A 72,089-nucleotide genomic window follows, 5' to 3' on the forward strand; every position below is an offset into this window, starting at 1 on the left:
TCTTGCTGGGTGGTGTTGTTCCTTCGGGGTAGGAGATTGCCATGAGATTGGCAACTGCAAGTTTCTTCCTAGAAGGAAGTTTTCATCATGTGCAGTGTGTGTGTATGTGGTGTGTGTGTGTGTGTGGTGTGTGTGTGTGTGTGTCCTTTTCTCTCTCTCTCTCTTTCTCTCTCTCTCTCTCTCTATCTCTCACACACACACACACACACACACACACACACGGATTGGTGATAACTTTGGTGTGCGGGTCACTGTGATTCTTAACCCAACCATTTCCCAACCCCCTAAATTTGATGTAAACTACATAGACTACACTGGAATCAAATTGTTGGCAGTGGACTAGCCCTGCCAGGTGTTTGGCCTCCGTCTGGTCTGTGCTTCAGGCCCCCTCTCATTGCTCACGGTTCTTATCCTCCTCCATTGGACAAGCCCCCACCACTTCCAAGGCACAAGCTGCCTTCTTCTTCTCTAATGAATGATAGCACGTACCGTATCCATTTATGCCCATCAAGGGCATAACTCACATCCTGGCTGCTGCTGAAAGGGAATTGGCAAATAAAACAAACACCTGGTGGCCAGATCCCCCCTTGCTCGGGTGTTCTGTCTCTGACCCAGCTGGGAGGCGGGCACTAGGTGGTTGCTGGGTGAGTGGACAGATCCCTGCACAGAGAGGAAGTCCAAGTCTGCCCCAGGAACTCAGGCTGTCTCCCCCTGATCCCCAATTGCCAGACTATCTTCACAAGCAGTGTGGTCTCATTTAAGGGGAAAAAATGAATCCTCCTGGGTAAGAAGTTGGGAGGACTGTGTGTTATTAATTCCTTGGCCACTGGCTAGCAGTGTTAGCCAGGTAAATTATTTCCCACATTTTTGTTTCATTTTTCTCCAGTTTCTGCTCCATTCCATCCCCGCTCATCTGTGAAAAATGGTGGCAGCAAACACTTCCTTATGAGAATGTGGTGAAAATGGATTATGTGGTTGGTGCATTTGGAATCCCGAAAAGGAAATGGGCTGCAAATCCAGATCTCATCACAGGGAGACCAGAGAGACAGGTAAATACCACTGCTGAGAGGCGATGAATCTGGTGGTAGTTATGAAATGCTCATGAGATGTGGCTTGGCTTCATTAAGGCCCCTAGTTTTGGATGTTCTTTTATTTAAAGGTGGCCATTGGCCAAGCGACAAGAACCAGTGGGGTGATGGGTCCGCAGTAGGGCACATGGAAATATTAAAGAATTGAGGGTATTTATTCTGTAGGAGACGAGAGAAAGGCAGGGACCAGTGTTTGAGCCTTCGGAGGTCTGTCACTTAGAAGAAAGATAACAGTTCTGAGTAATCCTGAATGGGTGGAAGCTGAAAGGAGCCAATATTTGAAAACAGCTAAAGGAAGATATTTCTAACCATTAGAATTGCCTGATTGTCCAGTTGAATTCAAATGAATATGAACTGAGCACTGACTATACAGAGATGAATAAAACCTTGATGGTCTATGATTTATAATTCAGTGATTTCTGTGTTAAGCCTAAATCTCCCAATGATTATATTTAAATCGCCACCTGTCTAACAGGGGATCTCCATTTTTACTCCTCAGATTCACTGGGATACTCAGCAGGCAGCTTAATTTACCATTCTCAACACTCTTGTTCCTGCCCCTTTCCTCTACTCTTCACCAGGAATGCCTTTGCCCCTTTTGGGTATGATTTTTAGAATCTGATTTAAAACCTTGGTTTAACCCCAGTGACTTTTACTTGCTCAATTTCAGCCAGCTCCATAGCCATTCTGTTTAGAGTTGAGTCTATCTGGTTGCCACATCTTTGATTTTACTGGTCGGCTCTATTTATTAGGAGTACCGCAGTAGAGAGGACATCTCCCACCTCCACCCACCCCTAAACAGAGGGGGCCATCCGTGAGACGTGGCCTGGGGCAAATTCTATAGGAGCCATGATATCTGCTGATACGGAACCCTTAGGCTTCTAGCCATCAAAGCCATTGCAAGATTTTTAGTTTCCAAAGACTTCACAGAGAAAAGTTGCAACACCAAGACCCCATACTGGATTTTACCGATTTTGATGAGTACCTAAAACTATAGCCCATTCAGATATTGGATCTAAACCCACTTAGAATGTTGGCCAAGTGAGCTGACTTGTATACTCAACTTAATACATATATAATAAGGTTGCATGAAAATAAGTAATTGATGTTCTGTTTTGATCTGTTTTGATCATTCATTCAACAAATATGTACAGGGTTCCTACCATGTTTAATGACCTGGGGCAGATTAAAAACATCATGCAATGTGGCAGGTGCCCTGAAGAAGGGTTTGTAAGATGGGCACTTCTGGAATGACTTTGAAGGCACCATAACGTAATGGATATGAAAACATTTTCTTAACTGTGAATCATTGCACAAGATACATCTCTTATTTGTCACTAGGAAATCCAAATCACAAAGTGTGACATTTGCAACATATCTGTGTTTCATTTTAAGGGACCTAAAGTCTATTCACACATAATTATTGTGTGGGCTGAGGCTCCCAGTTTTCCTTTCCTAATATCACCAGACCATGAGAGCATTTAAGCTCACCTCTGAGTCTCTCTGAGACCATCACTTCTTCTCTCCCAGTAGTCACACGTCACTGTTTAAGCAAATCCAGGCCCAGGTCTCTTTTGGCCTGCTCTGATGATCATTTTAGTCTTTTTCTATGTCACTGAGAATGTGATGTCATTATCCCATCCCTCTTCTACACACTGCATCCTTCTACTTCTCTAGCCAGAGGGTGTTTAGCTGGATCTCGGCACATAGAATTTAAGTGAAGAAAACTCCGTAAGCAGAACAGTGATCAAATTGCTTCAGTGTAGCTCTTAATGGACAATATGGAATAATAACATTAAAACAAAGTGTCACCATAAAATGTTCCGCTATTTTAACTCTAATGATGCAGCCAGTACGTAACTTAGAAGTCAGGCCAGGGGTCAGTAGGAATTCAGTCTGTCCTTGAGTGACCTCTGCTGGTGATTTTAGGGTAAAGTTGCATTTAAACCCTTGGATTAAAAAAGGAAAGAATGCTAGGGAATTCTGAAATGATGGCCAAAGGTGCAGTGGGAGGAATCTCCAAACACCCTTGTTCTCTTCTGGCACACTTGTTTGGCCCTTAGCATGTGTGCTAAGGCACCATGAAAATCATCTACTCCACAACCCTGTGTGGGATTATTGTGACCATCTCACAGACAGGAAAGTGACTATCAGAAAGGTAAACAGCTCACCTGGGTCACACTTATCCTAGGTTTCCCCACCTGCCTCCAGATGCCTTCTCTAACCCCACAGAGAGATGCTAGGATGGTTAATAAGGATGCACAAATAGGTCCTTACACAGGGGGCTGCTTGGGGGAAAGAACAGTTATATATAGGGAGATGTCACTACCATCTTATTATCTCCAAAATGAAACAACGGATTTTCTCTTTTCTTCCTGTTCATGTGGCCCAGGAACTAAGCCCTCATGTTTAATAATGTGAACAGTTGTTCTTTGTTAATTTAGATCAGGGATTTTGGTTTCATGTCCATAATCAATTTGGGTCAAAGCTTTGGTAGATCATCAAGCTGCAGCTATCAAACTGTATTTTCATCACTGTGATTAATAGCATTAAAACAAACATCCAGCCACTTTTCTGGGTGCAGTGATGTTTAGCATCCTGTGCTTGCTGGTCCGGAGTTTGCAGCTGTGCAGAGGCAAGTTGGAAACAGGGGGAAAAGGAATAATCACCAGTACTAACACTTCCCCGGCAAGGAATGGTTGGGTGATAGGCATGAGACGTAAGGATGCAGTCACAGAAAGGGCGAAACCTAAGCCTCCAAGAAAGGGCCTTCAATGAACAGAGAGCGGTGGAATGCGCAGGTAAAGGGATGGGGCGAGGAGACAGATGGAGTCGGAGGCAGGTGGCCTGCTCAGGAGGCTGCAAAGTAAAGCCAGTGGGTGTGGGTAGCAGGTAGGCAGAGGTCAGCGGTTCTGGAGGGCAAGACCGAGGCCAGCCAGAAGGAGGGGGGTAAACCTGTCCAGGGGGTCCCCTTATTAAGAGGGTGGCAGATCTTTATTTTCTCATGATTTTAAAGAGAAGCGTGGAAGTTTTCTTTGTGGGACAGGAGCTGGACCTGATATCATTTTGCAGTCCTTGCCAACACTCTGAATGTTCATTCGGATGCTTTAAAAGGAGTAAAATAGCTATCAGTTTTAATGATACCTCCCATTATTCACTGATAGTGTGTGCCAGGCGCTGTGCTGAGCACTTTACAGGCATTGTCTCATTTTATTCTCCAACCGTTTTGTGAGGTAGATTCTCTTTTTTACCCTCATTTTACAGAGGAGAAATTTTAATGTCCACGTGCGCTAACCGTGTATGTGTCTAAGTTGTAAGTTACAGCGCTGGAATTCAGCTTTTCTTCATGTCTTGCCCCTCTATTTATGAGCGGTCTTTCATTCTTCAGACGTCTAGGAAAGCATCCTCTCCAATGTGGAGCGAATCTATCTTTTCTATGTAGAGGTAATGGTACAGAAAAAGAGTTAAATGTTGCATTGAGTATTCTTAGGACACTTAGGTAAAGTGAACAAGTTTCTTTCCCAAAGATAAGTGTTATGTTTGACAAGAGCTCACTTTGTAAGGAGAAGGAACGTATAGTTGCCATTCTGAAAATTTCCAGATGGTGGCGCTACTTCACCAGTGATTCCACGCCCTTCCCCTAGCATTTGATGGGTTTGGATGAAATGCAAGTTCAGGAAAGCTTAATATGCACATATTTTCTAATCTATGATTTTATCGGGATCCATACTTTTTCAAGACTAGATTTCCTTAAGTAATACAAATCAAAATAAATGAGGAACTAAAAAAAAATTAAGTCCCTGATTTCAACAACATTCAGCTGATTGTTCAAAACTGCTCTGAAGCAATTGTTAAAAATTAAAAACTATCACAGTTTGGGGTGAATTCTCTCTTATTGGAAATGGAGTGTCATATAGAACAAAATTATAATGCTGGAACATAAGAAACAATACCAAACAAATATTTTATGAATTAAAGAGGGAAAGTTAACCCTCTCAGCCTAAGTATAAAATGAACTCTAATCTTTCAAAAATCAGATGAAAACGTTCCTGACAAAACGAAAGCTTTCTCTTCAGATATATAGCCACAAACTTCACCAAGAGATTTTTCTCTTTGATTTTAGCCATATCTTTCCCCCTGAAAAGTCTTTGAAGGGGTATTTCTGTATTTGTTGTATTAATGGTTCAGACCTGATTTTGGTCCTCGTACATGTTTCCAGGCCAAATGGTCGAATATTTGATGTTTTTGTATCACTCCTTTCTGAGGACCGTGTCTCTCCTTTGTTTTACTAGCAAGACCCGGCATACCCACGGCCCCGGAGAAGGGGAATGACATTGTTTATTCTCTTGAAGGTAGCACTAAAGCATTATTTCCCTCCTCAAACAATGTTTCTAAACGCTCTCTCTGATTACACAAAATTTTTAGTCTGCCCAGCAAAACCATATATTTTAAGAGACGTTTTCAAACAAGTATGTTCAGGAACTCCAGTGTTCAGGGACAAACTACAGCTCTCTGTGCAACGTCTAGAAGTGAAGTTGCCTCCTAGTAAATATACAGCATGTGGAACTGCAGGCTTGGGAGGTCTGTTCATATCCGTGGGAGTTAACAGCATAAAATCCAAGGGAATTCAGAGAACAGACACTTAGAATAACACCCGTAAAGTCACACCAAGTGCAGTATACTCAACAGAGTCTGTTTAATGTGGTGTGATTTTTATTAGGTAATGTGTTGTACTTTAAGCCAGAAAACAAAAACAACTAAATAAGCAAAACTTGGGATAATCTCTTTCTAAATGTTTAATGGAAGCAAAGCTGAGGAAACCACTCCTCTGAATTGGATAACCAAGAGATTTTGTGGAGGGTTTTTCCCAGCCGAGCTCTGTGCTCAGATAACTGATATCAACCGTCAGGTTTTCCAGAATTCCTCGTCTGCTGCTCTTAGCTGACACTCTCTTCACATTCATGATGAGCACATCTGATGCCAGGGGGACGCTTGCTCTCTGCCAGAATCCCCCACTGTCACCCTGGGAGCAGTTTGTATTTCTTGGCGAAGGTTATCTTTATTTACCCATGTCGTGGGTCAGCAGAAGAAAACCCAATGCATTAAAATGTTATAGGGCCATCGGCTTCTGTGACATGCCAGTCTGGGATTCTACAGTGGATCTTGCTCTAATCAGAAGTTCAACAGCTGCCATGCTCTCAGCGGCAACAAGGGGTGGCCTTGGTGGGCTATTTTGTACTCACTGTCAGTAAAAAATTAAATGCAAGGCTATGCCCGCCCCCCCTTGCTTCATCAACTGAGATGAAAAATCCAAAGTGGGTCTATGAGGAATATGTACAAAAAGCCTTCTTCTCTTTTATGTTCTCTCCATATCCCACTCCCCTTCATTAAAAGTGGCTAGGTATCCTGAAAACTTCCTTTTATTTAATGGTAACTATGTAAAACTTTTCCACTGTTAATATTCTGCATCAAAACCATTATTCCAGTGTCCTTTCTGGAATAAACCCTTGTAAACCTACCTCCCACGAAGGCCATAAACTTAGGATATTGAGATTTGAAAAAAATATATATATAGATGGTTCACTCTACTGCATTTATTTAATGAGATCTCTGTTTGATAATAAAGGAGACTCTAAGAAATGGATACATCTTTGTGGATACTTTGATAGAGGACAAATATATCATTTTGTGTTCTACATTTTTTTTTTCTTTTAGGAAAATACTTCCTAGGAGACAGAAAAGCACTATTTACTTTTCCAACATCCAGTTAATGCACATTATCCTCAAGTGGGAAAAAGTAACTATTAATGACCCCACTGTGAGTGGTGACGGGCGGTAGGCATTTTTACTCTTAGCTGCCCTGAATGGAACTCACTACTAGTGAGGCCATTATTTTGCCCTTTCCAAAGTAATCATAATAACCTGGTATAATTGCTTAGTATGCAATTATACAACACACACAAAATGCAACGATATAGTAGCTGCTTGTTATCAAAGGTATCCATAGTCCCACAGCATAAAATTGGCGAACTCTTAAAATCTCTCAACATTGCCCGCTCTTAAAGAAAGTTTACATCAGATCTCTTAACTGCTGCTGTATTTTTCTCTTACAGCTTTCGCTTAAATAACGAGGGGTGGTCATCAGACAGTAAATTCTCTCTGATATCCCTTCCAATTTCCTTCAAGATGGAGTGCAGCTTGCCCCTGAGAAATTTAAAATACTTTGGTTTGTTGTGGCTTAAATTGCCTCCTGATTTTTCCCCCCTCTGGGTAGTTGCCGCTGATAATAGTCAGAAAAAAATGAGACCTGCTCTAGAGACTATGCCATTTAAAAATGTATTTTCACCACCCTAATTCCCTTTCGAAATAATGTTTCTGTTAGTGATTAAATAAGGAGTTTAAGAGTGGGTGTCATAGTGTCTATAAATAAACTTGAGAACATGCATTATAAAGAGCCATATTTTTACGATCTCATCTCCACTAAACAAAACAATATTTTCTGGCACCTGTACACTCAATGTTTCATGTAGTTCTTATTATGGAATTTCCTTTCTCCTTTTGAGATTGAAGATAATTACTGAATGTGATAGAAACTTTATAGCCATTAAAAATAGAACAGAAAAATGTTACCAGACGGCAAGTTGTTTAAAATAAATATGAAACAGGACTTGAGTCCTATCTCAAACTCTTCCTTGCTTTGCTGGATTCCAAAAAGACATAGGTTTCTTTCCTCTTGATTCTTTAAAAAAAAAAAAATGTTTTTGGAGAGCTTAGGGAAATATGAATAAATCATTGCTTAAGTTTTAACTTAGTAGGAAATCTGACTATATGTAGTTTTTTTTTTTTAATGGCTGAATATTGGGATTTTCAAATGGCTTAACCTGTCCTCGTCCTTTTCCGATTAACTTTGGCTGTGCTATTATTGACATTTGGGTTGGTTTAAGTAGAGGGAATGGCATCCAGAAAATAATGGTGAAAGCAATAGTCATGGACCCCTGTGAACCTTCTCATTCATCACGAATTATCAGCTTCTTGAAGAAGCTGAGAGTGAAGAAGATGAGATTGGAAATGAAATTGGACGTGTGGAGTATCTCTGGGTGCTTGTTCCACTTAAGTTTTCTCTGGCTTTCAAAAATCCTGATCCCTTCTATGATTATACCTGGACTGTGGTGATGGTAACATGAGTGTATTCACACGTCCAATTGCACAAAATTGTTTACATGAATTATGTGAAGTTTCCTATAGACCAACCATATTTCAATAAAGCTGGAAAAAAATCCTGATATCTTTTCCTTAAAGTGACCAAAAATGCTCAGATCTTAGAAGAAAGCAAAAGAGTGATAGCATATGGTAAATCTGCAGAGATTTTTACAATTTAATTCTGAATTAGATTAGCTTTGATCATCTCCAAATTCATCCTTTTGTGGTTCAGAAATAAGGCCTTCCTTTAAGATTTCATAAAAACACTGCTTTTATTTTATTTTATTTTATTTTATTTTATTTTATTTTATTTCACTTTACCAATGTAAATATAACATATCCACCAACCCTTTTGCAGGATTCTAGTAGTCAATTTTAGAATTGCTATATGAAAATAAGGCCCAGCTCCTGGTCAAATTTTAAAAAGGTAAATTGTGTTCCTTTTCACCAGAGTCAATGAGCCTCAGTCCATTAAGTTTCAAGTTCAGAAAATACAGGCCAAACTGTCCTTCACCAAACACAGAAACGCTTTTCTGCTTTTCTTAGCTCGCCGTTTTTGAGCATTTACTTTGTGCCAAAAGTTTGCTGAACAATTTAAAGTGCATGTCATGAAATGCTTAAAAACTTGGAATATGCAACTCAGCATTCCTATTTTACAGATATGGAAGCTGGGTGTCGTGTGCCTAAGTAATGCGTGCAGTACTGCACAGCTAACAAGGAGCCAGAATTTGGACTCAGATTAAGTGTGACACTTGTGCCAAATGCTGTTCTGGGTGATTTACCTGCATTTATCTCATTTGATCCTCAGTAAAAATGATCCCCAGAGGTACTCTTCTATTCCCATTTCACAGATAAGAAAATCAAAGAGCAGGAACTACTTGTGTGGGGCAAGGGGCAGACCCAACAAGCAGGGAGGCGGGAGGTGATGCTCGCTTCTGCACTCAGCGGGCATGCTCAGGTGGACACAAGTCTCCATTAGACTTCATGCCGCCTGTTGCCATGGCCTCACCCTGGACCATGACTCTCACCATGGAAAAGAGTGATGCGGGAACATGGGAGCCTTTCAGGGGCATCTCTATGGCCTCCCGGTTCAGGTCTCTACTTGCTAAGTCTGGTTGTCAACACCCAGCAGCTCAGCTTGGGAAGAGTTTGTGAAGTTTGGAAGTCATGGGCAGGTGTGTTCTTGAGAAAGCGGGACCCGGCTTCGCCTACTGGTAAAACTTGCATCACCCACTGATGGCGATGCTCATGCCAGTGAGGCTGCGAAAGGGAAAAGGGCCCTGGGAGTTTTGTCGAATAAGGACAGTAGGAGCAGCTCCTTGGCAAAAAAAGAAAAAACCTGGGAGTGAGGGGTGGGATGGGGGAATGTTTTTTGAATAATGACAGTGGCTTTCAAGAAAATGTTAACATTTATCTTACTGCGACATTTGCCTCGTTGAAGCTGAGCTGTTTTTCTCTTTTCAATGAGATATTGAGGGAGCGCTGAACTCTGTGGCAAATGTTAACTTTTTAATGAAAACCCTTGCACACTGTGTCCCAGAGGCAGGGCCTGTGCGGGGCTGTTGTGAAAAGCAAGCTAAACGAACCGCTGCTCAAAATTCCAGGAGGTTAATAGGCAAATCAGTCTAGAAATGGAGAAACCAGCTGTAGTTCTTCTCCTTCCCTGCTTTTCTTACAATTCAAGGCATCTGGGCACCATCTTAGTGCACAAATATCCCATTTTTCAACTTCTGGGGGGTTTTTGGCTAAAGGAGCCATTTGTTTTTTATTATTATTAATGGCATCCTCTTTCTGACAGGCTCCAGACAGCCTTGCCAGTGCAGGCCACTGAGGTGGGCTGGGAGGTAGGAATTGTGATCTGATCCCTTCCCTGACTGAAGCCGAAAGGTCACATCACCCCTTCATCCTGCTTCCTACCGCCAGTCCTTGAACGGAATGGAATATGGTAGGGGATGAAAAGTCCGAGAGCTTTACTTTACAATTTAAGATCTGAAAAACACGTCAAGGTGATCGAACCCACTGGTCCTCAGCCTTTGCTACACAGCCGCATCGCCTGGGGGTTTTCAAAATACTGACCCTGGTTATGCCCCCAGAGATTCTCATTCAGTTGGTTTGGGGTGCTGCCTGGTCATGGGATTTAAAAGAGCTTCCAGGGGATTTTAAAGTGCAGCCAAGTCTGAGAACCATTGGTGCAACCAAAGTGCATTCTGCAGCTCCATGCAATGATGATGATAGGTATTTCCCTCTCCTAAACATCATTGACCCCTCTCCCCCATCCCCCACCATCCCTCATCAACTTCTACTCCAAAATAAACCAAATACATGACACCATCAGGACAAACTAGGTTAAAGACGTTTTTGTCTCCTTTCACCATGGAATTTCCCAGAGGTTTGAATATAGTAACCTGTACTTTTAATCCTCAGGAGGGTGTAGGGAGGGAAGTACTACCCACATCGGTTGGGACTGAATCGGAATCATATTTTTCAGTTGAAGTTTATCCCTTTAAAATTTTTTATTGTTTTACAACTAAAGAAAGATCAACGAAATAATGATGATAAAATGTATTATTAAATTTCATGGAGGGACTCAGAGAACTAGTAAATTAGTGGCCTACAGATCTCTGCTCCTTGGGAAATGCTGCTTTTAATCTAAGAAATGAACATTGGTGGGTTCACAGGCTTCACGTGTACCCAGAGCATGCCACTTTTAACACCTCCTCCTTTTGTAATACAATTGCTTTCCATAACAATGGGGAGAATCAGTAAACATTATTTTGTTGTTATTTTATTTGGTTGTCAAACAATTATACATTTTAAAAGGATAAATTTCAATGGAAAGATAGGATTCAAATTCAGTTAAATATTTTATGATCGAACTAAACTTACCAAACAAAAATTTTACCCTTCACAATGCACACCGTTTAAACTCTAAGTAATCATACAGGATGACAGAACAGAAGTCATCAAGTTCCCTTTGTTGTCTTCTAAGTCACTTGCTATTGTTTATTCCAAATCTCTGTTCAGGGGATCATGGAGCTGAAAGTATAAACTGAGCTCAAATCATTACAAGTCCAAATGATTGCAAGTATTACAAATATTCTAAGGGATGACAAATACTACAACTATTCCAGGAACAAATGCATGTAGTATGTCTTTGAATCCATGTTTGTTGGAGCCCAACTTGGCATTTTACATTTTAACTTTCATGCAGAATACAGTGTTTATCAAAAGAGAAGTAATAAAGATAGGCTCATTTGTAGCGTGTGATTTATTTATGTATTTATTCATTAAAGTCAATTGCCTGGGCTTAGACCAACAAAAGATTTGGGGGGTGGGGGTGGAGAACATTTTATCGCTGACCTTGCTGAGGATGGATGGAGCATAACAAAAAGTGGACTGACTTTAGTGAGTCTTATCATTGTTTGAAATGCACCGCCTTCTTCCTTATCCCCCAGGGCAGATGAGTCACTCTGCTTCACCCTTGTTCATCACTCTATATATCCAAAGTCGCTAAATCTGACGGTGAAAATTGGAACTAAAACCCAGATCTCCTGAGTCCTACATCAGTACCTTTCTGTGTCCAACATATTGTGAGTAATACATTTGTTTCGAAGAAGGTTTCAGAAACATTAGGTGGAACTTCCAAACCACTCCGTAATGAAAAATAACAGCAACACGATCTGAAATGTAAGAGTCAGCCAAAATGCCTATTAGTCCGTTTGGTCCTGTGTGTATTGAGTTTCAAATCATTTCAGCCCAGAGGTCTGGGTGACATGTGTCCCTTTAGAAAATAGAGATTGCTTTAGCTTTAATAAGAAGAAAATTGTTATTCCATTTTATTAACAAGAACTTGTATCATCCTGAAAAATTCATTGTCTGTGTTCGGCTTGAATATTGTATTCATTATGTTTCCTAATCTGTGTGATTACTACCTGTGTAATTTGATGTCTGGCATTTGCTATCGGAATTCTTTCAGCCCATTATATTTCCCATCTTTTTTTGTAATGGGGGATAAGATCGGGACATGGAAAATTGCAGCAGACTGCCTAAGGCGAATTGCAACCAGCCGGCAGCTGGATGGAGCCACAAAAGATGTGAAGTTACATGGGGAATTCGAGAAAGGTGGCCTGTAGGTCTACAGTCTACCGTGACAACCCTGAATACGAAATAGAATTGGCCAGTTTTCCAATGCAGCGGTTGGCCATTCCCAAATTATCTCCAATAATTAGGGTTGGCATTACCCATTCAGTGAAAGTATTAGGATAAAATGCGTGGGGTGTAAGCAGATAGTGCGCTGCTAACAGATTGTTATTTGGAGTATCAGAGGTAAAAGTAGGTATTGAAACAAAACCAACAAACTTGCAGCAAATAGCTTTTAGCTAAAGTATACACATACAAATCACAGAACAACACACAAAACAGATGCAAAGTATTCATTTCTCTCCATCGTAACTACAAGCAGCCATTTCATTTAACACATAGTATGAGTCAGGTTGTATATGATAGTGGTAAGAGAATGAGCACTGAAACTAGATAGAACTGGATGCGAATCTTTAGTCTGATCCATACCATAAGCAAATTAGAACTCACATTTCCTTTATTTAAAGGGAGACTATAGTATCTACCTCATCGAGCTGTTACTAAATTATATTATGTTAAGCTATATATGATTATGTGTGAGACATGTCTATTCAGGCCATGGGTCATAAATGGTCCTTAATAATTGATTAGAATTATTTAATTTTTGTATCCTAGAGGCAAGCTGGACATCAGTTGCAGAGCATATATGTGGCAGTGCATTGCCTCATTGAGATTTAAGTATAATATCCAAAAATGTCCTGATCTGTATAGCAATCTGGTCAAGAGTGCAGCCTCTTGAATCATACACACCTAGATTTAAGCTTGCTTTGCCTTTTCCCGTCTATGACCTCAGGAAAGTTCCTGAATCTTTTGAAACTTAGATTCCCACTCCCCCACCCCCACTCTGTACAATGAGGAGTGATGGCATCTAGATTGCGGAGCTGCTGTAAGGATTAAATGAGTTAATATGTGGGAACTGTTCGGCATAGTACCTCATGCATATTTGTTATCTATCATTTTAGCATAATTATGTGACTTTAATGGCTAGGTTTTTTGGTTTTGTTTATTTGCTTGTTTTTTTTGTTTGTTTTGTTTTGTTTTGTTTTGTTTTGTTTTGTTTTGTTTTGTTTTGTTTTGTTTTTTGATGAACTGGTTCATCCCCTAGGGATGGCCAAAGAAATTCCCTTCCCTTCTCTGTTTAATTTGGCTGCTGAAATCCCAATAGTCCCTGGCATTAATGACATCAGTAGGAATGCCTGTGTCTTCTCTTCCTCATTTCTCATTTCTTACTTCTCCCTGTACCTTTACTGCCCTGATTGCCTTTTTCCCTGCACATCCAGGATGTGGTTTTCCATGGGATCCAGGATTCATAACAAATGCTGGGAAAAACAAGGAGCATGGCTTTTCTTTCACATCAAGATCACAATTCTCCATGATAATGTGAACTCCTACAGACACAGCCTGGTTGCACACAGGAGTCCAGTTCTGGGCCTTGTCTCTGCTTGGGGCCCTTAGGTTAAGAGCCGTCTCTGCCTGAACCTTACTGGGAGACCCTTCCCCATTAGCAAGATAGCCAGCCCTCTTCACAGGCCCAGGCTCTGATCTCCCACTTTCTTCCCTCCTGAAGAGGGTGGGAGGGGACATGTTCATGCCCTCTACTTGGAGCAGACTTCCTTTCAGTGAGATTGTGAAGGGTCAGCCATGTGGCCCTTTCAGTCGTCTGCAGCCTCTCCCCCACAAACGCCATACCCAGCTTGAGGAAGGGCCAAAATGAAAGCTTAGGAGAAGTTAGAGAAGATTTAAAATGGTGTGCTCACACTTAGCAGCTGCATGACTCTGAGCAGGCTCTATAACTCTCTGGGTTTCAGTTTCCATGGCTTTAAAATGGAGATAATAATGTCACATACTTTCTAAGGCAGTTTAGAGAATTCAATGAATAATGTATACCATGTTTCTTGGTACACTGGCTAGATACACAGAAGGAGCTTAGTAAACATGAGCTTCCTTTCCTTCCCATCTTATCTATATTCTCTTTTTCACATGTTCATATTTCTGAGATTGGTTTATAATCAATGATCTTATAATCATTGATACCTTACAATTAAAATACAGTAGAAACTACCATTTATTGATGGCCTGCTGTTTGTAAATTACAGTTGATCATTAAACAATGCAGGGATTGGGGCTCTGACCCCTGATGCAGTTGAAAATTCACATATAACTCTTGACTCCCCATGAACTTATTTAATAATAGCCTACTGTTGACCAGAAGCTTTATTGAAACATCAACAGTGGATTGGCACATATTTTGTATATAGCATAATATGCTATATTCCTATAATAAAGTAAGCTAGATAAATGTTATTAAGAAAATCATAAGGAAAAGAAAATATATTTATAGTAATGTACTATATTTATTTTTAAAAATTTCACATATAAGTAGACCTGTGCAGTTAGTTCAAGGGTCAACCATACCTTCTACATCTTCTCTTGTTTAATCATCTCAATAACCTCATGATGCAGGCATTATTCTGTTTTGTTAATGGAGATGCTGAAGGTCAGAGTGGTCACACAGCTAGTAAAAGGCAGAGCTAAAACTGACTCCAAATCCAATGTTCTCAATGGCCCCCAAACACCCATGTCAGCATCACCAAAAATTGTAAAGTAAGGGAGCCTTGTCTTTGCCAAGCTCTCACCTCTTTCACCAAAGCTCCCTTTCTCCCCTATAGCAAGTCTTCAATCTGATCACCTGAGGTTGAAGAGCTCACTGCAGACCCTGCATATGCTCCCCAAACATTCATTTCCTGCTACCTATCGAATTGCATTGACCACATGCCCTGGAATCTATTGAGCTGTCACATATGGTCATTGCTAACTTACCTGGTCAAGAATGAAAAAATGTAATAATAAGGGCAAATATTTATGTAGCACTCTTTATGTATCAAGCTCTATTATAAGCACTTGTCATAAAACTCATTCAACCTCTTAACAGCCCTATGAGTCAGGCACTACTAATAGCCCAGTTTTACAGATGAGAAAGCCGAAAGGTTAAGTGATTTGTCCACGTCACACAGCTGGCAAGTGGTAGAGCCAGGATTGGATCCCCATGATCTGGCTTCAGAATCTGTACTCTGACACTATTATCCACACTGCCTTTCTGTCCCTTCTGAAAGAGAATTCCTGTAGATGAAATACTTTAACCAAATATATTAATCTAAAGATGTGGTTTTCAGCCATGGGACAAGTTGTAGCGGGTGGTGAATGTTCTCCAGAGCCATCATCTTGTATTTTAAATGGCTTTCTGTGGCAAGGCTTTGCATCCTTTAGAGAGTGACATGTCTGTCCCTTTCTTTGAGGCATCCCACAAGACTGGGAGCATCTTCAGGTTAAGGACCATGTGTTATCTTTTTGCATCTCTGATACCTTACCCAGGGACTTCTCTCTAGTCATGCCCTACTTCAGGCCCTCATGGTCCTCTCCTGGACCACTGCAACTATATCCTAATTGTTGGCCCTCCCCTCACATTTCACCAACACCTGACTGAAAGCATCATGCTTGATGTTTTTCCCTAATGCTTTTAAATTGTGAGGCTAGTCATGTCACTCTCCTCAAATTCCTCATGGTCTATAGAGGTTTCTCCAATTCTGGTCCTCAGGACACTATTGCTATTAGAATACTAAGGACTTTGGTGGAGAAAAAAAATACCATGGGTAGTTTTTATGATGAAATTTACCAATATTTATAAAAGAACAACATTAAGCACATTTATATAGTTACTAGTATGCAATTACCTTTAAGAAATATGCATGCCCAAGAATGTGAGGAAGGCACATGAAAATTCCCATTCCAGTTACAGGCCAGAGGTTGATCTAAGCCTAGGTACCTAGACAGTATCTGTCTACTCAAAGTTGTATTGGATAATATCTATGTGATGCTGGCATTATCTTGTATATAACTTGTCTTAAATTTTCATATGTGCTTTTGATTTTATCTAGTGAATGCTATATGTGACAGGTGTCTAATAGAACTTCCCGTGATGATAGAAATTTTTACATCTGCATTGTACGATAGAGTAGCCATTAGCTACAGTTAGCTATTGAACACTTGAGATGTTCACAATACATCTGAGAAATTGAATTTTTAAATTTACTTTATTTTAATTATTTTAAATTGAAATAGCTCTATGTGGCTGGTGGCTGCCATATTGGACAGCACAGCTATGTATGAACTTTGTGAATGAACATTTAATCTTTTCTTGAGGCAACCAATTTAGTTGGGTGACCATTGTTTGCTGTCTTCTTGAGTGCAGGCTGACCTTGGCAAATCAGTTTCATCTCATGTTATTTTCTGCTTTTAGTCAATCAAAGTCTTTCTTGCTCTTCCTACATATTCTGCTCTTTCTTACTTTGCTACTTTGCTCACTTCCCTCCCTGCCTTCTCATCCTCCTATTCATCCTCGAGATTAAGCTCAAGTCTGTTAAATCATCTGCCATTATAGTACTTTTTTTTTTTCTGCCGTGCGTATCCCCAGCTCTTAGCAGGATGCTTATTTAATATCATCGACAGTATTGTGATCTATATATTAAAAGTATTTCTTTGGTGGCAGTCCTTACAATGTTGAGTTTTCATTGAGCATCTTTCTTAGATGAACAGCAATAAAGTATTCTAAATTGTAACAGTTCTCTTCCTCTGCCATTTCTCCTTAGTGCTTCAGAGCAGAAAATCTATGGCATACACAATGTATTAGTTATCTATTGGTGTGTAACAAATTAGCAAGTTAAAACCACAAGCCTTTATGATCTCAGTTTCTGTGGGTCAGGAATTTGCTGGGTGGTTTTGGTTCACAGTTCCTCATGAGGTTGCAGTCAAACTATCAGCTGGGGCTGCCGTCATCTGAAGGTTTGGCTGGCGAAGGATGCAGTTCCAAGTTAATTCACGTGGTTGTTGAAAGGCCTCAGCTTCTCACTGACTGTTAACTGTAGAACTCAGTTCCTCATCATGGGGACCTCTCAATAGGCTTGCCTGACTGTCCTCATGATGTGCAGTCCGGCTTGACTTAGAGCAAGTGATTCAAGGGAGAGGGAGAATGAGTGAACCCAAGATGGAAGCCACAGTCTTCTGTGTCTCAGAATGACATGACATCACTTTTTCTATATGCTATTGGCCACACAGATCAACCCTAGTACAATGTGAGAGGAGTTGCACAGGGGTATGGATGCCAAGAGGTGGGGATGACTCCTATCCACCTTAATTGCACTATTACAGTAACATGATTCTCATTTAAGGGGCCCTGGACCCCAGTAATAATGCTGGAATCAATGAGTGAGATTGCTCCCCAATGTTTCTTTAGATAGCAGGTGCTTAGCAACCAACTCTGTCATCGAACCTTCTTGAGTGTGGACACAGATGAGGAACTCACAGGCAGAGGTAGGACTGGGATCAGAATCCCCATCTTTGTCACCAGATGACACTGCCCAAGCAGTATAACCCCTCACTGGCTCCCCCCTGGGCCAAAGTCAGCACTCTAGCTTCCTCATCTATAAAATGGGTATGCTAATACTTCTCTAGTTACCCAACAGGGCTGGTGTGGACCCAAGGGGAGAATTTACCAGAAATGCCTTATTACTTGCTCAGCATTTGACATTGATGGTAAAGCCGTGGTGGGCCCGGTGCACCAATTCTGAAGACTGCCCCTCGGTCCCCCTCCTCCTCACACCTGCTTTCCCACCATCACGTTCCTCTCCACAGGGCTACACGTTGCTTCTACTTTAACAAATCCAACCAGACCAGCTGTTTTCTTTTGGTATTTTTTTATTGCAGCTAAAATTCCAAGGGCTGCAGGGGGAAAGCTGCTGACAGCGCCCCGGGCCCCGGCCTCACTTCAAAGCAGCTTTCATCATTTTTCACACACTGTGTTCAGGACCCTCGTCTGTTCTCTCCTGGGAACCAGATTCTCCTGGAGATTCTCTTCGGTGATATCACTATTTACAGAACTCTGGCCCTGGACATCGTGTTTATATCTGATTTGTACATGTCCACATGGCCCATAAAGTTTATAAAGGGGTTAGAGAGCTTTTCCTTGTCCATAAATCTTGCCCTTCAGCCTTCCTCTAGGAGTGGGAAAGAGGAGGCAGGAAGGGGAGAGGAAGGGGGCATGAGACTAAGAGAAAATGATTGGGAGCAGAAGGCTCCCCTCTTTGAGCTTCTTCCCATCATCCCCCCCCCCCCTTGGGATCAGTTGGACAGTAGAACAAAGAGGGCACATGCGAGGGCACGAAAGCTGGCCGCCATGGGCAAGTAAACTATGTGTTCTAACTCTCCCTCTCATCATCTGTGTGGTGGAGATAATAATAGGGCCTACCCATGAGGTTGTTCTGCAGAACAAGGTTGCATGAGGTAAGGAGGATAAGTCATTCAGCATGGGCCATAGAGAATAGCAAAAATGAAATACATTTTAATGGAAGAAAGTGACAAGGGTCCTCTGTGTTGCCCATCTACTGCCCTGTCTCTGTCCCCCAGGCATCCCAAACTGATCACCTAGCTGACTCTTGAATTGTCCTCACTCTGAAAACCTGGCTGCTCAGAACTTCTCCTTGCAGTGGGCAGTTTGACACCCCCAAGTCCCCAATAAACATTGCTATGAAAATAAGTCTTCCCAGGCACACTTTTGGCATTTTTGAAGCTGAGGTTTGTTCTGTCTCAAAGTAGATGTATTATTGAGTACAACGCCATGGATGGCTATGTGAACACTTAGGAATTTTAGGAGAAAGCATTTCAGAATTTAAAAAATGAACATTGCATAAGTACTTTCCCCTAGTTCAACCCCACTAGGAACAGGAAATGTCTGCAGGCCAATGGAGGTACACTGGAAGAATAACATAGATCAATAATAATTCACCACTGGTCACATGAATTCCCTGGGCTGTTTCAACCAGTTGGGCTTCAGGAAAGTCATTATAGGATGTGTCCACCCAGGCAAGGCAAAGGAGAAAAAATTGTGAAATTATTTTTGAATTGCCTCTAACTATCCAAATAGGTAGCTTGGGGTAAAGAAATTTGATTCCCAAATTATTTACAATCATTTTGAGGATGTTCTCATCTCTGAAGTCTAAGTGCCACCTCTCCAACTCCCCATGTGCCATTGTCCTCCATGATGTAGCAAGAGTGATCTTTTGAAAAGGTAAGTCCAAGTAGCCAGCCCTGTTTTTAAACCTCAGTGACCTCTCATTTCTCTTAGGTTGGGAACAGAACAGCCAAATGTGGTTTTCTTGACTTGACCTGATGGGGGCACACACACCTCCCAGGCCCACTGCACAGCTCATCTGAGTTTCTTCCCACTTCCTGGCTTCACAAGACCTTCCCTCTGTCTGCAAGGCTTTCTCCTTTCTCCCTTAGTCTAGTTAACTCCTACTCACCCTTCAGGTCTTATCACCAAAACCACTTACCACAAGAATCCTCCCTGACACTGCCCCAGCCCACCCAGCCCACCTAGGGATTTTCCAGTTGCAGCTGTCTTCAACTTGGTGGCCCTAATCTACAATCACTATTAATGATCCACTGTGTGTTTATTTGTATGACATCTGTCCCTCCTACTAGAATGTGCGTTTGCAAAAAATAGGGGCTTTTTCCGCCTTTTTCACCCTCTCAGCACCTTGAATAGTGAGTGCCCAAAGCCAACTAAGTGCTTAAGAAGCACTTCTTCCTTTGTGTCAATGGATATTCACCCCTTTCCCCATTTTTGAAGGTCTCGATAAACAGAATATGGTCTGCATCAAAATACTGTCTGATAGATGCAGAAAGTCCCTAGATTGCCTAGAGTAATTGAATCAGAGAATTTCAGCAGTTGAAAAGAAGTTGGATTTTATTAGTCCAACTCTTTATTTTATAGATGAGGAAACTAATGAGCAACAAGGTTAAGGTCCTTCAACCCTACCTGCAAAGTTGAGGCTAGGTTATAGTCCTAAAAATCTCTATCTGCCATTTATACTTTCCATTAAGTAGTGGATCCCCAAAAGGCCAAATAAATGCGTAGTTCAGACAAAACTGTAATGGTGAGCTACCCAAGTTGTCCTCCACCCTCTACCATCTCCTGGCCAGCTCCTGTCCCTCCGGGAGAAGATACAAGCCTTCATTACATTATCACTCTCCTCTATTCTGATACCACTGAGGGCCCTTCCTTTGAACTCTGTGTTGCCATGGCAACTGCTCCTTCATGAACATCAACATCACTGCCCACAATTGCCTATGCTGAGGTGGATGGCTGCCAAGCAAATCATAGGCAATTTTTTTGAGTCAAGAGGGCCGAAAGCCTCAGATCAAGTTCAAATTATTTGGAGGATGTGTGTGTCAGGGACAGTTAGCATCAGTTCTGATGGGAAGGCAGATAAAAGCTTGATTTAGTACGAGGGTAGGGGAGGCACAGGGCAGCTCGGCCTCAGAGCTTGAAGAGCTCTTCCAGAAGCTCTTTGATGTGAAGGAGATGTTGGAAGTTGCGTAATTCTTGCAGGCGGTCCAGACACAAAGACTGCTCAAACAATGCAGAGGGGCCAGCTATGCTGAGCGTGCTTTTTTGTCCTTCCTTTCTCCCTTGCTCCCCTCCCCTTCATTTTTCCCAACAAACCAGGACCCAACATGTCCCAAGGAGAGACACATTAGTGTCACAGCAGTAAATTTACAAGGCTGTTGGACTTGGGATGTAATATGAGGGGTTCCATATATTAAGAGAGGTGGTCAACACGGTTATAGCGACTAGTCAAGGGTAGCCTAAGGCAAATTCTGATTGCTTGGGACGGAGATCTCCCATCTCACGAGAGAGAAACAAATGCCTTACAAATTGGTCACATCCCATTTAGCTCATATTAATTTACATCACCAACCCCCAGGGCTAACAGGCAATATTTTTCTTCCTTTTGTTTTTCCTCCCCATCCCCCAAGCGACTTCCTCTTTTCTTTTCTCTTTCATCCAATAGTGTCAGTCTGGCTGTTTCTAGTTTGCTCAGATTTTATTTTCCTATTTAACTGTTGCGCATGCCAACCCCCAGATCTTTCGCGCTGTAAAACCCGTGCTACACATGCCCCCTCGCAGCCTGCTTTCCATCAGCTTTGCCGAAATCAAGTTGCTGGATCAGTCCCGTGTGTTAGCAGGATAATAACTTTCCTTAGCAGGACAAAATGGTGCAGAGAGAGTGTTGCCTTTTCTGCTTCAAAGGCTTGAGAGATTCCTTTAACCACAAAAATGAGAATAGAACGTAATGGATATACAAGAGTCCCATGATGGCAATCTCCCTGCTGGAAATGTTCATGAATTACCTGTAATTTACCTCAAAATGTACCATATGTTGGACTGCAAGATGCACTTTTCCTTTTTTTTTACTTAAATGGACTGCTATTTAGAACATTTTTTTCCCCTTGACATGGGAATAGGTTTTGGGAATAGGTTGGGGGAAGTACCCCACAGAAGTCTCACAAATTAAAGTCGGCACATGTTATCATCTGAGTGCTTTGTACAAGGGAAAGAAAATGGAATTAGGTGCGTTTCCCCCCTAATACACCATCAGCCCCATAGGGCTAGGGTAAGATTAAAGACACTTTGGGAGGGGAGAAGGCAATGCAGCACCAATTCACCAGTTCCCTTCATGCGTTTCATGCAAAGGGACAGAAATGACAGAGCCCTCCATGGCTTGATTTATGTGGTCAGGAGACCTGAAGAGCAACTCTGCCAAGACAGAGGGAGGCCCCACTTTCTGATTATCAGATGCCCCTCGCTGTCTGCAGGGTCCTGCACAGATTTGCCGTGTGCTCTCTCCTCCACGTTTACGGTGATGGCTTATTAACATAGATTTTTCAGAGTGCCAGAACTTCCACTTCTTCAGATCTTTTGAACTCCCTCAGAATCTCGCTTTCTTTTCCCTGTAGCTGCGCAGATGTAGAGGGGGAAGAGCCAACAATGGCAAACCTTATTTTCCACCCACAGCCATGGCCTTGTCACTAGCGCTGCCACATCTGCGTTTTTGAAGGGAAATGTCATAATATCGCTAATCAATAGGAAGAGTGACAGGCCCATTTGTCAAGAACAAGCCAGCACTGCAGCTGTTGTCCTCCTCAGCATCTTTCTCTTGGGCTTTGCAAAGGGGAGCCCAGGGACGGGCCTGCTGCGTGTCTGGCACGGCCCCCTCCTTTGCTGGGGGACAACAGGGAGCCACTGGGGGAAAAGAACGGACCGTCTTGATGCGCTGCACACGTTGGGCAGAGTACAATGGCAAGGGCTGAGAAGAAACATGGGGTTTCTAACAGTGGCGTGCAAAAGTAACCAGACGCCCTGCAAGGGGAGAGGATCAACTGGATCAGGAAGTCTATTGACCCTTAATCTGGGGAGTGCAGCTGTTCATGTGTTTCTTTTGAGCTGCAGAAGTTTCTTGCTGGTCTGCTGGTCAGAGGGAGGAGCAGGTCATCTCAAAGGAGTGGGATAGAAGTGGGGGTGGGCTTGGGACTCAAACTTCGTGACAATTTCCGTCTTTGCTGTGAAGGAAAATGTAACCAGAGAACCAGAGGGTGGAAAATGGTGGCAGGGCAGGCTGTAATCTCTGCCCCACCACACACTGGCTGCCGTGAACTGATATAAACCCGGATGGGCAGGGCTCACCACAACAATCGGATCGGTCATGCGTGGGGTCCGGGTGTGTGCTGAGGTGACACGACTGAAATGCGCTTTCCCATCCCACCAAAATAATTTTTAAATTAGGAAATTAATCTTAATCAAGTCTGGTGTCTCTAGCCTTAGTTGGCTCTGATTACTGTTGTGGCTTTTCATGCTTGGGGGGTCCCCAAGACCAGTAATTTAGCTTTATTGGTACAAGGGAGCAAATGCTGATATTAACAAGGGAGACCTTAAAGAACCATTTGTAGCATTTCTTGTCTACTTGCATTTCTCCCGTTTGCTTCTTCTTGCCCTGTAAGGAGAGGCGATGTTCTCGAAAATGTGTCATTTTCATAAAGGCATTCCAGTTTGAGGCACTGGTAAGCAAGTAATATCGAGGTTAAAAATAAAAGTAGTATTGCTCTTCTATTGTCTGGTGTATATCGTCTAGAAAAAGGTGAAGGCAAAAAGAATATCAGGAAGGAGTATCTTGCTAATTAATAGTACAACCCTGAGATCAGTAAATGAATATCCATGTGTTTGTAGACCCAAATGCCATTGGAAAAATGTGCTTGATTAAAAAGAGACAAGGGGTTTTAAATTCCATAACATGTTGTTATAGACTGAATTGTGTCCCACCCCCCAAATTCATGCACTGAAGTCCTAATTCCCAATGTGACTCTATCTGGAAAAAAGATCCTTAGGAGGTAAAGTTAAATGAGGTCATTATGGCAGGGTCCTCCTCTGATAGGACTTTGGCCTTACAAGAAGAGGTAGAAATCTCTGTCTCTCTCTGTCTCTGTCTCTGTCTCTCTCTCTCTCTGTCTGTCTCTAGAATATAGCAAGAAGGCAGCCATTTGCAATGCAGAAAGAGAGCTCTCACCAGAAACTGAATTGGCTGACATCTTAATATGGACTTCTAGCCTCAGAACTATAAGAAATAAATTTCTGTTGTTTAATCCACCCAATCTATGGTATTTTGTTATGGCAGCCCGAGCTGATTAATTAACACACATTCTCCTCCAAAGTAAAGCACTCTTATAATAACATTCCAAGCATGGAAAGTTTGCAGTTCTCCTGGAGGCACAAGTATAGGCTAATAAGATTGATTTTTTTAAAAACCATATTAAAATCTCCATACAAACGAATGTAATTCTCTGTACAGTAGCTTACTTGGAAGACCGGTGATGCTGCCTTTGCTGGAAATACTTTTGGAGAGTCTCTTTAAGAATTTAGTCAGCAGCCTAATCTTGAATATCTTCAACAGTGATGGGTTCTTGTCTTTTAAGGGTGATTGAATTTCATTTTTACATTTATAAGTTATTCAGAACAAGCCAGGGAATCAGGATGGTAATCAGAAGTAGGTTACCATGGTTGAGTCAGTAACAGGGTGTGCGTGTGCAGTGATAGGGTTCCTGGGACTTATACCTGTTTCAGATGATGATTCTGAAAGTGTAGCTTGAACCATGATTGGACAGGGGAGCACTGTAGAGCAGGAGACTGCCCTTCTAGAGGAGTGGACCCATGCTTGTGAGTGCCTTGCTCTGGTATCTTGGGTGCTTTCGAGTATACTTCATTTTATTTGAACTTGACAACATATTTGAAGGCAGGTATTTTCACCCATGGAAAGGCAGCCCTCATTTTATTGGGTAATTCTGGTAAATTTGTTCAAACAAAACAAAACCCTTATTGATACTGATAGAATGGCAACCACACACATGTTCGGGAGCAAGCAAATGTGAGTCTCAGATCAGCCATTTATAGGCTGTGTGATCTTGGGTCAGTCACACAAGCTCTCTGTGGCTCATTTCCCTCCTTTGTAAAATGGGCTGTGGTGGAGTGCCAGGTTCAATGAGATGAAATAACGCACATAAAACAGCCAGAATGTTGTTGATGTATAGCAGGCATTCTGTTCACGTTACTTCCCTACTTTGTTGCTTTCATATTTGGAGATGAGAGCTGATGTCCAGAGGCAAGTAAAAAATCACCATGTCAGCTTGACAAGGACCTAGAGGCAGAATGGAAGGTGCTTCTATCCTAATTGTGAGGTATCAAAGGGAACGGCCCTCTGGTTTGTACAAACGGCTCTTCCTTTTTCCATGTGAAAATTCTGTCCCCATTTATTTAAAGCCTTCACTTGGCAGCTTTTCCTTATATCCACTCACTGTGTTCTCACTCCTTCCTTTGCTTCCTATTAGGGAAGACAGCATTGAGGTGGCCTTGCTTTGGATCTCTGCACCTGGACAGGAATTTTTGGGCCAAAGATTTCTTTCCTATGGTGCAGAGCTGACTATGTAGTTCTTCAAAGGAATAGGTCCACGATTATGAGGTAAAGAGCAATAGGAAATAAAGACCGTTGAACAAGGCAGAATGGATGCCAAGGGACAGTCCAGTTTTCCTTTTGGCACTTGCTTTCTTCTTTGGGTTTTTGTCTTCACACAGGGAAAATTCCCTAAATCTTATTTTCTTCTGGATTGTCAAAAATAGTGTATCAGTCTAACATAATTGCAGGCACCTTCTGGGTTGTCCTTTTATATGTTTGGGCTTTGGTACCCAAAGCTTCTAGTAATTGACTGCAGAGGACACAATGACATGTTGAGATCTTCGTGTGATAGAGAGGAACAGTGGACATGCAGACAACGGTTCTCTTCTAGGACCTGAAGGAATATTCTCAAGTGATGGTCCTTGCAATTCATCCCCTCCCCTGGTAGAATACTTACCAGCATGAATTCTTACAAGCTAACCCTACTGCATGTCAATGGACTCACTGAGGAAAAGCTTCAGAACTTTCTGTGAGGTGAAATCTTTCAGATTAGAAAATGAACTAAAGTTGCCAACTTTTTTTCATTCACACCATCCTCACCAAACAACTGGTGAATATCATATTGTCAAGCACTAGGTCAATCAACATAAAGAAGACCTGGCTTAGGGAAAGAAAGGTGGGGATCCAATGTTCCAACATGCTCTCTAATTTAATGAGGAAAAAATGTGTGAGGGTTAAAGTTATGCAGAAAGTGGTAACATGGTGCACTGTTACGAAGTGTATACACATATAAACTTTGGAGTCAGACAAAAATTTGAACCTCAGCACTACTGTAAGCCAAGTTATTACTGAGCCTCAGTCTCTATCTGCACAATAAAATACTTACCTATTGACCAGGACCCAGGCTATCTCCTCAGGAAGCTGGGCTGTGTGCACTATTTTGTACCAGTCATCCATTTCCCCGTAGGATGACCAATAAAATGTGGGAAACTGATAAAACTGTATTAAAACGATAGATGCCATTTTGCAGAGTCTGAAAGAGAACCTGTCATATTTATAGATCTCCTTTAACAAAATTCTTTAGAAAGCTAAGTTTAAAAGAAGTGGGCTTAAACCTGCAGAACTAACAGGTTGTTAGATTTTATAAGGAGCTGCTATTATTTGGAAACACGTAGTTTGCTTAAGAAACCAACGGAAGAGATCTGTACTTGTTTTATTCTTAAGTGGAAAAATTCCCTAAAGTGCTTTTGCTAGCAGAATTTTAAAGAATGAAGTTGAACTGGAGAAAATGAGCTGGGAAGTGGGAGAGATGTGGAGTCAGACACAGGGTATGCTCTGGTTCTCCTCATTAGGAAGACTAGGGTTTGGTACTATTCACCTGCTGGCTAGAGTTCCCTATTCCTTTTTTTTCCCCCACCAACTTATTTATTCAACAGATTTATAAATCATGTCAATTAAAGTACAAATTTAATCCAGCTAATACAAAGACATTCTTTTGACCTAGGTTTACATATATTTTTTTATTTTTATTTAAATCCAAGTTAGTTAGCATACACTGTAGTATTGGTTTCAGGAGTAGAACCCAGTGATTCATCACTTACATATGACACCCAGTGCTCATCCCAACAAGTGCCCTCTTTAATGCCATTCATCCATTTAGGGTCCCCCCCCCCACATTCCCTCCAGCAGCAACCCTCAATTTGTCCTCTGTATTTAAGAGTCTCTTATAATTTGCCTCCCTCTCTGTTTTTATCTTATTTTTCCTTCGCTTCCCCCATGTTAATCTGTTGTGTTTCTTAAATTCCACATATAAGTGAAATTATATCATATTTATCTATTCTTTTTTTAAGAATTTATTTATTTATTTATTTATTTTGAGAGAGACAGAGACAGCATGAGCAGAGGAGGGGCAGAGGATGAGGGAGAGAGAGTATCCGAAGCAGGCTCCACACTGTCAGCACAGAGCCCGATGTGGGCTCGAACACACAAAACCATGAGATCATGACCTGAGCCGAAAGTGAGAGTCAGACGCTCAACCGACTGAGCCACCCAGGCACCCCAGATATTTATCTATTCTTATATTCACATTTGGTGTACCCCAAGGGGAAATAAATAGTGGCCCTGAGGTCAGAGAGAGGGCTAGAGAGCCTGTTAAAAGTACATCCACTTCCCCTCAGCCCGTTTGTTCTTGGGCTAAGTGATCTCCCAAATGTTAGATCCCACAGCTGTTTACCCTGCCCACTGCCACAGGTCAATGCCCACCACCCAGACATCTGACAGCCCAGCTGGGGAGCCATATTCTCTCCTGGCTGTGGTAGTCTAGAAATGGTTGGCTGAGGAGGTGAGAAATAAATCCTCCAACATGATTTTATCCAATTCTGCCTGTGTCCCTTTTCAGCTGTCAAAAGGTTGTGCCAATGGTGTCTAGAATGCACATGTTTATCATCTGGGGATCTTTGAAAAGTCCCAATGCCCAGTCATACCACATACCAATTAAGTTAGACATCTGGGGGTGTGGGCCAGGCATCAGTGTTTTTTAAAAAACCCTGGGTGATTCCAATATGCAGCAAAGTTTTGGATCCATTGCACTGGGCTTTACAAACAGGACATTACCTCAAGAAACTCATGAATATATTTCAAGCACCTGACACCTGACAGGTGTTTAATTTTTTCTTAATGTTTATTTATTTTTGAGAGAGAGAGAGAGAAAGAGAGACAGACAGACAGACAGACAGACAGAAAGAACATGAGTGGGGGAGGGGCAGAGAGAGAGGAAGACACAGAATCCAAAGCAGGCTCTAGGCTCAGAGCCCGATGCGGGGCTCAAACTCACAAACCGCGAGATCGTGACCTGAGCCCAAGTCAGATGCTTAGCCGACTGAGCCACCCAGGCGCCTCCTACCTGGCAGGTGTTTAATAAAAGAGAGCTCCCTTTTCTATTAATAAAAAAAAAGTTTGATGATGATGATGATGGTGATGATGATGATAATAATAAGTCCTTACCCATGTAGGACACTTTACAGTTTACTCTTCTATACGTTGTCCTAACTCACCATTCTCCCAAGGGATGAGCACGAGTACATAAACACTATCTTTTCCATCTTAGAGATAAGGAACAAAGACTTAGAAATGGAAAGGGATCTTCCCAAGCAGAGCTTGGCCTAGAACTGGGTCTTCTGACTCCTGGTCCAGTGTTCTTCCCACCACACATCACTGCCTCTGTGCTCAAGGAGCTTCCACCGGTTGGGGTAGACACATCCATGTATAATGCACAGTAGGTAAGACAATCCAAATTACGAATCGGGTGAGGTCATACACCCAAAGCCAAATGAGGACCCATACCCAATGACAGCCTAATGTTGCAGCTAGACTGGAGGAGATGGCAGAGTTTCCTTCTCATTCCTGGACATAGCCCATGAACCAGACACACAGGCCTAACAGGAGAAGCTGAGAGGATTAGCAAATAGACCAGGTCCCCAGGGCTTGACCCTGCTCCATCCATTCACTGCACATGAGTGGATATACAAGTTGAGTCCACTATGCCTGAGTGCTGAGGTTAGGTAGATCTAAAGAACAATGTCTCTGCATTCTGCCCAGATCCACTCAGGGTGGTTAACAGTTAGCCTTGTCTCCTTCCCTGAATCAGATAAGTCTTTCTTCTCCCCTGTTGTGGAAGGGAAACTGTAGAACTCGAGGGAGGGACTAGAAGCATTAGTTCTCATATTATTTGCTCCCCTGTGGAATGAAATGGAATCAAGTGAACCTAATGATGGGAGATCGGGTCCTTCCTGCAGCAGGCAGAATGTGACTAAGTGCCATATATATGATATTGGAAGTAGGTGTTGTGAGAGTGACTCTGTGAACAGAGGGTGTTGCCTTTAGAGGGAGGCTGCATGAATGCTTAAGAGGTGACCTGGGTCTGGAGAAGAAGCAGAAGCCAAACAGATGAAGTCTTTTGCAGAATATCTTCTGCTTCCCTGAATCAGGGTGTATGTAGTGATTTTAGAATCTTAGGAATTGGTTTAAATAAACCTGATATGGCTATGAGATTACTGACTAGTCAGGCCCAGTTAAAAATGCCTCTTTGGTGGCAGTAATGGTAGCCAAGGATTGCAAGGATGTGTGACAGGTGCAAGCTGGCTAACCCATCCCTTTTGAGATATGCTACTCTTTATTTGCTTCTGAAGTGCTGGTGAGAATGAATTCTGAAATTCTGAGGGCAAGCATTCATCAAATAACCGTGGAGGGACAGCATCAGCTTGAGACAGCAAACCCTGGGCTTCAAGCTCAGCCTTGACCCTTATTATATGCGTGACCTCAAACATGGCACATATTCCCTGTATGGCACAATTTTCCCCAGGAACATGTGGATGACAGTAGCATCTATTCAAAAGGTTGTTCTGAGGTTTAAATGAGATAATGTGTGCATATTAAGACTCTGGCTCCTGTTGTAGAGTGCATGCCTAGCATGCCTAGTAAATGCAGTCATGTTAATGATTGGGTTTTTTTGTTGTTGTTGTTGTCTTTCTTTCTTTTTTTTTTTTTTCAAAGAGACAGGATGGGAGCAAGGGAGAGGGGCAGAGGGATGGAGAGAGAGAAACTTTTTTTTTTTTGATGTTTATTTTGAGAGAGAGAGCTAGCACATGCGCACACACATGTGAGCAGGGGAGGGGCAAAAAGAGGGGAAAAGAGAATCCCAGGCAGGTTTAACACTGTCATCGCAGAGCCCAATGTGGAATGTGGAGCTCCTATTAGTGAGATCATGACCTGAGCTGAAATCAAGAGTCGGCGCTCAATTGCCTGAGCCACCCAGGCACTCCATGGTTATTTTTATTATTATTACTGAGAACTGGGAGGATTCGACCTGATGTGGAAATGTCTCTCAGTGATTTTTAAGGACCAGAACTGCCTAATTGTGGCCAAGAAACTTACCTTGCTTTGCTTTTTGTCATCTTTGGGTCTCAGATTTTTTCTTTGACCTCTGAGATTTGTCACCCTGGGTGAGAATTTGAAGCAGGTCTTGCCCCCTGTATAAACACTCCATCCATATTTCAGGTTCCATTTCAAATGCCATTTGGGGAGATTTGGAAGCCCTTTATGGGAGAGCTGGTATTCATCTCTTCCTCTCAACTCCCACAGGTCTTTATAATTGTATCATGGCATTTACCAAATTCTTGTCTGGTACTGTAGTTGTGTACTATTTGTCTCTTTCAAAACATGTTAACTTTCCTGAGGGCAAGAAGAACAGTCCATTCACCTCAGAACCCCCCACAGCACATTGTAGAGTACCTGGCACATAGTAGATGCTCAAGGTCAATAAATATTCCCTGAATGGAAATGATGAAACATTTTTAGGCAGCCCCCTTTATAATCATTCACCTTCCTATTTGTCCATTGATGTTTCCAACTAGGAAGGATAACTGGAGTGTGGGAGGGGGGGGATTTTCATGAAGGAAGCTTAAGCTTCATGAACCACAGGTCAAGTGATTATTATTCCTGAGTCTTTGACACCATCTCTCATAGAGATGGAGATAAAGTGCAGAGCAATAAAATGTTGGAGAAACTGAAGTTAACTGACATTTATGGGCCCCAGTCTTTCGGCTGTGCTACCATGTGAACTTAAACAAGCTCTGAGCCTTTCTGAGCCTTGGGTTCTCCATTTATAAAATGAAGGTGAACTTCTCCTTTTACTTATAAATTTATGTAATTCTTGGCTTCTTTATTTAAACACAACAAGGAATTTTACCACTTTTCTTTACATTCCCTCTTCCTCAAGACAATATTGAATAGATCAGAGGGGTTTTTTGTTTTCATTACTCCTATATCTCTAGGACCTTGAACAGTATCTGGCATATAGTGGCTGTTCAACAAATACTTATTTAATAAATGAATGAACAAGGAAATACATTTAAACACCATTTAGTAATGTTGTGATATAGTGCTCAGGAATGGTTATAGACCTGGCCTTCCAAAATTCCCTTTTCCTGAGAGACTCATGCTAGAGTAAGATGCACGGAAGAGGCAAATGTAGATAATAGGACTGGGGCTCTGCTTAATCTTCTGCATTGTGGTGTGAGCTGCAACAAGGGACATCTTCCAGGTTAAGTTCATCTAAACCGGTGCAACTAATATTTTAGATGGGACAATTTTTTTTTTACTGTGTGCAAGTGTCCCATGTGATGTAAGAGATTTACTGCCCACTAAATGTCAGTACAAGCCCCAGTCATTTGTGTTAACCAAAAATTCTCCCCCAAACACAGATCTTTCTGAACAGCCCCCAGGAGCGGTGCACACCCTCCCATGGAGAACCATTGCTCTGTCCTCTGACTGGTTTCGTTTACGGATGGAGATTGCTGCACGTCCTCTCATCTGTTCAGCAGGAATTTATAGTCCATCTATGAATTAGCCTTAGTATTAACTCTGGTCCTTCCTTGTTGGGATGATTAGCCACGTGAAATTGGTGGTCTCGTAGAATGATCTGTCCTTTCTTTAATGTGAGGATGAAAACATCACCGGGAACTTGGTTTGCCCCCACCTTGCCGTCTCCCACAGTGGTAATGATCAAATCCAAAGTGATGAGCTCATGCTGCAGCTACAGGGGTGTTGGTGTAGAATTGCCATGAAGATCCATGTGATATCTACTTTGAAACCTGAACGAGCTGAGTTATGGAAATCTCAGATGACGCAGCATTACTGGCAAATTTCAAGCTCGGAAACTCCTGATGCTGGGGATCCTTTGTTCATCTTATCTCAGGTTTTACTTCCAAGTGAAATGGACCTCACATTGCATCTTTTGCCATCCCAGTGGGACCTGAATGGTAGGCACTGATGTGTCTTCCCTAGTCTGGTAGGACTATACCTACCATTCCTCCATGAGGAGGGAGCTTCGCTAGTGTAACACTTCAGGCCAGCTCTGCAGGGGAGGTCTAGAGTGGACCAGTTGTCTCCATGGATGCTGGATAATATTTAATTCTGGGTAATTGTGTTTAGTTCAGTATTAGGATGCCCAATTGCCACAGACGTATTTTCCAGCTTTGGCATTGTCAGTAGTTACAGTGATATTTGGGTCCCTTTGTCTTTTATTCGTCTTATTTTTCACTTGGCTTAGAATTTGGGTGAAGAGGAATCTTCACACCGCAACACCAGATATAAAATTTGGTTCTTCAGAGATAGCATCCGTAAACAGTCTGATTTACAGAAGCTTTAGGGTGGTCAATGCTAAAGAATTCTACATAGCCCTGGCATTGTATTGGTTACGATACAGGTTCAGCTCCATGTTAGTGGCTTAACAAGGTTAAAGTCTGAGCAGGTGTGATAGCAATGCACAGTAATGTCTGTAGGGGTTCTGGCTCCCCCATCTTTTTATTCTGTCATCCTCAGCAAATTAACCTCATGCACATGGTCCAGAATGGTTTGCCACCAAGTTTGCTGTTCCATCATGCATGAAGAAGGAAGGGAAAAGGGTAAGTTTGCCCTTCCCTTTGAGAGAACAGGGTGGAAGTTGTCCACACAACCTCCACTCACTTCTCATTAAACAGAACTTAATCATATGTTCATACTAACTATGGGGGAGTCTGGGAAATGTAAATTTATTTTGGAGACCAGACACTTAGGATAAAATTGAATTACTGTGGAAAAGGAGAATGGATGTTGAGAGCTAATGGCTCTGTGACCGCCTCTGCCACAGAACTCTTGTCTTAAACTTCTAGATCAAGCCTGGAATTCCCCATCAATTTAGAGAGCCCTCTCCTCTTCCCAGAATCAAAGAGATGTTGTTGGTAGCTTTTCAGAGGTATGCAACAGACTTTTGCTGGAACCTCCTTTGCTCATCTTTAAGTTATTGGGCTCTCCAGGGGTCTTAAATTGCCTTCTTTTTAAAAGTATCTTTCCCTGGATGTTCTCATTTACTTTCAGGATTTTAACTTCCATCTGTAAGCTGATGCCCCACATCTAACCCTTCTTTCTTATTGCATCTCTCTCACTTAGGTGCCCTTTTGGCTTAGGTCAGGGTTTTTCAACAGAGCATGGAATGGGGTGAGGTCGGTGAGGAGCCTAGGGAGCAAAATTAAGGAGACACCCACCCTCAGGGTCATGCGAGTGGCTATCTCCATGGCCGTAGTCTTAATAGCCATTTTTATTAGCTCTCCCTCCATTACTGAAATAGCCTCCTACCTCATTATTGTTTTTAGATTTTGCCTTGTACAATTTACCTCCATGTGGCTTCCAGGGTGCTTTTGCTAAAACTCAGATTTGATCATGTCTCTCCCAAACTTTAAAAAAAGGTCACTCCCCACACTTTGATGGCTGTTGATGGCTTATAGAATCACATCTGAAGTCTTTGGCTTGACATACAAGGCCCTTCTTCACACCGTTCCCCACTATAAAGAGTCATACTGCTCTACTTCCTCTCAGCAATCAATATTCGTTCACTTCCAGGTCATTTACGTTGATTCTTATTGTTTCTTTTTACCTGGAAGACAATCTCCTCTTTCTCTATCTGGAAAATACATATACATCCTTTAATGATTCTCTTTGAATGTCACTTCTCCAAGCAGAATGGTTTTTCCCCTGGGCATTTGTGCATATCCCTATTATGGCCCTTATGACACTGCATTCTACTTATTTTTTTCTTTATATGTCTCTTCCAGGAGACTTTGGGTTCCCAGAGGAAAAAAAGCATGTCTTATTCAACTCTGTGTCCCTTGTTCCTAGTACAGTGCTATGTAGGAGTCATCAATAAGTGCTTACTGATTGAATGGATAGATAAATGAATAATTCACTGCTTATGGAATCTATGGAATTAATTCCAAGAGGACTGGTTGAATGGATTTTTGTGTCTAAAAGTTTACTGATGCCCATGTTGCAGTTGCCCTGACATAAATGTGATCTAGTAAATTTGGTTAGTAGTGAATTTTGATTTGAATTCAGGTCTGAGGGCTTTCTCTGCTCATTGGCTTCTGTGTCTTGTTTTTGTTTATGCTGACATATCTTGTTAGTATCACGCAGATGCTAAAATCTTTCCTGAAACCCCAGTGGTTCTTACCAAGTCATGCAAACCATTCTGCAGGGCTCACACTAAAGAAGAAAAATAAACTTTTAAGCTAGCTTCCAGCACAGAAAAGTAAACGATCCTGGTAAAGGTTTTAAAACAAAGATTGTTGACCCGCCTGCATGGAGGAATCAGATATTTGGAGGTAACAGAAGAGATGATTCATGGCATGACTTCAGTGAGAACATAGTGCTTGGAACTTCCACTTGACCACATGTACATGCGGTAAGACACAGGAACCATTAATCTGTCTTCACACCTCTTTTTCACCCAGAATGAAAATTGTTTTGCCTAGCAAAAGAGGTGGCTCAGCCAAGGGGAGACACATTGGATTATGTTTCCTGAAGAATCTATGCTGTTATAGTGAAAAGACAGCAATAACTTGCCAAGGATTCCAGGGGAGATCATAAGACTCCTCTAGTCCCGCCATTCTGCTACTTTTAGTCACGGAAGTAGTGTGATGAAATTTAATATGTGCTGGAGGGGCTCAGGTTACTTGGATGCGGTAGTAGTAGGGTTTTCTCCCCTCTAAATTGGGAAATCTGCAATTTTTACAATGTCACAGAACAAATGGATCCATGACTGATGTTATACAAGTTATGTAGCTGATTTCACATAATTTTCACAGTTGGTTCACATTTATGACAGTTAAAAGGTTTTTCTCCGACTCTGAGATTTATGAGGTGGGATGGCATTGGCCCACCCATGATCCCCAATGCTATGTTTATATTCCCCAAGACCATTTCCTCTACTTCGTCCATTTTACAAAGGAGGAAGCTGAGACTGCCAATCATTCAGTGACTTTGTCCAAGGTCACATAGCTGGCATGTAGCACAGTAACAACCAAAGCCAGGTTCCACAAGTCACAAGCATGTTTATTTGGATGGTAGGATTCAAGTGATATGATGCCTAATTGTCCTTTTTTTCCAAAAGAAATGGGGACGTCTCCATTGTTTACTACCCATTTTGTCACCATTGCCTATTGTCCATTTTGCACTGTAGCTGCCCACACAGAAGGAGGAGAGAATTGGGGGAAGCACTGTTCATTGTCTGCAGACTGGTGGTAACACCTTATGTCCATTTTCCAGCTATCAGTCCACTGGATTTCTCTTGGTGAGCTGGATCTCACCCTAGCTAAGGTAATAAAGCTTTTGATTTATCATCTGAAAAAATGAAACAGTTTTAAAAAACTACAAATTGTCTCAAACTTTGACTGGTAATAACCACTTTCACTGATGACAATGAGTTCTTTTTTTTTTTTTTTTCAACGTTTATTTATTTTTGGGACAGAGAGAGACAGAGCATGAACGGGGGAGGGGCAGAGAGAGAGGGAGACACAGAATCGGAAACAGGCTCCAGGCTCTGAGCCATCAGCCCAGAGCCCGACGCGGGGCTCGAACTCACGGACCGCGAGATCGTGACCTGGCTGAAGTCAGACGCTTAACCGACTGCGCCACCCAGGCGCCCCGACAATGAGTTCTTAACTCATTTTATAGCATGGCTCCCTCAAAAGATCCAATGCCAAGGTGTCTTAAGTCACGTTCTCTAGAAGTCAAACCCTAAGGTGGTGATTCTTGAGCAACAGATTTACTGAGGGACTTGCTCACAGATGAAACCTGTAAGAGAATGAGGGAGGCAAGCAAGGCAAAGATTGTAAAGTGGATTCAGTTGTCTTGCCTCAGCCTGATCCCATGGGAGGCCTCAGAGTACGATGAATGGTTTGTTCCATCTTGAGGGAAACAAGCAGGGCTTTCATATGAATGTAGCAGTCAGTTTTGGGTTGTGCATCCTCCCAGGAAGGGGCGGTGCAGAACTTCACAAGCGTCTCTGAACTATGCTATCCACCTGGCCGCTGGCAAATCTCTGAAGCAGGGAAGGGTGCAGCTGTGAGCTGTTAGCAACCAATTTGTACAGCAGCTGGGGGATGGGTGCACCAGGAAAGGGATCTGGGCAGGGCACCAAGAGCATATATGAAACATGGCTGTTATTTCAAGACCCTAAAAAAGAAAATTATTATAACTGCCCGTAACAATGCAAAATGAGACATCAGCTTCATTTATGGTAAAGCATAGTTCATGGCTTTGTTCATGACTTAGATGGCATCTAAGTCACAGACAAGACACTAAAAACAAAGAAAAAAGTATAAACACCACCAATGGAGAAATATGTTGGAACCATGTCTCACTTGGAAAATATCTAAGTGTCTCATAGAACCTTGACATCTGGGTAAAAACAGAAGATCCACTATGGAATGCCCTCAGTTCCAGGGTTACCCTGGCTTCCTATTCTCTGTGATGCCTTTTGGCATTGATCACAATGTCCCTGCTTTTGACTGAAATCCTGGACAAGGGCAACTTGGGACTCAGGGCCTGTGCAAAGAAGGCGATTATTTTGGAACTACTGATTAATTTGGAGAATCTGCTCAAATCTTGCCTGAATGGCACTATATGCAAGGTAGCTTTGGCTCCTTGCCAAAATATGACATAAAAGACAGACTTCTGCCCCGGGGTCCCCAAAGATGAAGAGAACCTAAAGTTGAGCATTTATGATATGTTGAAAACTGTGTTCATCATCTTGTTGCCATGGATTCATTTCATCTTCAAACAACTATTTAAAGATGAAAATTGTAGAGATGAGCTCTATTTATTTAAGATGAGCAATATGTATTTAAGAGCACTTCAATTTGTTATCTATTTAAATATTTATTTATTGGGGCGCCTGGGTGGCGCAGTTGGTTAAGCGTCCGACTTCAGCCAGGTCACGATCTCGCGGTCCATGAGTTCGAGCCCCGCGTCGGGCTCTGGGCTGATGGCTCAGAGCCTGGAGCCTGTTTCCGATTCTGTGTCTCCCTCTCTCTCTGCCCCTTCCCCGTTCATGCTCTGTCTCTCTCTGTCCCAAAAATAAATAAACGTTGAAAAAAAAATATTTATTTATTAAGGTGAGCAATAATATTTAAGCAATATTTATTGAATTCAACAAGGTCAATACATACCAGTGCTCAGATCAAGCAACAATTTTGTAGTGTTTTTCTTACCTCTGTTCCTTTTTTGGATATATACTGAATTTTTAATAATATCTATAAAGCAGGGAATAATGCTATTTACTCAACAGGTTTATCAGGACAGCTATAATGGGTAATATTACTAATGTGATAAAATTTTGACTCTGTTACATTTACCTACTAAACTTCAATGTGCCAAAAAAGTAGTTTCTGTTCTTTCCATTACTAAAAAAACCCCAACTTTATCCTGAAACTTCATTCCTGCTGATGATAGGGGAGGAATAGGGATGAGGAAGACATACCATACCAGTGAAAGGTTATTCAGTACATTTTGGTCTAAGGCCATCATTTTCAGATCCATATTCAGCGAACCAACTGCCCACTGGGGCTGTTTTCCCCTCTCAAGGGCCCTCTCTCTTACAGCTTCTCACAGTCTACACATGACACTAGGGTCTGGATGTCAATGACTCTCTTCTAGAAAAACGTGAGGACTTCTTCAATAATGAGGTATCCTCAAAATTCCAAATAAAATTCAGTTACATTTTTCTTGTCTATTCAGTTGATATATATAAAAAGTGTTCCTCAGGAGAGTGGAAAAGCAAATAGAAAGGCCTCATAATTTAGTTAGTGTGGCTTTTCTTTGACCCAATTCACTTACATGTTGGATGAATTTCTTTTGCAAATTGAATAATTTTCACAAGTCAATTACATACATTCCCTCAGCCCGTCTGAGCGTAATGAAATAGCTTAATAGAATAAAACAATAACCCCAAGATGATGATGTTGGCCATTATTAAGTATAACAATAGGAATTAATTATGACAACAGAAGGGATAATTGATGACTTGGAAAATGGATTCTAAAGCTCTTTTCTATTGTGACTTCAGAGGTATTTCAAGAGCTACATGACTTTCTGAATGCTTTGAACAGGATTATTAATAACATGTTTTTTTTCTTAATTCTTTACATTTGGTCAGTCTATTACAAAACACTGTCATGTACAGAATCTTGTTTCTAATTTAACCAACACTTAGATAGAGCTTGCTATGTGCCAGGCCTCATTCTGGCACTGCACACACATTAACTCACACGATCCCCCACACCGACTCTGCTCCATGATTCTGGTTGCTCTTGTACAAACTTCTAAAATGAAGTTTAGAGAGAATGGAGAGCTCACTCACAGCCCCCCAGAGATGAAGTGGTAACGTGTGGATTTGGATCCAAAGTGCTTCTCGAGTCCCTGGCCTTCACCATGACACGATTCTCACCTGCCTCTCTGTCTTAAACCACTCTGCAGAGGGGGAGCATTTTGGTTCCATTTCCCTGAGGATGAAACATTCCCTGAAATAGAAACGAAGTTATTTGCCAAAAATGTAGAACTAGTTAGTAAATGTAAGGGCTGGAATTCAAACCCTTGCCTCTACCCCTCAAATCAGTACACGCCTTGATGTGCCTTTTGAAGCAATTTCTTTCACTCAGGTGTTATATACTGTTTCTAGAACTTTAGAACACTGAGGAAAAAAATAACATTATATTTCCTTTTTGGAAAAAAATTGGGCAGAAAATTTGGAGGGCCAACAGAAACAATTGGAAGCACTGTTAATTTAGGAATATAGACTCTGAATGTTTGAGCTACAGGGGCCAAAATTGTGTCCCAGTAATTCTTATATTGACTGGGTGGAAGAAGTCCCTGGGGAAATTTGTAATAATGCAAGTTGTCAGGCTCCAACCCAGGTATTCTCAGCTACGAAATCTGAGGTCAGGCTCAGGAACCTGAAGTTTAACAGACATGCCCAAGTGATTAATGCTCATCTTTGAAATGAGGGATGCGGACGCAGAAGAGTGAACTGATCTGCTCAGATTTACTGAGATGCTAGAAAAATCAAGGCTTTAAGGTCAATGTGCACTAAGCGTACTTTGGTTTGTTCATACCATGACATATTTTATTTATGAAATTCAAAGATTAATTTATTCTCATAAAAATCACAAACTCACTGATACAATTTATTCTTAAGTGAGTTAAAATTTTCTTATAAATGGGGCTAAGAGCTACTGAATTTTATTAAATGTTACTGAGGTTTTGCAACTTAATGAATGTAAGTTCCAGCACTTACTCTCCCCTCAAGCTTAGTTTGATTAATTATATGAACTCTAATGCATGAAATATATCAAATATTACTGTAAAGAGAAGAAATGGCAAGAGATCTAGAGAGAAATAGACCACAGCCAAATCAATGGCATTAGCCTATATAACAAAGAATATCAACAGAAGGATGGCGTCTGCTTGGAATATAAAAAATGAGAATTGGAGATACAGAAAGGCTGGAAATATCCAGAACTGTGTGGTTAACAGAAAACACTGACTCTCTCCATTTAAAGTTGTGCTATGGACCCCTCCTGGTACGTCTGCCCAACCTACACCCCCATTCTCTGAGCCCCCCAACAATGGTTGGTTCTGGAGGCATATTTGTGGAAAACACCATGTACCCCAGACCAAAGTTGATTGGCAGGGTGGGCACTTGACATAGAACTGGGGCAATCAGATTCTCCATCACAGAAACTTGTAATTGGGTTTCAAAGCTCTCATTAGTCTCTTCTAGTTGCTTCATATGTAAACTCAGGAGTTTCAAGCCCAAGTGGAGGAAGAGTTGCCTTTAAAGAGAAAGCCTTGAGAACATGAGATATGTCCTCTGCAATTTGGGGCCTCAGGCACTGGTTTCTGAGTCACACCTGAGAAATATAAAGCACAAGAGCTTAGCTGAAGAGGCATATGATAGTAGAATTAAGGAATGTGGCTTGGGAAGTAACAGCCCTCCTAGAATTCTTGGTGGAAAAGGATGCCTGAGTGTTGCCTAGGCGAGAGATGGACAAGTGAGAGCCAATATGAGTCCAAAAAGGCTGCCTTGAGGTATGAATAGAAAGTGGAAATAGATCGCTGGAAGCTATCTCAGTTTCCTAGGGCTGCCATAACAAAGTATTACCGACTGGATGGCTTAAAACAACAGAAAGTTATTCTCTCACAGTTCTGGAAGCCAGAAGTCTAAAATCAAGGTATCAGCAGGATCATGCTTCCTCTGAAGCCTGTACAGAAAGATCCTTCTTTGCCTCTACTATAACTCTACCCTCTGCCTCCATTGTCATGTGGTCATTTTCCCTGCATGTCTCTGTGTAACCAAGTTCTCTCTTCTTATAAGGATGCCATTTATGTTGGATTAAGAGTCCACCAGACTCCAGTATGACCTCATGTTAACTCACCTAATCACATCTGCAACAACTCGATTTCCAAATAGGGTGACATTGTGAAGTTAGGGATTCGGTTTATCTTTTTTTGGGGGGGAGCACAATTCAACCCACAGATACCTAGGTGCTGAGGAAGGATTCTTAAGCAACAGGCAGAAGAGAGGCACTTGTGTATATATCTTTTGTTAAAGGAACTGAATGCAGAAGAACTATTTCTCATCCCGACTCCACTGCCCATGGAGTGGGGGGTGCTGTTACCCCATCAATAAAAGCAACAAACAGGCACCGAACAATGCTGCAGTACCGTTCCAGGAAGAGTATTCCTGCTTCCCTTACCTCTCCTTAATCTCTCTGCTCCAACACTGAAGGGTCAAACCTGCTACTAGAAGGAGAGCAACTCAAGGAGAGGAAAAGGAGAAAAATTGACCCAATATGTCTTTGGTTTCAGGTTTAAAAGCCTGTAGCTGAGCGGAGGCTGGAGGTGGGAAGTCTTAGAGTACTGGTTAGTATGTGGCATTAGACATCTTCATTACTGAACTGAGACTGTGTTTTTCCACTTGAACTGACTGCGGGACTTATATTTATTACATAGGAATTTCCAGGGAAGTTGTTTGGCCTTTTTGAGTCTTCGTCCAGGGGCAAGGGAAGAACCAAATGGACCCATGAAATTCACACCTAAAGTAACAGAGAAAGACAAAAATAAAGGTACTTGATGCTTACAACCCACGAGCCATGCTTGCTTAGCATAATAGTTACACATGGTTCTTATACAAGCAAATAACTTTACAGTCTGGCCTATATTTCAGCCTCCCATGAACTTGGTCAGTGTTCATCTGTGCTGCATTAACTGATATATATTTGATACATTGGAAAAAATATGTTTTTATTTTGTTTGGTTTGTTTTTGGTCTGCACAACTAAAGAAGAGTCGATAAATAGTGACTCATCCAATGTATCAGGATCTATACATAGGAGACCTGTCAACAGGTCTTGCCCTTCTGTCTTGCTGTTTGCCTCTTCAAGTCCCAACACTAAGTAGGTATATATTCATTCATTTGATCATTTTCTCCAGCATGCATTGAACACCTGCTTTGTACTATGTACCATTTCAAGCTTCTGAGATATGGTGGAGAGAAGAACAGACATTGTCTCTGCCCTCATGGATGGAATATTCTAGTGGAGGGAGAAACTGACAAAGATAGCCAGATAGAGAACATGTCAGGCAGTAATATAGGAGCAATATATTAAAACATAAGAATTAGGATTTGGGAGTCAATATCCTTTATCAAGTGGAGCAGATTAAAATGCTGTATGTGAAGTTGAAAATACTCAAAGGCAAAAAAATTAAAAACACCAAACTTATCAAGTACAAGATTTCCCACATAGAATTAGATGTTCTTATTTTCTGAGCCACCAGTTTTAGAAAGAAATGCTTGATTTTTAACATCTTCCTGGATTTCTGAAATGCAACCATATGCCCAAATGAAGACGAAGTCTGACTTTTGAATATTGGTTAATATCGCGTTCTTTCTCTGGTTTCTCATTCTTATTCTGGTTTCAAAAGTAATAGGTGTAGGTTAGAGCCTAAAGAAAAGTAAAATAGAGGAAATAAAAATCATCTCTAATTCTCCCTTATTTTATTTCTTGATTTCTGGTGTTTCCAAATTCATACCCTCCTTCAGGGACCACAAAAGAAGAAGAAATTGAAAATGGGTTAGAAATAAAATTAGTAGAGGCTGTGCATAAGCAGAATTTTTGCTGATACATGGTAGGAGATATAGGCACTAGAGCATTCTGGATGCTTCTGGACTTTGAATGTTTTATGTTGTGCTCTGTGTGAAAATATTTTGATGTGTTCATTTGGTTTTTGAATTGTCACATTCTAATAGAACTGGAAGGATCACTGAATCTAAGTGGTTTTCATTCCCAAACATCAGTGCAAATCATTAGAGGTCTAAATCACCCTGTGGACTTGAAGAACAAAGGGAGTGGGGAGGAGGGTGTCAAATTATAATTACTACTATTCAGGACAGAGATGATATGAGGAAGTCAAAAATTCAAACCAGCAGTTTGGAAACAGCACTTCATGGATTGGGAATCAGGCCGAAGCCTATAAGGGCTGGCTGAGAGTTACAGGCTGGCTCAGCCAGGAGATGGAATGACAACTACTTCAGCTTCCAGTGGCCAATGACCTGCTTCATGCTACTTACTAACTTCTAACTTAAGTTCTTTATTTAAATTTTTTTAGCCTTAGAAACAGTAACCTTTCCCAGTTCATCTTGTAAGACTTTGGATAACCAAAGTCAAGGCTGACTCAGATGCAATGACTTGTGGAAAGTTTTATGCACACTCGCTGTTGTATAGTTTCTAGAAATTTGGGGCAGTAGAGTTAATTATCAATATGTGATGAACATATATCCTGAACATGGAAAAATGATTTCCTGTCTACATTTCCTTCCTCAATACTCACACGTGCGTGCTCACACACACACACACACACACACACTCCTTTACTTCTCCCTTTTCGTTCCTTTTCTCTAGAAAAAAATTTTAAAATCTCAAAAAATATTTTGGTGCTATGGGATCAATTTTCCATTTGGAATAGCTCAGCAAGTCGCCTGCTACACCCAATGGACCTTTGGGGTACTCTTTTATGAAATTCCAGATTTAAAACAAGGTCTTATTACAAAGAAAATCGCAAAAGGCCTGAGTGGATGTTAGGAACCTGAAGATAGAATTGAGAATCTGATATTAAAATAGTCCAGAATCAAAGCAATCAAAGCTGTTAATGAGACTAAAGATAGTAATGCAACATATAGGAATTAGACAAAAATGATTTTAAAAGGAAGTGCCAATCTTATTGTATTGAATTGGTCTCCTATAACTGCAGCTATTCTTATTAGGTGTGAAATAAAATGTGTTTTTTTTTTTTTTTTTTTAAGACCTCTTGATATTCTTATCTTCTAAGTAGTTTAGTGAAAATTGAAAGGACTACACAGACTCTTACATGAGGTCGGCTGTATCTCTCTCTGCTCCCTTCCCCTCTCCATTCTCGGCCAGTTCAGGACATTATTAGGATATTTTATTCGATTTTCTTCCTTTCCAGGCAATGCATTATGTACCTATCAAGTGATGTTTGGTAATCAATTCTTGATCTCTCCTGGAGGTCAGTCAATGACACCATCTAAATTGTCATCTCATTTCTTTCCTTAAAGAGAATCCATCTATTTCCTTTGAGCACATAGAGATTTCAGACGCAGGTAAGATACTAAACCATTCATGAACAAGATGACATTTTTTCTCATCAAAACTGTCAGACTTTGCTTTTATGGGAAGATGGACTTAGTTATTAAAGGTGTCTCTTTCATTTAAAGTTCCAGTTAATATGCTATTAACTCAACTCATCTCACCTCTTCATTGTGAGTCTTCTTCATATCTCTTAGTTACTTTAGTTTTGGGAGTGGAGGGTATGAATGGTGGAGGAAGGATGTTGGGGACTCAGGTATGGAAAATAGAGACTTAAAGTCAGAATTCTGAGGTTCAAATCAGGGAAAGATGTAAAAATTTTTTAAATTGTTTTAATGTTTATTTATTTTTGAGAGAGACAGACAGAATGTCAGTGGGGCAGGGGCAGAGAGAGAGGGAGACAGAAAATCCGAGGCAGGCTCCAGGCTCCAAGCTGTCAGCAGAGATCCCGATGCGGGGCTCAAACTCATGAGCTGTGAGGCCATGACCGGAGCTGAAGTCGGTCGCTCAACCGACTGAGCCACTCAGGCACCCCGTCTGTAATTTTTTTTTAAGTTTATTTATTTTTTGAGAGAGAGACTGAGAGACAGAGTGATAGAGCATGCATGCGTGAGCATGAGTGGGAGAGGAGCAGAGAGAGAGGGAGAGACAGAGAATCCCAAGCAGACTCCAGGCTGTCAGCACAGAACCCGATACGGGGCTTGAACCTATCAACGTGAGATCATGACCTGAGCCGAAATCAAGAGTCTGATGCTCAGCTCACTGAGCCACCCAGGAGCCCAGAGGCTGTAAATTGTTGTTTACTCCTGATGCACAGGAGAGGATGTAAATATGTTGGGAATACCCCCAGGCAAATTAATAAAATAGAGGTAATATCTTAAAAGTTAATAGGATAAGAGTAAAACCATAGTGGAAAAACCTTGCAAATGTGGCTCAATGATCAAGGGGATCCTTTAAAAGTTAAAAGTTTGAAATACTAACCTACCTACAGTTAGTGCTCACAACCAAAGGGTCTTTTTTCACGCGCACGGTCAGTTATGTAAAGTTTTATTTCTCCTCCAGATCCTGAATCTTTCAGAGCCAGATTCGGGTGTTATTTTCAGAAGGTTTGGCAAAAACTTTCAACAGCCGTTGCATCTTTCTGAATGCTTGCACTTCCAATCAGCTGGGGACCATTTTTAGCTTTTCAAATTAATAATTTGAAAAAGATGCAATGACTCTACGTAATGACTTTATCTTGTCTGCAGAAATGATTCAAAACAGCAGTTGCCGCACACAAGTTGGTCTCATTAAGTGAGATTTTGATGCAAGAGCACAGGTACTGGTGTCAGCGCTGCTGTTGGGTAACTACTTAACTGTGGAAATAATGGCAGAGCAGAAGGTGTGAGAACGCATTAACACTGATCTTTATTCTGCTGGGGGTTTAGCGTCTCCACTCGATTTTCCCTTTCTTTTCCATTTGGAGCAACTGTACTGCACTTAAGCAAAATTCCTCAGGGGTTGCAAGAAATGTAATTGCATTTTTTTTAAGCGAGGAATTTGTTTTAAGGAACATTCTAAGGTATTTATGAAGATCTTTGTAGAGACCCTCATTTTACTCTGTTTAGTTCCATCTCTTTGTTAAAATATCCTGTTGCATGGTTTGATATGCAAATAACTAAAAGGCAACAAACCAACAGAACAACCACACCCCCACAAAAGAAACAAAATCTTATAAATTACCTGGGAAGAAATGCATTTCTTTGGTGAACATTGTTTGGTTTTAGTTAAATGTAGAACAATGTCTCTTAACCAAGTCACACTGTGTTAGACACCAAGCAATAATCTGATGGTCTGAGAAAGTGCCCAGCAAGACTTAGCCACAGGGGTTATGGGAAGAAGATTTGCGGGTCTCACTAAGTGCCCGTCAAGCCCAGGAGGAATTCCCAATTCTTCATGCACATTTCAAAACAGCTAGAAGCTCTAAATTTCCAGTGCTCTGAGTGAAGACCGACTCCACAGGCATAATCCTTGTCCTGTTTAAGTAGACATCAATGGGGAAAGCCATTCTTGTTTTCAGTTTGAGTCCACATAGCCTGGATCCTGCCTCTCTCTCTTTGACCTGATCTTTTAACGATGGAATGCAAAGGCAGTGACAACAGACCTTGAGGGAGACAGTATCAAAAACAAAACAAAACAAAACAAAACAGGGGGAGGGGAATCTCAAGAAATATTCCCTGAGAGAAACTGTCTCATGAAATGTTGACTCATGTTGAATGTGGTCTTCACCCTTTTTTAAAAAATGTGTGTGTGTGTGTGTGTGTGTGTGATAAAATATTCATGCCGTAACATTTACCATTTTAACCACTTTTAAGTGTTGAGTTCAGTGGCATTAAGTACATTCACAATGTTGTACGAGCACCACTGCTCTCCATCTCCAGAACTTCTTTTCATCCTCCCCAAATGAAACCCTGTACCCATTAAACCCTAACTCCCCAGTGCCCCCAGCCCCAGGCACCACCCTTCCACTCTGTTCCTAGAATACTTGACTCATCTTGACAGTGATGCCAACCTTTAAGTACTCCTTGACTTCGGGAACTTTCTGTTGTTTATTTTTAAAACCCATCAGAGAAAATGCACAGCAGCTGGGGAAGGCAGCAACCTCCAGGGATCCATTTGAAAGAATGATTATGCCAATCATAAAGCTTGTAAAAGGAGCTATCATCCCTGAATGAGGCAGGCTCTCACCCAGGCTATGCCAAACTTAAGGCATCGTTTCTGCTTTGAAATGGCCGGTGATAGCACATTTATGCTGCAAATGGGGTAGGAATTCAATCACCTGGGCCCGGGAAAGACAGCACATGGAAATGGATGTCTCTCCGATCTGGCACGTGGTTATTATGGAGAGAGGAAGCATTTGTTCCAGAGTCATTGTGACTCAAGTACCGTGGGGCCAATTGGCTCATTTGTCTCGGTTTATCTAATTACCAGACCAAGGTGAAGATTTGGAATGGTTTAAAACTCACAAATGAAGCCTTCGTGGGCCTTGAACTGAATGTGGTCCCAGTTCCAGGAATGAGACGAAACGGTTTTCCCCATTCCTGCCCAATGCCTGCACCTCCATGAGAAGAACAGAATCAAGATGAACAGCCAATCCTGAAAAGTCTGCCCTTAGAAAAGTGCTCTTCTCTTAGTGGCAGAAAAGGGCCATTTTACCTGAATTATCTCAACAAGTATTTCAACTCACCATTTCCCTGTGCCTGTGTGGACACAACCTAAAGTTGAATTATGCCTCTGGTCCCAGAGATGTCATTCTGGAAAGTCTTGCTTATAATATATGTATTTTAAAATGTTAACAAGTGTGCAGAGTTTATACAAGGAGGAGAAATAAGCACATAGGGACATGGATTTCCTGCAAAGAAAACACACACACACACACACACACACACACCAACCCTAAGAACAATTACTCTATCAGTCCCACTTAATCATACAGTAAACCATTTGTAGATGCTCTTCAGGAGGACTTTTACTGACTCAGAGGGCACGAGTTCCCAGATACATGCCAACTGAAGACAGGACATCAATTTCTGTTCCCATGTGCAGTACTGGGAACCTTCTATTAGGGTTCTAGGGAGAATTCTTTTAGGACATGAGAACAGCTGAAGAGATGATTTCTTTTTACATATGGATATTACTGAGCACTTAGGGGCCATTAAAGGAAAAAGATACATCATAAAAATGAAAGACTTTGGTAGGTTGCTTGATGTCACATATTAAATCATCGTCACAGCAGAATAAATTTCTTTATTAGATTGGCTGGAAATGGGACAATAGATTGATATGTTTTGCTATAAGGAAGGAGTCACTCAGGTCACAGGAATGTTGCCCGGGAGGACAGAGTCTTTGGGGGTCTGCTGTAGGGGGCATAGCTGGAAGTGGAGATGGCAATGTAAAAGGGATGATGGGATGTTGTGGGGTCTCAAAGAGAAGCTATGCCCTCCCCTCTCCTCCAACCCTAGGGCTGTGTGGCTTTGGCAATTTTCTACAAGATGATAATTGGACTGATCCAGCAGGACTAATTCCACAAGGCCACATGAAATGGATATGCCCGGAGAACTTCCATACAGGAAGGTGATTAATTAGAAGCAAACCTGGGAATGCAGGGTAGGCTGTCACTCCGAGGCCTGGTTGCCTTGGGCCCCAGTTTCTCCAGCTCCAAGGTGGAGTTCACAAAGTAGTGAGGAGAGATCTTAAGTTTCCTTTGCAAAGACGTGGGAGAAGAGTGCTTCTCTCGCTTTGCTCTGTATTGATGCTCCATGAAGAAAGGGGTTGGTGCATGTAAGCCATGGTTTATTAGGTTGACACCAGCCAATTGGTACAGGGGCTTCTATTGAGAGAGGCCCAGACCACGTATGGCTGCCTTCTGGCTTGTTTCAGAGTATCCGTCAACAGGCAGACGCTAAAGGACCTAAGGTTTCACCCTCCTGACAACCTGTGCTGCGTGAGTGATAGCAGCCCATGTGGGGAAAAGTTTGTTTAGGTCACTCTCCACCGAAATGTGTGCTTGGGAGCCTTGAGACTTATCAGGCCCTTGCTTTAGGCCATTCACATATGATATAAAAGCTAGATTGCCATTTGACATGTGTATAAAGAAGAGGAAGTACAGTGTGGGGGTTAAAAGCACAGACTTGAGGGGCTCCTGGGTGGCTTAGTTGGTTAAGTAAGATCAGGTCATGATCTCACAGTCCAGTCCGTGGGTTCAAGCCCTGTGTCGGGGTCTGTGCTGACAGCTCAGAGCCTGGAGCCTGCTTCAGATTCTATGTCTCCCTCTCTCTCTGCCCCTCTCCCACTTGTGCTCTCTCTCTCTCTCTCTCTCTCTCAAAAATAAACGTTAAAAAAAAATGATCTGTCATCTACTGATGGGCCTCAAACTGACCCCAGAGTTCATAATTTTAAAAAGTACAGACTTGAGTATTTGGTTCATTCCATGCCTCGACCACTTACTCAGGGTATGACCTTGGGCAGATTACTAAATGTCTCTGTGTCTCAGACTCCTCATCTACAAAATGAGAATATAATTGCACTTGTGTCAGGAGATTGTTGTCAGGTAATATATGTAAAGCACTTGGTACAGTGCTTGGCCTGGGACCCTATAGGGTAAATATTCTTATTATCCTCATTTTATAAAGAAGGAAATTGAAGCTCTGAGGAGACAAACAATTTTGCTGAAGGGGCTACCACATTAAGTGTTATTATCCCCTTATGAACAGAATGTCTTAGCTACTGGCTCATGATCACATTCTCCAGCCTTCAAAGTTACGTGTGTTGGAATGGAACCACTGAAGGCAACATCTTAAATCTTCTCTGACGTTGATGCAAACACCCACAAACAGCAGGAAATGATCCACAGGGTCCCCTCCTCTTTTGCTTTTCCACAAAGAGCCATGGTGGAAACTGAGTCCAGGCCTCCTTGCTTACAGGGTGGGACACAGGGAAGAGAAGAGAATATGCCGAATTTCAAGACACAGGCCTGATACTCAAGAATAACAGAGCTCAGGGGCGCCTGGGTGGCTCAGTCTGTTAAGTGTCCGACTTCAGCTCAGGTCATGATCTCACAGTTCAGTCCATTGGTTCGAGCCCTGTGTTGGGCTCAGAGCCTGGATCCTGCTTCAGATTCTGTGTCTCCCTCTCTCTCTCTGCCCCTTCCCCGCTCTCTCTCTTTCTTTCAAAACTAAATAAACGTTAAAAATTTTTTAAAAAATATCAGAGCTCATTAGAGCCTCTTTTATGTATGGGCTTATTTATTCAATAAGAAATATTTATCCTGGAGAATAAGTGATTTATTAATACAGGCATCAAATACATTCCAATAATGGATCATGCCTCACCCCTGTTTGAAACTTCAGACAATTAACTGGTTACTTTCTGTATTCAAACAAGGCGAGTGATTTTTGTAATTTTCTTCTTATTGAATTGACCTTTTATTTTCTTGTATAACTGAATCAACCAACTGTTTCAACATCTTGAATAACAAGCCAGTGTCCGAATCTTCACATGGCCTTTGTATTGATGGTCATGACACAAGTCCAATTAAGAAACAGTTGCTTAGATTGGACTTCACTGAATTAGATGCTCCCTCTCTCACCTCCCATCCCTCACCCCTGAATTGAGTTGACCATTTCCTTCACTAGGCCTACGAAATCAGCAGTGAATACAATCTTTTCCCCCCACATCCTCCATAGCCACAGATTACCAGCATCTCAATCAACATCTCACGTGTTCTCCCAGCAAAATAGGAAAATTGAATTCCTTTCTTTACTTTCTATTTCAAGATAGTGTTGGGAAATTAATGGGATGTGTAATGCAACTTAAAAACTATAAATTCACTTCCTTAAATATGTTTCCACTATTAACTTGTAATAGACAGATATTTGTGTAACGACTTAACAGTGGCACCCAATGCTTATTTGTTCTATTGATTTTCGGCTGCCACAGATGCATTGAAGTGCAAAGCATTACATACACTTGCAGCTTGTTTTTGCAGACTGTTGGGGAGAGAATCATAGATAGAGCTCTTTAATCTTGGGATGGGATAAGATCTAAAAGGTGATACTGATGAGATATGAGTGTTTAAATCCTTTGGTTTTCTGAACAGGAGACCTAATAAACGTAAAGCATTTCATTTCTACATAAACCCTGATGGAACAAACATCTCCCCATACTTAGCACAGTGAATAGGAAAATATGTATTTACTAATTCTAAATGCCACGGAAAGGAATCTTTGATATGTGATACTAGCCATACCTATATAATATTAAATAAGGCACCATTTGCGACATGGTGTGATGTACCGAACACTGCCATTTATTTCCTCACCGTAGTATGTACATTTTATCTTCTAGGAATAAGAATCAGAGAAACTGTCCTTCCTCTGAGTTGTATTCACTGGCAATGTTCTCCTCATTGAAACGGCAACTTGCCAAGAAGTTGTCAGAAAACATAACCTTTCACCCTTCATCGCAAACACACTCCTTCAGACGAGTCTCTGAGCTGCTCCTCAGGGAGCTCTGCCATGCACAGGATGCCTCCCTGTCTCCCATGGTGCTCACACGCGAATTTCAGCACTGCTGCAAAACATTTTCTCATGCATGCATGTCCTGAGCAGCTCTAAGTGGAAATAAAGCAACAACAGAGAATGGGGTCTGTAGTTTGTGGTTCAACCTTTTCCCTGTGAGATGTTTAAACATTTTTTCCCAAACATTAAAGGCTTTAAAAAACTGCAGTCTCAAGTACTTATCCAACATGTATTTCATGGGGTCGAAGTCTGTCTTTCCTTCCAGCCCACCCCCCATCCCCACCCCTCCCCTGCCCTGGCTCTTGCCTCAAGAGGACACTTTTTCCTGTGTTCCATCCTCGTCAGGTTACCATCTTCCTGACTCTTTGTTTATTCTTGTTTTACAACAAGCCACTATCAGTAAGGTCTTTCTCAGAATCCATTCAAATACCAATATTTTCAGGAAAATTGAGATTTTCTCTAATATTACAATAGTATATATTTTCATTATAAAAATTTCAGAGCCAAAATATAGAAAGAAAATAAAAATCATTTATTATCCTATACCCCAGAGGTAACAGCAGCTCATATTTGGTGTGTATCATTCTGCTTTCTAGTGTATATTCTGAGCATTTTTATGCATTTTCCTGTTTTACAGAATTGGAGTTATGCTACACATATTATATAAAAAGATTTTCTTAAAACATGACATATTTTTTGACCACAAAGACTCTAAACCTTTACGATGCCTATGAATCACCTGGAGAGGATGTCCACCTGCCTGTTCTCAATTCTTCTGCAGAGACCCTGAACCAATAGGTCTGGAATAGTATCCAGGAATCTATGATTTTAATAAGCAATGCTAGCTGATTTTTATACTGTTCTTTCTCAAACCATACTTTAAAAGATATGGCTCTACAATGTAATTTTTCATGGCTACATGGTATATACATGTGTATATGTGTGTATATGTGTATGTGTATATATAGCCCATAATTTCTATTATATTAAAAATTCTCGGAGCACCTGGGTGGCTCATTTGGTTAAGCATCTGACTTCAGCTCCCGTCATGATCTCATGGTTTGTGGGTTTGAGTCTCGCAGCAGGCTCTGTGCTGACAGCTCTGAGCCTGGAGCCTGCTTCTGATTCTGTGTCTCCCTCTCTCTCTGCCCGTCCTCCACTCGCGTCCTGTCTCTCTCTCTCTCTGTCTCTGTCTGTCTCTCTCTCTCAAAAATAAACATTAAAAAAAAATTCTCATTTTAGGTGTTGCACAGTCAAGTAGAATGAAGTAGAGTGATGTAAGGAAAAGGAGGCTCTGAGGTCCCAAAAATCTGACACTGACTTTTTTTACATTTACTTATTTTGAGAGAGAGAGAGAGAGAGAGAGAGAGAGAAGCCTGATGTGGGGCTTGAACCCACGAACCATGAGATCATGACCTGAGCCTAAATCAAGAGTCAGATGCTCAACCAACTGAGCCCCACAGGTGCCGCAAAAGTGACACTGATTATATATGTTGGTTTAACATACTCATTGTGTCATTTTATTCAAACTATCCCCCTGGATAAATCCTGGAAATGAGTAGGTTCTCTCAGAAGTAATTTTTTGGGGGAATTCAATTGGAGAAAATTACTTTTGAAAAATTTTACAGAAATTAAAACTTGTTATAAAATCCAAGTGTAACCCAAATATATTTATACCAAAAATCTCAAGAAAATGTCATTGTTCTAAGCCCTTCTGACCTCTTTTCTGTACTCTAGTTTCTCATTTATGACTCTTTGTACCTTTACCTGTAAACCTCTTTGGATTTCTCCTTATGTATGTGCCATTCCTGATATCTTTCCAGAACTTCCTTATTCTTGACACCTAGCAGTCTCATAAACTCCCCACAATTCTTCTCTACCACCATCTGAGTATCTCCATGGGTGGATGCCATCTATAACTTTTCAAGGGATATTAAAAAACCTGACAACATGGTAAATGGGTGCTGTAGCTAGTGCCTGTTTGGGATAAGGGAGGATGAGATAACACCAGGAGGACCAGGAATCTGGTTTTCATGGCGGATTAAGCTGCTGACCCTTTGTTAACTTTGGAGGCCACCCATATTTAAAGTCAGGAGCAACAGAACTCTTGAGAACACTGCCTTCCAAGGGGATTCAACTGACTGGCTTAACCTCTGCCCCGAGTGGAGTTCATTGTTTACATCTGTCTGTTATCACAAGCCTCATGGAGACAGACACCATAGGATTGAGGAGGCGCAGTAGCAGCTGGCAAGGCTAACGGGGACAGCAGGTATCTGGGAGCACTGGTTATAGATGATCACATTGCTAAGTTTAATCTTTCTTTTAAGCTCTCCATTTTAAACAAATGAATTTAAGGAGGGAAAACTCTTTATCTTCTTTTAGTGTGTACAAATTATTCATCAAACATAAATATGCTGGCCAAAGAAAAGCCTGGAGAATACCCATGAGTCCTGAGATGATGATGATGATGATGATGATGATGATGACAACAAAGGTTTGAGATGTTTACCAGTTCATATGTGAGGTTCCAACTACCTCAAGAAGAGGCTCAGATAGTCTCAGAATATTAACCCTAGAAGTGCCTGTGAAGAGACACTCAGTCTCAAACACCGTTACTTTCCTAATGATGAAAGCTCATGTGCACGAAACTTTCCATGATGCCACCATCTCCAGCCCATTTGTATGAGCATATTGGACCATTTACCCTGATGTCAGTGATGGCAAAGAAAGGACCAGCTATCCCAGGCATTTTTCATGTGACAGCACAGCCCTGAGAGGAGGTTATATATCAGAGTGGTTAAGGAACCTGCCCATGGTAAGACAGATGAGGTATAACCGGAATTTGAACCCAGATCTTATCTAACTCCAAGATCTCTTGTTTTTCCATTTACTTCTTCTGATTCTTTCCTCTCTGCCCAGACCTAGTGGGAAATTAGTGCTTTGTAACTGCCCACCACACATTTTGTCTTCTTTTTGTAACAACACCCTGGGTTATGTTTGGGAATTACCTTTTCTTACCAAACGCAAGCTGATGGGACTATTGATTTAGATGACTTTCTAGGCCAATTAGTTACTTGCTCCCCAAAATTCAAATTGCTTTGTAAGCAAAACATTAAAAAGAATGGGACACAATCTGTTTCCATTCATTCCAGCTGTTGCCCTCCAGACCTGGAGTTGTGGGGTTCTTGCTCTTTCCCAGCCAGGCTCTCCATCCTTCCTGACAATTCTCTGAATTCCCTGACATCCTTCCAGTAAATACCACCTTTGCTTTTGTCAGCCTGAGTCAGTTTCTATTGCTTGGAAACCAGGAATATAAACTGAAACTTACTTGCAACTCCAAATATATTAAATTACTATGTCTTCAAAACTCATCTGATCTTGGGATTCATCTAGATAACAGTTGTAAAAAATATATATAGATTCTTAGATTCTACCTTAGGCCCATCAAACCAGCATTTCCAGGAGCAAGGCCCAAGAAAACTATTTTTTTCTAAGCTTCCCAAGGGATCCATTTTTTTTTCTAGAAAAATAAATTTAATTTTTGAAACTTTTCTCCCTGATTCCTACATTCTTGCCCATCCCCGTGTGGGTCCCCTTCCCTGTGTTGTACCTGTCTCTCCATTTCCTACTTTCCTCACTCACTATATTTTTGAGATCTATTTATATCAAGGTACTGGATAGAATTTTATGATTTGCATATATTTCATTTTGTTTATTCATTCTTCTATTGATAGGAATTTAGCTGTTTCCATATTCCTTTTTCTTTTTCTAGTATAAACAATGTTATAAGGGACACCCTCCTTGGGTATTCCTATGAGAGTATTTCAATTATATATATACTGAGAGTGGAGATACCAGATTATAGACATCTATATACACTTCAAATTATTCCATACTGCTTTCTAGTAAATTGTACAATTTACTGTAAAGACGTGAAGTTTACTGTTTCTTCCCCAACTCTGATGGTGCTTCATATTATCCAATATTATTTTTTTATTTTCCCAATCTAGTAGATATTAATGAGACTTCCTTATTCTAGTATGACTTTCTCTGTTTATTGAGCATTTCCTTATATGCTTACTAGGCATCTAGGCTTACCTGCTATGCCTACTCACATTCTTTGCACCTTTCTTTTAGATTTTCTTTTATAGAAGACTGTATTTTCCAAAAATGGCCATAGTAATATTTTCCATTCCACATTCACTTCCAGAGTTTTGGCATTTCCCATCAAGATGAGGAGTCTCATTCCCCTTCCTTGAATCTAGGTAGGACTTTGGAGCTACCTCAATTAATAGAATGTGGTAAAAGATTACTGCATTACTTTTGAGGTTAGGTCATAAAAAGCAATAAAACTTCTCTCTGTTTCTCTCTCTCCTATCTCTCTTTCTCTTTCTCTTTTTTCTCTTTTTGCCCTTGAAACCCACCTACCATATTGTGAGGAAGCCAGATTGCACGACAAAACAGTGTTAGATGTTTTTGTCTACATCTCCAGCTTAGAATTCAGCTGCTTGCCATCATCAATTGTGATACATGTGATTGAGTGAGCCTTTAGGATAAGGGTCAGCAAACATTTTCTTGAAGAGCCAAATAGTAAATATTTAAGCCATTCTTCGTGAGATGAAGAAAAATGGCATTTGGCCTATGGGGCTATAGATTACCCTCCTTACATGGTTCCTTTACCCAGCCTTCAAATTGCTGTAGCTAAAAGTGAGTGGAGCAGAGGTAAGCTGTCCCCAGTCAGCCCTCCCCAAATTGCAAATCCCTGAACAAAATAAATGCATTATTTGAAGCCAATAAATTTGAGGGTAATTTGTTTTGCAGCCATGGTAACTAGATAGCCTTGGTATTTTTGTTGTTGATTTTAAAGAGTTCTTTATTTGCTGTAGATATTAATCATTTGTGAGTTTTACATATTGTTAATGTCTTCAATTTGTTAATTTTATCTATGATGCTCTTCCTTAAAGTAGAAATCTTGATTTTTAGGTTATCAAAGTATAAATTACTAGCTGTATTAATATTGGGAATATTATTTTAGTTTTTTTGATTATTAAATTTACTTATTTAAGAAAACCCTTTCCACCTCTTCTTGTGTTGTTCATATCTATTTTGATATCAGGGTTGTACTAACTGTGAAAAAATTCATTGGATACATTTTTTTCTCTAGAATGTCTTTTGTCTTATCTGTTCCTTGAAAATTTGGGAAGCCTCTTCAATAAAAAATGCTTTGGGAAGGGTTGTAGGAGGTAGGGAGATAATTACTCTTTCAGTCTTTGTAAATGATATCATTTATTTAACTTTTCTGTTTCTTTAGGGTCAATTTTAGCATTTTATATTTTTCCTGAAAATTTACATTTGCATCTGGGTTGTAAAATTTATTGGAGTATAGTTGTTCATAATAATATGTTTGTAAGATTTGTAAAAATCTCTGCTATATTTGAGGTTGTCTCTTTCATTCCATACTTTGTTATTTGGGCTTTTCCCTTTTCTCGTCATCAATTTTACTGTAAGTTTTGCTAAACACACTGGTGTCTTCAAAGACTCAACATTTATTTTTAATCATTTAAATTTTTTTAGTCTGATAATTTCATTCGTTCTACCATTATCTTTATTTCCTCCTTTATGCTTATTCAGCAGCTTATTCTCTAGCTTTCTTTAGTTGAACAATTACCTAGTTTATTTTCATTTCTTTTTGGTTTATGATAAATGTATTCAGATTTATAATTTTTCCTTTAAGTATCACTTTACCTGATTCCCACAAATATTAATATATAGTGACTTCATTTATTTTAATTCTAAGTATTTTACACTTTTCCTTACAAATGAATTTTACATATAGATGCCTCACTGGTCAGTGTTTACAGGCAATATCGTCTCATCTCCATAGGACACAACTTGTGTTTTTATGGATGAAAATCAGAGAGACAACTTGGCCTGACCTGATTATGCCTTTCCTGTGCTTGGCCTGAAAATCCTCTTAAGTCAGTAACTGCAGGTAATTGTAGGTCATATCCCATTTGTTTTTTTGTCTCTTGGAAATCATTGTCCTTCGTTGCCAGATTTCCAGGGTCTTAAAAACTGCTGGTTTTACATATTTTGTCTGTTTTGTTGTTATTATTGGTGTGCATGTGTGTGCGCATGTGTGTGTGCATGTGTGTGGGGGTGGTTGTTTGTTTTAGGCAGAAGGGTAAACCTGGTTCCTGTATTCCACCCTATTCGGAAGTGAAAGGCTGCTGCTTTCATTCTGAATGCTGTATCGTGTTCTCTTGTGTGAATATCCCACAGGCTGGCCATCCTCATTCCCAGTGATAGACATTTGGGCTTGCATCCAAGTACCGTTCTAACTGTTAGAAGTGCTGCTATAGACATTCTTATATGTGCCTCATGGTGTATATGTGAGCATTTCTCCTGAGTTACAGACCTAGTAGGTCCCATAGATGTGGAGCCCTTGTTTTGGGTGGGGAAGTTTAGAGCTGGTAACTTGGCCTGTGAGTTTGCTGTAGGAAACCTCTCATGTTTTCCTCTGGAGAAGATTTCCAGCCAGGGCCACATCCCACAGGGAGGGCTTTTAATTAACCATCTGGCTGAGAAACTAACTGTCCTGGTAGTTGAGGTATTTTCCATCAGCCCAGCCTGGAGGAGTCTTGTCCCTCCTCTCTGGCCTCACAGGGGATGTCAGGAGCTGCCTCCACTGTCGGTGGGATTGCTTTTCTCTTGCTGAGACAGGATGGAGATGGCTCGTAAAACAACTTTACCACACACAGAGCCCTCACTGTAGCCTTGCCCCGAGTTCTTCTTCTAGCTCTTCCAGACGTGGAGGGCTGGGGTGGGCCAGGGATCATTGGGATCAGACATTTGGCATCAGATTTTAAGGCTGGCACCCCAGGTTGAAATCTGACACACGGGCAATAGACTAACTTTGTATGGATTCACTATTTCTAAATGTTAGAGAACAAATAATAACAATAATCATTTAATTTTGGCTTTCATCTTCCTGTTCATATCTTTCTTGTTTACTTAAGCACGTAGCCCGCTGACAGCTGGCAAGCTCACAGATAGAAAATGAAGACAGACTAGCTCTGATTGCCCTAGGGTTACCCCCTTAATGAAGGCCCATAAGGAATTCTTAGCTGTCCCGAGCTGGCCTTTGTTGGAAAGTAGTTAGAAAGCCTTCACATTAGTGAATGCTCAGTATCTACTTTGCTTTCCCCCACCAAATCCTAATTTACCCCTTTCTCCCCACAACCATTTGAAGTACAGATAAGAGATGACAAGCCTAAGCAGTCATCAAACTTTTCCCCATCTGTAGAATGGGTATACTAATTATTCCTATCTCACAGTAATTTTTTGAAGGATTAAATGAGAAGATATCTCTTATGGGCACTTAGAGGGATGGAATGTTTTAAGGACTCAGTAAAGATTAGCTCAGTGGTTCTCAGCTGAGATTGATGTTACTCCTAGGGACATCTGGAAATGTTTAAAGACATTTTAAGTTGTCATACCTTGAGGAGGTGGTGCTGCTGGCATCTAATGGCTAGAGTTCAGGTATGCTACTTAACATTCTAAAATGCACAGGGTAGCACTCTCTCCAAAATAATAATAATAAAAAAAAAACTATCCTGCACAAATATCAATAGTGTGAAGATTGAGAAACCGTAGGCTAACTTTGAGTATATTATTCCTGTGGACATAATACTTCTTTAGTCTGGATTACCTTCACGGAGACATAGAACACTAGAAATGAAAGTGATGTGAGAAGTTATCAAATCCTATCATCAGGTGTGTATGTTACCCAAACAAGTGGATGCTTATGAGAGTGGGGTCAACTGGTATATCTGTTGATCATAATTTCCTTGTTACCCTATAATAGGTACTCAGCTTACCACCTACGAAAGAAGAGTCTAGAACACCATGCATACATTAGCTCCCTTTATTCCTTTCATCTTAGAATATAAACTGGTGAGTCCTGAGGTTTCACCTTTTTTTAACGAATAGTGTTTATTAATTTCTCACTTAGAAAAGCAATGCTATACAAACTTCTTTCTTAAAGAATTGCACCTTACCATTCTTCTGGACTCTGCTGAGTCTAATTTCATTCAAAGTTAGACCAGATTCTATAATAAGCTCAGCTTGGTGAGGCGGCCAACCCCTTGAAAGCTTTTAACCAAGTCAATTCATATTTACTGAACACCATCTATTGACCCAAACCATGCTGGATGTTGAAGAGATAGTAATGGATATAGTGAATGCATGGCCCCAGGCTAGTGGGGAAGATGGACTGCACAACTAATTATCAGTGTGATAAGTGTTATGAGAAAGGACAGATAACATGGAGATGTAATGGAGTCCTAGAGGTGCAGGTATACTTGCTGAGGAAATGACATTTAAGCTTGTCACATGAAGGACGTGCCAGGTAAGAGCCTATGGAGACTGAAGTTGGGGAAAGGCAATTTGAAAGACATATTATTAGGGGCTGCACTTGTTCTAAGGGTTCTTGATTTGGAGTTTGCTCCATAGTTGTATAGTTTACAGCACGTAAGAGGAAACTCAGTCATACCCGTGTCAGACTCTGCCCAAGTTGAGATAACATTTTCCATTATATTATTAGCTCCTCCTTGAAAAGCAGAATTTTATAACCTAGCAAAATAAGAACTAATTATGCACCATTCTTCAGCCTTTCAAAGTCCTCAAATGTTAAACGTCTTATATCTTCCTTCTAATGGGTTTCTTGTTTTACTTATTTTGTTCAGCATAAATCAGTGCTAACACAATCTTATTTTTAATAGCTCTCTTTTGGAGTCTGTTGATATGCCAGTTGTTAGGAATTGTCCTCACTGCCCTCCCTCATGGGCAAGACCCATCTGTCAAGATCTACAAAATGATATCTCTTGCTTCTGGGAGACATCTATGTGGAACTGCCAAGGAGAACGCTGCTAAAGATGCATGCTAATACACCAATGCCCTACAATCTCATATTTCAGAATTTTCAGAAAAACACAGATCCTATAGATCCACAATTAGTAATGAAAAGCAGTTCCTCCAAGTTTGATCTAGAGGTGAGCTTTGCCATGAGTGCAGGGTTGCCAAATTTAACAAATAAAATATACGACAAATTATTTTTTAGTATAAATATGGTCTATATGTGGGACATATATACACTAAAAACACTATTATTTATCTGAAAATCTTTATTTGCAAACCATTATGAAGTGTTAGAAAAGCCTTCATTCATATTCACCTTTGGGTCATTTTCTCAGTGATGCCTGTCCTGAAACCACTCTATTTCAAATTAGGCCACTCTCAATCTCTTTCTTGTCTTTGTTCCATCCATAATACATCAGATTATTTATGTATTTTGTTTACCATCTTCTCATCTAGAACATAAGCTCCTTGAAGGCATGAATTTTGTTCTGTGTACTTTACTACAGTATCAGCACCTACAACAGATCTTGACATATGGTGGTACTTAGTAAATAGATGTTGAATTCATTCATTCATTCATTCAATGATTCATTAATTCATGTGTAAATTATTGTGGTTAGTAGCATAGATTATAGAAACCCATTGACTTGAGCTTGAATTCTGGCTATACACTCTATCTGTTGTGATGTCAAATAAGTCATAACATTTTCTGTACCTCAGTTCCTCTTCTGTATAGTGGATATTAGAATAGTAACCCTTGGATGGATGTGCTAAAAAAAAAATAATAATGTCCATAAAGTCCCTAGCACAGTGCCTGGAACATTGTAAGCATTTAATAAATGGAACTCATTGTCCAGTTAACAAATACTTGTTGAGCATCCTTTCTATCTCACAGAATCATCTGTGTGTTGAGGGGACCACAGTAAGCAACGCATGATCCTTGCTCATGAAGAGGTGAGAACCTAGTGAGAAAATAAATAGACAGTTATGATTATAAAATGCTGCAGCAGTGGTAGCCAAATGATCTATGAGAGCATTAGGAGGGCACCTGACCCAGAGTTGGGTGGATGGGGAGAGTCAGGAAAGGTTTCATGGAAGAATTGACATCTCCCTTAAAATAGTATTTGTAGTTAACCAGAAGAAGATGAGACAGAGATGGGCAGGGTAGAGAAAACATTCCAAAAAGAGGTATCAGTAGGTATCAGAGACCAGAGACAAGAACAAGCACATGACTTTTGTTTTGGGGAAAAGCAAGCAGGTCAGAGTGGCTGGATCATGGAGAGAAACATGAAGAAAGGGAGAGACAAGAAATGAACCTAGGGACCAACAGATCAGATCATGAAGAGTCATACAAAAACTTGTCAATGAGTTGAGGCTCTAACCTGGGGAAAAGAGGGCAATTGAGGTCAAGATTTACAATTTCAGAAGATCCATCCATTTATAGTATGGAGATTTGGGGGATTAAAGGTAAAAAGGAAAACAGTAAGGTTTGGGTAGTCATCCAAAACAGGTTGGGGGCCTGAAAGTTCATAAAAGTGGGAAGAAGGGACTTACATGATAATTAGAATGTAGAATAGAGAGAATTTGAGGATTGATTTTCTCATTGGATCTCACAATAACTTTGTAAGGACCTTTGTTTTCTGTGAATGTTTTTTTCTTATAATATCATTGCCCAATTTTGGTATCAGTGTAATGCTGAAATCATAGAATAAGTGGAGAAATATTCCATCATCTTGAATCTATTGGGGGAGTTTCCATAGAATTGGTATTATTTCTCCCTTAAAAGTTTTGTGGAATTCACCAATGACATCATCTGGGCCTGGAGTTCTTTTTGTGAAAACAATTTTAACTACAAACTTAATTTCTTTAATAGATATGGCTCATTCAATTTACCTATTTTTTTTTCTTGAGTAAGGCTTGATATTTTGTGTCTCTCAAAGAATTTCTCCATTTTAGCTAAGTTCTCAAGTTTATATGTTTGTTGGTGTTAATTATATTTACTTGTTATCATTTTAATATCTGTAGAGCCTGTAATACTGTCACCTTTCTCATTCCTGATATTGGTAATTTATCAGTCTGGCTAGACTTTTAACAGCTTTATTGATCTTCCCAAAGAACCAGGTTTTTTTTTAAATTGATTTTCTTTATTATTCTTTATTGATTTCCACTTTGACCTTAATTATTTCCTTTGTTCTGATTACTTTGATTTAATTTGCTCTTCCTTTTTTCGTTTCTTAAAGTAGAAGCTAAAGTAATTGAGGGGAGACTTCTCATCTTTGCTACTTTGGCATGTATGTTACACATTTTCCTGTAAGTGCTGTTTCAGCTGCTTCCCACAAATTCTGATATGCTGTATTTTTATTTGCATTCAGTTGAAAAAACTTTGTAAATTCTGTTTTGATTTATTTTATGACTCATGGGTTACTTAGAAGTGTGTTATTTGATTTGCAAATATTTGAGGATGTCTCTGATAGATTTCTCTTATGATTTCTGATGTAATTTCATTGTGCTCAGGGAAAAAAATTTATATAACTAAAAATCTTTAAAATTTATTAAAACCTGTTTTATTGCTTACATTATGGACTATCTTGGTAAATGTTACATGTGCATTTAAAATGAATGCATATTTTGCTGTTGTTGGGTGGATTGTTCTATATAATATGTTGGGTCATGTTGGTTACTAGTGTTGTTCTAATCTTTTCTTTACTTGCTAATTTTGTCTAGTTGTTTTATCCATTATTGATTGAGAGTGGGGTATTGACATCTCCTACTATTATTATTGAATTGTTTATTTCTATCTTCAATTCTGCCAGTTTTTGCTTCTCATATTTTCAGGCTTTGGAATTAGGTGAATATATGTATAAATTGTTTCATATTCTGGATAATTGACCCTTTTAGCATTATAGAATGCCGCTCTTTGTTTCTAGCAAGTTTTTGTCTCATACTCTATTTTTTTTCCTGATACTAGTATATCCCTTCTAGCCACTGCATTGGAACATCTGAAATACAGTTATTATAACTTTTAATGTCCTTATCTGCTATTTCTAAAATCTTTGCTAGTTCTCTGTCAGTTTCCATTGATTGATTATCCTCTTCATTATGGATAGAGTTTTTCTGCTTTTTGCATACCTGGTAGTTTTTTATTGGATGCCAGACATTATAAATTTTACCTTGTTGGGCAGAGGACATTTTTTATTCTCACAAGTTCTTGAACAGTTCTGGGCATGCAATTAAGTTACTTGGAAACAACTTGATCCTTTTGAGTCTTGCTTTTATGATTTATTGAGTAAATCCAGAGCAATGCTCAATCTAGGTCTAATTATCCCCCATTACTGAGGCCAGATCCTCCTGAATGCTCAACCACATGCCCCTTGACTTGTAGGTTCTTGCGGCTAGTTGGTGAGAGCAGGCCCTTGTGTGAGACCTGGGCACTGTTCCCTCTGATCCTTTTGGTAGTTCTTTCTCTGGCCTCAGATACTTTCTTCACATGCATGCACTGACGCACACTCTGTTGAATGTTCATGGGTGACTCTCCACATATCTCTGAGATTTTTTTCGGTGCAGCTCTCTCATTTCCAGTATTCTGCCCTGCCAATAATTCCCTCCTTGGAGTCTCCACTCTATCTCTTCAACTCAGGGAGATCTTTGGATTCTTTTGGGGTTACATCTTTCTTGCGCCATCATCTAGAGACTTTTTCAATTCAGGAAGCCATTGCAATGATAGGACTCACCTATTTTTCCCCTTTCTCTCAGAAAAGACTGTCCTTTGTCCACTGCCTTAAAAACCATTATTTCATGTATTTTGTCTTTTTTGGAGGAGAGGGAGTTTCAGGAAAGGGATAAATCTGGCCCCTGTTCCTCCATCTTAGCTAGAAGCAAAACTCCCTTCTGTATTATTTTGAACCTGAAAAATTACAATATTTTACTCAGAAATACTTTAGTGTACACCTGTAAAAGATCAGAACACCTTAAAAAGTATACAACCATAATATCATTATCTCACCTTTTAAAAATTGATAACTTGTTAATATACATGGTTCAATTATCTCACAAATGTCACTTTATTTAACCATTATTTTGCTTGAATCAAGATCCAAACAAGGCTCACACCTTGGGTTGACTTGATGTGCTTCTTATCAATAGATTACCCTTATATCCCCACACCTCATGCTCTCTCTCTTTCCTTTTTGAAGGAACTAGTCTTTGCCTTATAGAATTTCCAGCAGTTGTGATTTTGTTGCCTACACCCCCCTCCATATTTCTCTGTCCTCTCTATTTTTCTACAAATCACTAATGGGTGTAGAAGCTAGATCAGGTCCAGGATTCATGTCTCTTTTTAATGTGCTTTATTATATTTGAGCTATTTATGATTAAATTCTTAAGAAAGCCACAGATAGAGACTATTGTAAGTTCTACCACCCGAGGCTCCTTAGCGCATGCCTTTGTGAATCTACTCTTTTACTTACTACATCTAACCTTAGATCAACCAGTCATGTCTAAAGGGAACAATTGGATTTAGCAAAAAGGTTAATACAGGGAAAAACATAACCCAGGAAATTTTAAAATATACTAAACTAAAATTCTGAGCTGAGTGTCCTGGAAAGGACATAGCAAGGAAAACTAGAGATGGCAGAGTTGAAGCTGGTCTGTGAATTTAATTTCAGATTTTATTGTCCTAATTTACACATTCATAAAAATGAAATGGGCCATTACCACATGCTTAATTTTCAATGTAAGTCATAAAAATATGTATACATATAATACAGCCTGTTAGAGGTAGGGCTTTCATTCCAGTCTCAGGTGATCTGGTACCCATAGGATAAGGCTGTGGGGAAAATATTTATTTGTCTTAGTCCTTCCTTCCTTCCTCCCTTTCTTCCTCCCCTCCTTCACTTACCCACTCAACCCTTCATATAATTAGTCAGTAACTTAGTCATACATCCATTTATGAGTGAAGGTGGTGGACAGGCCATCCACTGAGGCATGGAAGGAGGGCCTTCTCCTTGTCTTGGGGAAAATGGGTGAAAAACACATACCATCAAATATTATAAAGGAGAGGCATAAAAAAATGCTATGGGAGTGCAAAGAATGAAGTGACTTACTACCAAGCAAACTCAGGAAAGATTATCTTTTCTCTGCTTTCCAAATTTTACTGCCAAGGTCATGTATAACTTTTCATTATCTTCATAAAGGAGAGGAAATTTAAATTTGTTTGCAGTAGATGCTCTTTACTTTCTAGTTCTAATATTCCCTGAGATTCTGAGTGCAGAGATCTCAGAGATGGATTCTGTTGATCAGGATGACAATGTCAGCCTGGAGATATAAATATTTACAGGAATGATTATGATATAGGGTAATTAAGAGACGGGAAAACAAGGGAAAGGTCAAAAAGGGCAGGGACAAGATGTGAAGACTACATGAGCCACATCTCAAAACCTCACCCAGGAGACACCAAATCCAAAATCATAAATACAAGATTCATCATCTTTGTGTATCCCTGAGATCAAAGGTGACATTTATTGAACACTTACTATATGCCATGCACTCTTTTAAATGTTTTCGTTTATTAAATCCTTAGAAAAACCATATGGGGTGGGTTTTATTATTATCTCCATTTTATAAGTGAGGAAACTGAGGCACATGGAAGTTAAAAATGTCATGACTAATATGTGGCAAAGATAAGATTTGAACCAGGAATATCTGATACAGGTGCCACTCCCTTATGTATATATGGAGGATGACAAGTCCCAGGAATTTCAGTTGGTAGGCTGGAAAGCTGCTAGTGTAGTCGTGGTCTGAGTTTGAAGGCCTACGAACCAGAAGATCTAATGATGTAAGTTCCCATCTGAAGGCTGGTAGGCTTGAGACCCAGGAAGAACTGATGTTTCAGTTTGAGTCTGAAAGCAGGAAAAAAAAAATGATGTCTCAGCTGTAGGCAGTCAGGCAGGAGGAGTTCCCTCTTACTCAATCTTGTTGTTCTATTCAGGCCTTCTACTGATTGGATGAGGCCCACCCACATTAGGGAGAGCAATTTGTTCTACCCAGGCTACCAATTCAAATCGCATCCAGAAACACCCTGACAAACACACCCAGAATAATGTTTGACCAAACATAAGGGTGTCTTGTGGCCATAAAGTTAACACATAAAGTTAACCATCACAGTTGGACACAGAATCTTCCACCATCACTGATATCCAACCACATGCCTCTGTAGTCATTAACCCAAAGTCATACCCTCTACAGAATATATAACTCTGGATTTATTGTAGCAGCCAAGGGGGTACAATTTGTGGACCCATGAACCCCACTAGCCACTTCTCAGCTCTCAATGGACCCACATCCTCCAGGTGAGCTGATTATGGTCCTTACCAAAGGAGTCACCATATAAACTACAGCGTCACATTATAGATTTTATAATTAACTTTGCTAGTGTGGCTTCAGAAATTACGGGAGTCACGATTCCATAATCAGTAATGTGGTAGTGGCAACATATTTCCTCCCAAATTTAATCACATGAAATACATAAAAGTTTTAACCTGTGTATGAGTATTTTTTTGTGAGCATGATTAGGCTTTTGGCTAGCATTTTAGTTTCAAAGCATAATTGACCTATGCTGTTCCATAATCCGAAAGGGTAAGGATGGGGAGAAAGAACCTCTATACACTTGAAATAAACACACTAAGTGACATCAGGTTGCCCCCTGAATAATCTAAGTCCAAATGATGCGACTACAATGCAAATAAATGACAAAACTGCAACTCAAGCAAAGACAGAGGATTTTACCAAGTGGTGACACAGAACTGCATCTTTGGGAGGCCTTTGGCAAAAAAAGGTCTGTAAAGTATTTCTTTTAAGTTAACAATTGTTGAAGAGAAGGGGATAGTAGCTCCAATAGAGAATCGTTTTGATATCCAAGGATTAAGAGAGACCTCTGAGAGAACAGACAGTCCCAAATGTTTCTGCAAAAATGACCTGTTAATGATCACACTGTGAAAGCAGAATATAACTCAAGGAGCCATATGGAAAAAGTATCTCTCTCTCTCTCTCTCTCTCTCTCTCGCTCTCTCTCTCTCTCTAAAAAAAAAAGTTACAATTGACTAATTCATCATCTGTTCTCAAAACTAGTAGTTACAATTGTAAGATAAAATTTGATGCATACAATAAACTTACATTTCACAGCATTTAGTTTTATTTTGAAGACAGGGTCCCAATCAAACCTTGAAGTTTAGGTCCATTTTAACTGGAATTTCTTTTCCCTTCACCACCTAATCTTTGCATAACAAAATTCTATCTGCTGTGCCAAAATGGATGCTACATTTGAATGTGTGTTCCTATGCTATGGTGACTGCAGTGGTAAGTTACTAGAAGCTAAGTGTCTGCTCACATCTTCTAGGCCTAAGAGGTAGTGGGTGTCTCTTTTCTCTAAATCCTCTGGAATCCTGTTTTCTTCTTGGTTTATCTTATATATTCTCTGATGTATTATGGACTTTCCTCAAAAGCTTGTATCCTTTGGTTGTGCATTCTTAATCAAGAGTAAGTCGAAAGGAAGGCTGCCAAGAGCTATATGTGTAGGGTGACTGACCACTTTAGGGTAAGATGGTTGGGTTCCTTGTCCTGTGAGTCCTCTCTTCTAGTCTGGAGCCCCTTGGGCCCACCCTTAACTCTAATTCCTTCCTACCAGTGCATATCCAGCTGGTAGTTCTACTCTCCTGAGAAAACAAGCCCAACTCTGCAGTAAACACGCTGTATGGTTTTATTTGTCTTCTACTCTTGCCTTCCCAGACTATTACCTCCTTCTTACTGACCTCTGTGGCTTCCGAACAATACAAAAAAGCTGACTCCAAAGAGTTCTGGTCTAGGCTCTGCTTCTAAGTGGCTATGTGATCCCAGACAGGTTAGCTTAACCTGTCTGGACCTCAGGTTCCTTATCTGTAAGATGTGTGGACTGGCCTAGATTTCTAACATCCCTTTCAACTCTAGAAGTCTGTGATGCTGAATGGAATTCATAAGGCATTGGTAAGAGAGATTCTCCATTACAAGGTCCCCTCTTCAGACACTTCAGAGTGGCATTCATTGCATGACCATCCCCAGCCTGCTTCTCCAACCCTCCGAAGCTTTCTGTGAAACTGGAAGTTCCCCTCCCCTTGATTGACTGTGCCCTCTTCTTCCTACTTTCCTACTCCTTGCTTTCCATTAGCTCACCCTCTGCTTCTTGGAAATGATTTCATCTTGCCAAGCAAATTCCAAGGTTAAGTCCTCTTAAAGTCTTTTTTAAGCTTCTTACCAAGGATAGATTTTTAGCTTCTCAGAATTTCCATAAAATTTTGTTCATAAACTTTCACTGAACCCAACATACTTTACATTTCATTTATGGTTATTGTGAACAATAACCATTTCCACTTCTAAATTCTAATGTCTTAGAAGGCAAGAATGTTGCTAATTCACTTTCCTGTGCCTCCATTTTCCCCAAAACCCTAGCGTAGTGTCTAGTTTGGATCTGATTAATGGCCTATTGAAAGAATAAATGAAATAAATGAATGTGCAAATCAATGAAGAAAAATGTGAGGAAGTGCCTTTGAATTTCATCTAGAAGGACTTGGTTAAAAAAATTTTTTTAGGGGCGCCTGTGTGGCTCAGTTGGTTAAGTGTCTGACTTCAGCTCAGGTCATGATCTCGTGGTCTGTGAGTCCAAGCCTGGCATTGGGCTCTGTGCTGACAGCTCTGAGTCTGGAGCCTCCTTTGGATTCTGTGTCTCCCTCTCTGTCTTCCCCTCCCCAACTCATGCTCTGCCTGTCTCTCTCTCAAAAATAAATAAACATTTGAAAAATTGTGTTTTAAATCACTACATACATACAGGATGCGGGGAGCAAGTTTGAAAAAAGCCAGGCAGGAAAAATAAATTTGGATTCCCAAAACTTCTCTTCATCTACTTCTCAGAGATAAAAAAGAAAATGTTAAGACCCACACTAGTGGCCAGATTGAGGCCAGGTGCCAGTTCTAGGGCAACGTGCAGTGGGTTAAAGCGACATTCAGTTTTGTCAGGAAGTCAACGAAACTGGGGAGCAGGTCAGGCTGCACTCTTGTTAAGTCACTAATTCCCTCTTTGCTCTCTCCCTTTCATCTTCATGGGTTTAGTTGTAAATTATTCCTCATTCCTGTGGGCTCTGTTTTCTTTTCTCGAGTTTGTTCCAGTGATTAGAGCCCCAAACAAAAAGTACGAATGCTAAATTTCCCCTTGTGAAGTTAAAAATAAAAAAGGCCAAGATGTCTCACTTAAAATAAACAAGCATTCCAGAGAGCCACCTGGTTATTGCTGTGGTTACTGCTGCTAGATAACAGCATCTAGCATCTTTGCATCTTTTTTATAATTTTATAAATTGCATCTTTGGGCAAACAGGGCAGTACATTAAAAATGCCAATAAATTACTTTCCAAGAGTTTTAATTAAGAGGAGGAATAAAAAGAGTCAGATAAGTACCTGGATCTTGTGTATGCCTGGTGATTCAAAATAGATGCGACCCATGTTTGGGATGGTTTGATTTCCCCTGGAAGTCTTAGAATATATAACTGGTGACAAGGCAGCCTGAGGCTGAGGTCAAAATGATTTTTTTAGTGCTTGGATGTATATGAGGCAGAGATAGCAAACAATTTCCAGAAGAGAAATCACACGGCATTTGGCTTGGCCATCAGTGGCTCTATATAATAGCAACATCGCTCACTCATAACTTTGTTCCAGTGGCTGATATTAAGAAAAATTGTTGCTTTGCAATATGCTGCACAAGGCTGTCAAAATCACACAAACACGGCCTTGGGTGTGAAAATTATTTTGTTTTTATAGCATCAGTTCAGCAGTGCAAAGTTCAAAAGTTTGCATTAGGAATATGAGGGCCACATTACATCACAAGAAGAAAGCAAAACCCTGTTACTGAGAAAGTGTAGGTCCATCTTCTGAAATCGATGTCTAGGTCCAGCTCATGAGTCCATGGGAATTTTGTAGAAATCAATGTCAGATATAACTCATGTTTTGAAAAGGTGAGATCTTCAGAGAGGATTGATTCAATGTTTCTGATAAAGGTGATTGCTCAAGCCTCTGAAGTGACAGGGAGCCCTAATTGCATCCGTGTAGAAAAGTTTAATGCTCTTAGGAGAAAATCATCATGGGTGACAGTGGATGAACTCTGAGGTTCAAGATGGAGGGAAAAGCAAAGGAATGGAGGGAAAAGCTTCTCTCAGGGAAAGAGCAAGGTTATTGCTTAGAAAAGGAAAAGAATGATGGTAGCTTCATCAACCTAATATAATAAGTACTGCTTTAAGGAGAAGTTTGAAAATAAACCAATAAAGGCAAAACTGAAACCAATCATTTCTTGTGGGAGAAAAACAAATAGAACTAAATATCAACACCAATATTGGGAAGGCCCCTGGGGAGAAGGTTTCTGTGTGGATGTAGTTTTGGGGTTCAGCAAGAAATCAGGAGCAGCAAGCAGATGAGTGGTGACAATTTGACACTTTGCTTCTCAATCATGTGCTGGAAAATAGCTATTTCTTTAAAAGGATCCAGCAAGAGAAAAGACACATCCAACTTTCCATGCTCTGCCTCTAAAAGCAGAGATTGGGGAACTTTTTTCCTAGGTGTCCTAGGTTTCTCTTCATTTTCTTCATTGTTGACTTGAAAAAGCCAATGGATAGGAATAGCTAGTCTTTTTCAGGATACTGCTGCAATTAATAAGAGCTGAATTTTGAAACATAAGATGAAAAATGAGTGGAATCTGCAAAGCAATTGCCCTGGAAAAAACAGCAACCACCACCCTCCAGTGCATTGGCATTCTGGTCCCCAAAGCAAGATGAATCCAAAGTTGTTATGACATTTTATGTCACTCACTTCAGAGCTAAAGGACCAAGTGGGAGCTAGACATCTCACCCTCCACCGTAATCACTCCTAGTCCTTCTCTTAAAGGACATAATCCACAGCATCTGCAGATCTGACAGGGTGTGCATTTTTTTGGCCATCCTTGTTGAGTCCTCCTGGGGCACATTCCTAAGCCTAGCCTCCCTTCTCCCCAAAAAAGGAAAGATGAAGGGAACACTGCAGACAGACTTGAAGACTTTGTCAACTTGGGGTCTTCCCTACTGCTCGGCGGGGATCCAGCCCACTTATACTTGGAATCTGTCTTCAACCTGCTAAGCGACGACGTGTCTCATAAAGACAAGGTTCAGCTCTGAAGGCAAAAGCTGAAGTTGAATAGCTGCCTTGCAGCATGCACACAGAGTGCCTGAGCGACATGGATATTAGCTGCAGTGAGTAGGGGCTATTTTGATTAGGGGATCCTGAAAGCAATATAAGAATCAGGGATCCTTCTAATGCTCTCAAGATGAGTTATACATGTATCAGCAACATGGCCCCAAGTTCTCTTTGTAGGAATCAAAGTGTTCCAAAGTTTTATTCCAACTCGAAAGTGATTAAAAGATATTTATCTGAGCCAGAAAACCTAAAGTCCGTGCTACTTTTATGGTAGAAACCATGAAATTTATCCCCCAAAGACATAAAGCACATAAGAAAGGAATTTGAGAACCCTCTATTAACCCACTTTCCTTTTTCCTAACAAAAGACCACTGTGCATAAACAAGATATCATGACTGTGGCAGAAAATGCAACTGAAAGAGCAAAAGCCCTCACTGGAAGAAAACAGACGTCTCTGGTTTAATGACGGGGCAAGTGTGTTCAAAGCAGCCTCTTTTGGAGAAAGACCAGACACTTGTTTCTTACGTCCAATATGCAGCATCCCTGAAAACCACAGGCACTTTTGTTTCTTGGCAGATAGGAAAACACACCGACCAGCTATTATTGTTTTCATTTATGCTACATTCCATTAATACAACCGGCTTTTTTTCTGGAAATATTAGCAACCCAAAAGTTGAGGAGCTGGAAGGAAGCTGTAACCAGAGAAAACGGGAACATTCCGACTTAGACTTGTAATAGTTTGAACAGGAAACAATTCAAGAGGAAATGGTTGCAAGGGGAAGATAAGCAAGGACAAGAAAGATTCTTTGGTTCCAAAGAGGGTATTGGGTATGACAGAGCCACTCTCCACGTAATGGTCATCCATTACACCTCCACTTTTTCCTACATTTGCACCTTTACCTACACCTTCGCCGATGCTCACATGCTTATCTCTCAGACTGAAAGAATGGTGATTACTAAACTGAGAAGCATCTCGGAAATGAATGCAGCTTTGGAACGGAGGCTGAGGCTGAGAACAAGCCACTGGCTAGGAGAAATGCGCACCCTCGATTCATCGTCCCTGATCTTGTGT

This window comes from Leopardus geoffroyi, chromosome A2 (assembly GCF_018350155.1).
Source record: "Leopardus geoffroyi isolate Oge1 chromosome A2, O.geoffroyi_Oge1_pat1.0, whole genome shotgun sequence".
Lineage (NCBI taxonomy): Eukaryota > Metazoa > Chordata > Mammalia > Carnivora > Felidae > Leopardus > Leopardus geoffroyi.